The 71161-nt window shown below is 49.2% G+C and overlaps 2 protein-coding genes across 2 annotated transcripts in view; both read left to right on the top strand.

Annotated features, from left to right (window-relative positions):
- LOC120850874 (AT-rich interactive domain-containing protein 2) overlaps positions 1 to 20825 on the top strand; it is a 96140-nt gene extending 75315 nt beyond the window's left edge. Inside the window, exons 13-19 of the mRNA XM_040223559.3 lie at positions 1 to 200; positions 3932 to 4815; positions 6378 to 7499; positions 14181 to 14319; positions 17200 to 17385; positions 17823 to 17914; positions 19535 to 20825. The exon at positions 1 to 200 is cut by the window's left edge and continues 57 nt beyond it. Of these exons, the coding sequence (XP_040079493.1) occupies positions 1 to 200; positions 3932 to 4815; positions 6378 to 7499; positions 14181 to 14319; positions 17200 to 17385; positions 17823 to 17914; positions 19535 to 19649 (2738 nt within the window). The 3' untranslated portion in view covers positions 19650 to 20825. The remainder of the gene's footprint in view (positions 201 to 3931; positions 4816 to 6377; positions 7500 to 14180; positions 14320 to 17199; positions 17386 to 17822; positions 17915 to 19534) is intronic.
- A 16748-nt stretch (positions 20826 to 37573) lies between these two features.
- LOC115323504 lies at positions 37574 to 61348 on the top strand. Its single transcript, XM_029983891.4, has 6 exons — positions 37574 to 37682; positions 50371 to 50477; positions 53234 to 53302; positions 57062 to 57139; positions 58706 to 58762; positions 61208 to 61348. The coding sequence occupies exons 1-6, from the start codon at positions 37574 to 37576 to the stop codon at positions 61292 to 61294; spliced, it is 507 nt and encodes a 168-aa protein (XP_029839751.2). The 3' UTR covers positions 61295 to 61348.
- Positions 61349 to 71161: the final 9813 nt, after the last annotated feature.

Genomic DNA, 71161 nt, shown 5'->3' with positions numbered 1-71161 from the left:
GCCCGATCCTGAAGGCGCAGCTGTCTGCGCCTCTAAGGTCGCTCACCCCCCCCACGGGGACGGCGCAGGGGTCCTCCCCGCCCCCCTCCCCTGCCGTGGCCACCCCCGTGGCACCTGCCAGCCCGGCCACCCCAGCCACCGCCACGACGTCTAGCCCCGGCGGATCGAGCAACCTCATCAAGAGCCTGTTGGCCAACAAGGTGACCTTGCCGACCTGAAGCTCCCCAATGAAATCCGTGTTTCTTACTAGTGCTGACAGCCGTTATTGCCTGAGCCACGTGCCACGAGCGAGTGCTCCACCAAGAAATGAATTGTACAGTGAACCTAAAATAGGAAAAAATTAGGGCTCCCGTGTCGCAGCCTATAAAATACCGCAACTTGCGAATGTCGTCCCTGTTGCTGAAATAACGGAACGTTCCACCCTACTTCTAATGTTTAAAAATAATGTTAAAAAGAACCAGCTACTTGAATATAAATAGTGTCAAGTGTCTTCCAAGTTCAATCATTTTTTTTTTTTTTTTATGAAAGTGTTGCGTTCAGTGGCACATTATCACCTGTAAACCACATGTACCCTTGTCTTTTTTTCCCTATTACGGTGGAATCTCGATACGATTTTCACAGGAACCGAAAAATAAAACTTACTACCCAAAAATCGTATTATCCAAAATGAGCTAAAAAATTTAAGATATGCATACCCAGTGAGAAACTTGTTTTTATTCCTCAGCCTTCAAATATTCGGACACTTCGGTTTGGGTATTCTTCTTGTCAGTATCAATAAACAAGGTCTTTTGAAAGTTAAAAAAAAAAAAAAAAAAGAAAGATCCACAATTTAATTGGTTAGCTTGCGATCTCATCGGCCTTCTCGCGGAGAAGTTGACCGTCGGCGTTCACACCTGCTGCTCATACTTCTTTAAACCAAGCCAGGAGGATCTCTTCCATCTGTGCATGCTGCGCGCCTCTCGTTTGCTTGACACTTGCGCCGAAGACTTTCACCCTGTTGCGGATTTCTTCCCGCTTGCCTACGATGCCCAGTTTGCGTGCCAGGTCTATGCGTTTCTTCTTCGGGTCTTTGCCGAAATTGCAGATAATGTCCATTTATTACTTTTAAAGACAGCAGCTTGCATATCCTTGACATTGTCACGGTGGTTAACGACACCACGAAAGCTGTGAATAGGGAGCACCAGAGAACAAACGGGCAAAGCGAGACACTGAGAAAATGCGCGGAGACACGAAAATTGCGCTGGAAGCGGCCATCACCGCCCACGCTATTTACCGGGCGCAACGCGCACCTAGCCACGTGAAACCAGGGTGCGCTACTTTCTGCTTGATGGCGAACGGCAACGCCCGACTGGGCGCGCCATGTTGGAGCACCCCAGCGTTAACTGTTACTCTCCTGCTGTGGCTGCGCAACGGGCCGTTTATGGCTCGTTAGAATGTGATTCGAGCTTATGATTCCTGTATGTGTACTGGAATGTAGAGGCATAATTTTCTTAAATGTCCGTGAGAACCCGCTTTCAGAGTCGTATTATCCGATTTCAAGCAAAAATATGGTTGTATTGTCTGTATCAAAATACACTGCTCCCGTGGGATGTTGGCCACAAATGAAACAAAAAAATGCATTGTACCGAAAGACGTATAGACGCTTTCATCGAGTCAGTTACTCGAGCTGCCACCAGTCGGCGCGCCCTTCGCGCGCTTTCCGGGCCGCCATAGCCGACCTTCAGTTCCTTGCCGTTGCTCCGCATTGTGTGCTGCACAGGCCACTACCGGAGCTTCGTTTTCGTGTTCATTTACGTTTTGCGTTGAAATCTCGCACTTTCTTTGGGTCTTTTCGCTATTTAGAACTTTCATTTAATCATTTGATATTTATATTTCGACATAGCTCTTGCATTTTCTTATTTATGGAATGGAATCGGACAGCGAATGGGTCGAGGATACAAGATTATGAGGCTTCAATGACCATGTAAGTTCATCCCATTCTTACATTTTTGTCGCTAATAAAGGGCAGTAAACACTATTGCGACATATGTAAATTACAACTGACGCAGTGAGGCTATCGCAGTCGTACTTCTCGCTGCATGTGCGCGCTTGTTTCCGTAAAGCCGACCCGCATGTCAGCGATTTAGCGTGCGACGAGACGAGCGACGGAGATTCTTTTTCTTTTTTTTTATTTACAAATACTGTCTCCTGTTGCATCGCTCGTTTTTTTTGGGGGGGTTTTTAGAAAACGTCGCTCACCGTCTTGGTTGCATGCTCCGTCACTTCATGCGGTTTGCCTCGTCGCGCGACTGACTGAGCGACAGCGAAGCGGGTCGCCGTCGCTTATCTGGTCGCTCGCCAAATCGCTTACATGCGGTTTATACTCAAATAATTTCCATGCACACAGCAATGAACCATTGGCGCCTCGATATTAAGCATAAACCGCGTGCAAGCGATTCGGCGAGCAACGAGACAAGCGACGGTGACCCCCTTCGCTGTCGCTCGGGCAGTCGCGCGACAAGGCAAACCGCATGGAAGCGACGGGAGCAAGCGACCAAGACGGTGAGCGACGTTTTCTAAAAACCCAAAAAACCGAGCGATGCAACAGGCGACAGTGAGAAATCTTCGTCGCTGACTCTCGTCATTGTCGCCGTCGCTCGTCTCGTCGCACGCTAGACCGCTTACATGCGGGTCGGCTTTACGGAAACAAGTGCACACATGCAGCAAGAAGCGCGACTGGATAGCCTTACTGCGTCAGTTGAAATTTGCATATGTCGCAATGGTGTTGACTGCCTTTATTAGCGAGAAAAACGTTAGAATGGGATGAACTTACATGGTCTCTGAAGCCATAATCGTGTATCGTCGATCCGTTCGCTGTCCGATTCCATTTCATAAATACGAAAATACAAGAGCTGGTGTTGAAATATAGATATCAAATGATTAAATGAAAGCCCGAAATATCGAAAAGACCTAAAGAAAACACACGATTTCAACGCGGAACGTAAAAGAACGCGAAAACAAAGCTCCGGTAGGGGCCGGTGCAGCATACAACGCGGAGGAACGGCGAGAAACTGAAGGGCGGCTATGGCGGCAGGGTCACGTGACGCCAAGATGGCGGCGCCCATGAAATGTTGCCTGAAAAGGTCTATTATGCCGAATCGTATCAAAGAGACTCCACTGTACGTCGTAATTTTCTTACATTTTACAATTGTAAAATTGAAACGGACAAACGAAAGCATGCACTCTGCTGAAGGTACCTCAAAATTATTTTGCGGCCCCTTTAACTAGGGTGCCTGGAACGCATCTGAACCAGCGTTGTGTACCACCCGCGCATCAAAAGTGGACCGAAAGTTGCAAAAAGTGCCATCGCAGAGCCGTCATGTTCCATTGTCGGATGTTGCGATTCCAGCAACTGCTCGTAGTTGTTCCGGAGGATAAAAAAGGAGCTCATACAGTCGAAGCTCGTTACAACAGACCCGGTTACAACAGACATTTGGATATAACATACCGATTTGTGAAGTTCGATTGGTTTTCCTCTATGTACCACTGACTGAACTTCATATCTGCATACAACACACTCTTTCTACAACAGACCGAAATCTTGGTCAAAATCAAGGTCTGTTATAACAAGATTCGACTGTATGGGAGTCGCTGTTGTCGCGGCGTCCCAGCCCGTCGCTGCAGAAGCTTCCGTGGACCGTCTTGTTGCGAATGATCCACGGCAGAAAGGGCACCGGTATCATTCACCTCCGCTGCTACGCCGCCTGCAGGATCGCGCTAGGTGACAACGTGACACTTCCGCCACGTCGTTGGACAGAAATCGAGAGACAACATTTTAGGTTGCAGTAAACGCGGGAGTGGGAGATGCGCTCCAGGCACCAGCCACGCAAGAAGATTGAGGGAGCCCGTCGCGGGAGGAAAGCAACGAGTGGGTCCCTTTTCTCGCTCCCAGGTGTCCCGCAATCTTCAGCGACAACAGCAGCAGCAGCAACAGCAGCAGCAGCAGCAACAAGCGGCTGCAGACGTGGACATGACACCGGCGACTGCAGGGACACCCGTCTTGGCCAACAGTGCCGTGCCGCAGGCCCGCCAGGTCGAGGTCGTCCGCAGGGAGCCCAATCCGGCGGCCGTCGCGCCGGTCGTGACCTCGGTCCACGCGCCGGGGCCGGCTTCCGCTGCGGCTTCGGCTCCGGCGCTCTTTGCGGCCACCCCAACCGCCGTGTCCAACCCCGCCCCGATCCAGACCCACCAGGCCTTTGGCGCTCCGCTGGTCGTCTCGGTCCCCACCGTGGCCTCGGTTGTGGCGCCGGTTTCCGTGCCGACGTCGACTCCGGCTTCGGCCGCGGCTCCGCAGGTCTCGGAATCTGTCGCGGCCGCTTCCCTTCCGCCGTCTTTCTCGTCGGCTTTGCCGCCGGCGGCAGTGCCGACCTCCACCCTCCCCATGACGCTGCTGGCGACGACCTCGACGCCGGCCCTCGTCTCGAGCTTGACTTCGGCCCCGGCTTCGGCTCCGACGCTGGTGCAGCAGGTGCAGGCTCAGAACCAGGTGCTGGTTTCGAGCCTGGCATCGGGCCTGTGCCAGTCCCCGAGTGTGGTGTCGACGATGGTGTCGACGATGACCTCGAGCCTGGCCTCGAGCGTGGCTTCGGCCATGGCTTCGGGCACCACGTTGCCGACGGGCGCCACGATCGTGATGGTGCCCAACACGGCGACGGGCATCACGACGGGGATGCTGGTGGTGCGGCCGCAGCAGGGCAAGATGATGCCCATGGCCGGGGGCGCCATTAGCGCCGCCCTCCTGGCCAGGGGACAGGCGCTGGCTGCCGGTGGCACCAGGTGGGTGTTGCGGGCCCTGCACTGCCGTAATGTCTTGCGGGTCCCGAAGACCCCAAAGTTTCGGTGACTTCCGCAATTCGTTGCTAAAGGCACTCTTGCGTTTCCATGCGGACGGTAGCTACCGTATTTGCACAAATGTAGGTCAACCCATTTTTCAGTTATTGAAAATCGATTTACAATTGAAATAAAGCATTCCACCACTGACAAAGAACAAAAAAAAATAGTGATATTAAGAACACCTTGACTTGTTACGTGTTCAGCCGGTTGTACCTGTAGCATTGCAGCATTCTGTGCGCTTATTTTACGAGTTCTTTTTTCTTCGTTATTTGCGCAAATGAGTACTATTAATGGCAATTCGCAAATTAGCCCAAATGTACGGCGGTGAACGCCACACTGTGCGCCCGACTCTTGGTTGGCGGCAATTCATGTAAGAGCTACTCCGGAATGGCTGCTGGAACAGGTTTACTCCCTGCTGCTTCTTTTCACAGTTTTTCGCGATATCCACGGTCACGCACCGTTTGATTGAGTGTCGAGGTCACGCTTGAGCGCCAACTACGTTTCTCTGTATTAACATGCGTGATTCGAGCAGTTTAGTTTTTCGGTGCTCGCTTATGGCCATTCTTCATCCAGAAGCAACCAACACCTGCGCTACTGGATGCAAGTTTGACTCACCGGAGCGGGTGGTGCTCCAGTGGCATCTGCAACGCCGCAGGATTTTAACTGTGACACCAAACGAGAGGCTACCGCGTTCCCAAAGTCTGCGTAGGTTGGGATGCCTTCCGGAGTTAGGTCAGGCCTACAACCCACGCTGCAAAAGTGTGCAATCAGTCCCTACCCGTGACGTGCGACGCGATCACCGAGCGAGCGGGAAAGATGCGGTTGATGTGGTCATTTGTGAAGTGCAAGATTTCGTCAGATGACAACGTGCTTCGAGAACGTAGCCACGGTGACGACGGGAACGGCAGCACCAGTGCGGACGAATCGGTCTGTAGTCGTAGACAGAGTGAGAACGACAAGGAGCAGCTTCAGTCCCGCCTCCAGCGTGAGCTTCCTAGTTTCCATAACGCTTAGGCATTTCATGCGCCTCGCACGTGCATTCGCAGCCAAAGCATGCCAGAAGGCATCGAGCATGCGTTGGAGGCCATTCGAAAGAGACGCCCCACCGTTCTCACGTGCTCAGCGTAAAAGGTGCTCCCATATGTCTTTTTTTTTTTTTTTGTTGCTGTTGAGCTTTGTGTAGGGGTTGACTGCCAATCGTGTAAATATGGTAGCTGCATGGGGCCAGGGGAAGGCGATCGCATTGTTTCTTTTTCCTCTTGCCCTCAACACGACGCAAAAAAAAAAAGCTTTTGGACAGTTGCGGAGTGCCTTTGAATGCGCCGCAAGGCTACGAGATGGAGAGGAGGAGTGCCGCCCAGCCATTGTGGGCCCCTAGAATCTCGGAATGCGAGTAGTGAAAGCCGCAAAACGTTGCCGACTACAGCGCGCGGCAGGCGAGAAATTTGTGGTAGACAATTTATAGAATTTGTCGGTAGACAAGTGAGCAACAAGTTCCCTTGCAGGGGTCCCGTGCTGGTGTGTGCCCGTCCCAACGGCTTCCAGCGGGACATCGCGCTGGAGGTGACACTTCCGGAGAGCAAGCCGGCCACCGAGCCACCGCCGCCCTCGGATCGCATCGCGCACAATCATGTGGGCGAGAACGGAAGCCTTGCGGGTGGTGACGCCAATGACCCTGCGGCGGTCAAGCACCCGGTGGAGGAACCCGTTGTGGCCGCAGACCCTCAGAAGCCGCCCGAAGTGGTCTACAAGAGCTCACCCCTCCTCAACGGGCTCCTTGACAAGGGCAAGGTGCCGCTGTCGAAAGACCCGTCCCTGCAGAACGGAGGAGTCGACGAAGAGATGCTGCAGTGCGTGGACGCGCCGACCGTTCCCGTGAGCTCGGCGCCGCCCTCATCGGGAGTGAGTGTGGTGGTGACCAACGGCACGTGCGCGGTGGCTGCGAAGGTGGTGACGTCGTCCGACCTGTCGCCGATTTCGGACATCGTGGGGTCGGTGGAGAGCGCGTCGAAGGCGATCTCTCGATCGAACGTAGAGGCGGTGGCGGGCGTCGCGGGGACGGACGGTGCGAATCTCAGTGGTGCGACGAAGCGGCTCGCCTCCGCTGCGGAAGAAGGGGACAGCGGTTGCGCAAAGCGGCTGCGGCTCGACGACGGCCAGCAGGTGACATTCCAGGCAGCGGGTGAACAGCGGCAGTTGGCAGCGGGTGCCGGCTCGGTGCTTCAGACGACGGTGGTGCGGCAGGTGGCGCCAATCGCGCAGCAGACGACGACAACGCCGACGGTTCAGGTGGTTCAGGCGGCGACGAGCGGCGCGCAGTCGCTACCGCAACCGAACTTGGTAAAGCTCTTGAGCACGACGGACTCTCCAACCGGCGCGAGGGTGACCGTGTCGACACCGTCGGCGTCGCCGGCACCGACCATCGTGACTGTGGTGCCGAGTGCGGCAACGACTGGGTCGTCGGATGCAACCGAGGCAAAAGTTGCGCCGACGACAACGGCAGCATCCAGGCCTTCCGTGGAGGCGGAGAAGAAGGCGGCGGCACTTCATCACCACCACCATCACCATCATCACCACCACAAGCCCGCCAAGCTGGTGTACAACTGCGAGTGGAAAGGCTGCGAGCGGTAAGCGTAACTGTTCCGCTTTTGTTTGCTTGCCTCAACGGGGGGGGGAGGATGGAGGGGAGGGAAGGGAAGAAAAGGGGAAGAAGAAGAAAGGGGGAAGGGAAGGGCGGCGTGCGGCTGAGTGGCTACGCAGAACTATCAGGCCTTTGTCACTTGGTAGGAAAGGCCCAGAAATGTTGGGGAGGTTTTGGAACACAGGGAGAGCTGTGAGTGTATGTCGGGGAACGAGTCTTCATGAAATATTCGGAGTGTGCAAGTCTTGCAGTGTGTTTTGTGCTGCGTTGTTTTGGATCAGAGATTCTGCAACTTCTTGGTCACGAGGAACGCCTATCTGCTTCGAACGATGACTGGGGAATGCCCGGCCTGTTCGGCATTGTTACATTTAATGTGGCCGTGCAACTATTTTTGGACTTCGGTCAAATAATTGTGGGAGTTCCCTGTCACGCTTGAAGTAAAGAACTGAAAACAGATTTTACCTGCCTGCGTTAGTTTTTTTGTTTTTTTTTTTAAATTGTGGATATGAGGTTTTTGATGCAATAACTCATGTTGAAACAACAATATTCATAAAAGATAGCCTTAAATTGAACACATAATGGCACATCCAGTGATGTGATTTGCTGCGCCAAACTGTGCCAAAGTGCTAACCCTGCTAAATCCTGCTGCATTTTGCCAAAATATGGGTAATCTGCGCCACGCCTGTGCCAAAAGACCAATTTTGGTCGTCTTTGAAATACGAAACTAAGCCGAGTACCGTAATTGAGCACACATAGCTCGGTGGTGCAAGCAGCCGTCCGACACAAAGTATCCTGCATCAACCATTCATCCGGTCTTGCATGGTTTTTCCCGCCGTCTCTCGTCTCGCGTCTTTAAAAAAAAAAAAATTAAATGATAGACGTGGGCGTGTGCGGACGCTCCGACGCTAGCGATTTGGGTACCAGCCATGGCGTCATGCTGTGAAACGAAACCATGTTTTTTTGCGCGGCGGGGGTTACTTTATGGGCTGAAGCACTCGCGCTTAAAAGCAACGGCCGTGGTCAAACTATATTTGGTCCGTGCCTGCCAGCCACCTTGGTCGCGCGACGTCGGATGTTGCCGTCCCGACGTCACTGCAGTTATGGCACTTTCTAAACTGAAACGTAAGACTGCCGCATATTCATCAACAATCCTGTTCTTGTTTAGTACGCTACTACAAACATCCCTTTAGCTCGAAGACTGCTATGTGGAAGTATTGATTACCTCAGTTTCTCTCGGTGGGCTTTCTTACGAGACATACCCCGGTACGTGAAAAATCAGCCATGAAAGATGTTGGTGGAGAGAAGTGAGCTAAAGCAGAGAATGCAACGTCTGCATGCTGAACCCGCACAGCGTGCTTATTTGTCTCGAGTTCAGTCGTTGCACAAAATGCTCCAAGAACTTTTTGACCCTGGCTTGCGATGTCTTTCATCGATGCACTCAGGTTCTTTTTTTTTTCCTGTGTTTAGTTTGTGCCTCGCCTGCCGACCTGGCAGTTTTTTGGACTGGACTGTTTTTTTTTTATTTTGTCGTATGTTGGACAGTTACATTTTGCATACAATTTTGGGAATTAGTTGGAGACAGGCTGGAGTGGCATGGGTTTCGATCGAACAGCCATCTCCACTTGACAATAATTGGTTGATTTGCGGTGAGCAATGTGTCCTTCGTGTGTGCACCACTTAAAATGAATATCTTTTTTTTTTTTTTCTAAGAATATTTGCTCCAAAAGCCACTTGCGCTGCTTCGAAACACTGTTTTAGCTGCTCCAAAAGCCAGTTTTGCTGCTCCAAAACTCTGTTTTGGCTGCTCCAGAGGGTGCTCCAGAACGGCGTAGGACAATCACATTACTGCACATCTTACCAACTTACAACATACCCAGGTTGGCGTCATGCTTTAGTTTTAATGGTTGCCTCGTGGCTGCATATCGCAAAATATTGCCGCTCTTTGCTTTGCTGTTGTGCAATGGAATTGCAATATTTAGAAAGAACAATGCAGTTTCTGCATCCCTTTCGGTAAGATAAACAATGTAAAAATTAAAGTGCTACCGTAAAACACCTGGGGAGCATCTACCCCACTTTCACTGAAAACTGTGTTAATCTAGACATGGGCACTTGATTGGTTAAATCGGGCGCTTGACGTATAATTTGCAGAATTCCCAAGTTCTGGAAATGTTAAAGGGGTGGTGCAACGATTTTATGATTAAAAAAATTTGCATCTCGTCATTTTTACGTTGTTTATCGTGTCCCGGAGGATAGAAAAACACCTCCTGCATTAAAAATGTTGCGATTCCGCTGCATAATCGCAAAACAAAAGTCGAGCTTTTTCCCTCACCTGCAGCCCCAAGTGGCAGCCGAAGGAACTACGGCGAAAAGATTACGTGACCTCGCTCGGCTCTTAAAGGGACACTGACAGGGTATTTATGCTCGCCGAGGTTTTTAGTTGTAGGTGACATATGAGAGCTCAACTACCCAGAACAGAATTTGCGGCTCAAAATTCGGTTTCTTTCCGCCCGAAAACCGCCGATCAAGAATTGGCCGGTTCGAGTCTCGCTCACTCTCTTTTTCGCGGTCACGGGCCGTTTTCTAAGGTATCGATGCGACCACCAAATTTAATCAAAGTCGTGGGTCACTGAAGGCACACACTCAATATTAAAAATAGAAAAAAATATGAAACCCATTTTTTGTGGCTTCTAAAAAGCTGTAAATACGTTGATTGAAAAAAAAAAAAGTTCTACAGACAACCGGAAGCATTCTGTGCTTTCGTCGTTTCGCGTATCGTGGGACTCGCGGGGACAGCGATGACAGCGGACGATGGGCGTGGGACCTCTATTTCAGAACTGTCGTTCGCGGTACCGGCGAATTCTGTCTACCGTTAAAAGAGAAATTTGGGACTGATCAAAAGAATTGGTATTCATCCCGTACGACACGCTCGGCCACCAAGCCGATTTGCATGAAGACTTCGCCGAGCCGTCGCTCCCTTCTCATGGCTGAAGACAACGCTCGCGCAAACGTCAAGCACGACGTGTCTACTTTGAGTTGAATATGCATGCGTACGATTTCTTTACTAGGTGCGAATGTCCCCAAAGCGTGGTGCTTCCCGACCTTGACCCGGGAGTGCTTTGCTAGAGAAAAATCGACAGCAAACTTTCCAACTTACAGTTTCCCGGCTGAATTATTACTAAGGAAAGAGATCCACCAGAAACGAGTAGCCCCTGTAGCTCAGTGGGAAAGACGTCCGCTTCACACGCGGTAGGGCCGAGTTCAATCCCCCGTGAATTTTCTTCTTTTTTTTTTTTTTCAAACATTTTCTGATGTTTACATATCTTTTTCTTTTTTTTACAATCATCACTGAAGAAACGAACAAAAAAATAACAAACAAATGTTGTGGACGATATTTCGCTGAATTAAACGGTATGGGATTTCCGTTTTGACACCTGCGAACTCAATGTAATCACTTTCCACAAAATGCAAGGAGCATATCAATCGGGTAGCGTCCGCTTTCCGAGGTGCCAGTAAATGTTCTACAGGAATTGCAGCCAGCCATTGGTCCCGATCCCGTTGATCTTTCGAAAACTCTGTCGCACAATGCCACTTTTTTTCGGATGCAGGACATGTGAGCCAGCTCTTCACGCAACATCTTGGGTTTATTCTTTTCGGAGCCGATCATGGAAATTCACCACGGGCACTCACTGCTCATCTCCAACTCCTCAATGTACAAAACAACTCATCTTGGAGTACAGAACAATGAGCGGAACAAACATAACTGCAAAAGAATCGCACGGCAAGCAGTTGCCGCACGCCGCATCGCACGCCGCATGTCGTGTCGTCTGCTACCAAAAAGGAGAAAAAAAAAACAAAAAAAAAAAAAAAACACGCAGGGTCGGGTGTAGCCACGTGACTTCCGCCAGTCGCTCTCTTCTCTCCACTTCTCCGACCTCCGTCGAGTTTCGGTTTCGGTTTCGAGCAGTTGCGTCTTTTGGCTTTATTAAAGAAATACGTTACTCTGTTGCAAAATATTAATTGGGTAGTCCTCCGACACCATAATAAAGCGCCTGTCAAAAAATAAAAAAATTTTTTTGGGGGGTGTCAGTGTCCCTTTAAGCTGCAGCCTAACGCCCGCTAATGTCAGCAGAGAGAGGGAGAGGAAGCGCCCTCCGAGATAGCACACGGGAACCCACACGGCACTCCGAATGACGTCACTAGGAGTGCGACCAGGCGTGACCCTGAAGACTGGGAGTGACTTGAGGGGTGCCCGAAATGCCAATATTTCTCTTTTTTTTACGCAACAACTAGGACACGCAGGCGAAATCGGTTTTCTGTTCTTTACTTCAGAAGTGTCAGAGGACAACTTCCAGAAATCTTTGACCGAAGTCCGGAAATTGTTGCACCCCCCCCTTTAATGGCGGGTGCTTGAACAATGTGGACGCTTCCGCAATATTTTACAGTAATTCTTTTGAAGTTAAATGTTTTGCATTGCCCCTTTAAGCAGTTACATAGGCAAACACGCTTTTGTTAACAATAAACCACAAAATAGGTTGCGTTTAGCTTGTATTAATGTATCGGTGCAAACACATTTCAGAATACTGCTTAAACTTGGGAAACACTTGGGGCTGGGTCAATTGGGAAAATTTGGGTGCTTGGGGAGAGGGCACTCTGAGGAACACAGTGGGGTATGCTTTAGACATTCATCTATGCAAGGCTTAAGATATGTTAAAAATGCGGGCAATCCCTAGAAGGAACGACGTTAAAACGTTTCACGAGGTCTGAAAAATCGCATTTTCAGTGCAAGTGTAGTAAGCGAATAACTCGGCACTAAAGTCACTTAGCTGGGTTGCATCTGAGAGGTGCAAGCAACTTTTTACTAAGATGTATCTATTGAAAACTGGTGGAATGTTTGTCAGTATTGAAACAGGAGCACGGGGTATCTGTCGCGTCTTTAGAGTTGCAGATCTATTTTCGTGCTTTGAAGCGGTTTCTTTTGGGTGCTGTCTTTTTTTTTTTTTTAATTTGGCTGCCAGAACAATGCGAAATTTGGAATAAGCATAATGGTGCAGAGTAGCTGGTGAATGGTGATACTTATAAAACCTCGAGACAAAGAAAGAAAGAAAATAAGGAAAAGAAAAAGGGACAACACAAAGACATCTCAAAACACAGCTGTGTGTGCTCAAAACACGACGTCTCAAAAAACAGAAATGTGGTGATGAAACTTTCATCGAGGCTGTGTATGCTTCGGAGTAGTGAATTTTCCGATCTAGGGTTCAATTTTGGGAGGCCTCGCTCTGCGCCCAGTTCCACAAAGTCACGCGAAACGACAAAGTTAGTTCGAATGGATGTTTTTTGAGTAACGAGCACCACTTGGGGGGGGGGGGGGGGGGGGGTTGACTGCAAACTACAAACGAAGAGCAGCCAAGTGCCCTCCACCCATCAAAACAAATTGGCATTGTGCCGTGGTATCGATTTTCATTGCTTCTTTACACCCCAGACTATCGCCACTCTAAGAAGGGATGTCAAAAAGTATGAAATACAATTAAAGATTGGTTCGGACAATGTCGGTCATAGGGGACTGTGTCCTCTGAAAATGGCGACAGCGGGAAGCGAAGCCAGGGTAGAGGGTGTACGCGTGTCGGAGGCTTGCTGGAAAAGGGTCCATTAAGTGTATTTGTTCTCTAACGTGCAACTAGCAATAAGGGTTTGGAAAGCAACACCCTTGAAGCCTCGGGGTGTCTTTGACTCGCCCTAAAATAATGATTCGTACGCAATACACTATACTCTGTCTCACTAAAACCGTGCAGCGCAGCCGAAGCTACAGGGGAGAGAGTGTATGCCAATCTGTTCAAGAAGAGGGAAAGGAGGAATGGGAGGGAAGGGCTGGGATTCCCCTGTTCCTCCTTTCCCTCTCTAACAGGTCGGGATACACTCTTTGCCCTGTAGCTTTGGCTGTACTGCATGGTTTCAGTGGGACTGAGTATAGAGTATGGTGTCAAGTCGTGGCACAATAAATTTTTTGCTGCAGAGTTGCATGTTCGGTGTGAGATGCAATGCCAATACACATAACTTAAAGAAAATTGTAATCACAGAGTTGGCTAACTTTTAATATGCAGTTGGGATAAGCACTTTTTTCAAACACGTCTATATTGTCAACGTTTACTATTCCAACAATTAAAAAAAAGGAAAAAAAAAATTTTTTTTCATGTTTTTTTTTATTAGGTTTGACTGCCTTCGTTGTTTGTTCGGAGCTAAGGCCCATCCACACACTCGCGTTTGCTTACGATTGAGTTCTTTCAATTTCCTGTGACGAGAGGACACTCTGGCTCATCTATGAGGTGACTGGAACTGCATTTCGATGGAGCAAAGGTTTTGCTGTATTTGCAAAATAAAATGCACGCACCATCTGCGAGAAATGGTTGTTAATAACATTGTCATAAGTTTCCCGAGCCAAGAAAGAAAGCATGATGCGCACAAAAATGCGAAAAGTGTGGAAATGCCAAGTGTCCCGCGACTGCCCGACAAGTGGTGCCAGCCGGTTTTTTCGTCGGTAGGAGGTTGCGAGAGGTTTTAAGATTCTCGGTGGCAATCTGTCACAAGCGTGTGTGAGCAGACGTAATTGTGGCAGGGGCAAGGGTCTCTGACATGGGGCACTGACTGGGATGTGGCACGGCGTGTTTTGCAGGACGTTCTCCACGCCGAGTGCAGTGTTCTACCACGCCTGCAAGGTGCACATCCCTGAAGGAGAAGGGGACCTGAACTGCCAGTGGGAGGCGTGCGACGACATGAAGCGCCGCCGCCTCTCCCTCTTCACCCACCTGCAGGTGAGGAGGCGCGGAGAGTCGCCACGGGTGGTGTTGGTCCTGCCGGCGTCTCGGGTGACGGCATGGTGCCCGGGACACCAATGTGTTTGGTGTCCCTGTAAAACAAACTTAAAAAAAAAAAAAGAAAGATAATTTTTTTTTTGTGTGTGTGAGGATAAAGTATCTGTTGCTGAACGCTCGTCCTCTGCCCATATGTAGCGCTAGTGGTCCCGACGAGATGGCAGAGTTTTGGATCTAACCATTGTCTTATTCAAAAGTGACTAGCGATTTTCTAAAAATTTCAGTGGGAAAATGAGGGGTGTTCTCGGTAACCGGCGCCAACTCTCAGAGTGCATATTGGCAAGTTCTGAAACCTTGGCGTCCGGTTCGGACCAGGAGCGTTACATCTGGGCGAAGGATGAGCGGTCTTTGGCGCATGCAGTGTAGACCGCATATAACGTATGTCGCGGGAGTCGCGAAAATCCACACTATAAGTAGTACCGCGCTATAACCAAAACGTCCAATTTTTCAGGCCAAAATACATGCCATGAGACAGCCTACCTTTGTAAAATAATTTATTTTATGTTAGATGAAAAATAAAGCTCAGTTTGAGGAAAGTCTTTATTTCACCAGACTAGTACACTTCTCTCTCAAGTGTGTCACACATTTTGAAAGAAATGAGCGACTTTCGCCTGGCGCAGCCTTTTAACGGTGTCGTGGGTTGCGGACGGACGTTGGGAGCATTCAGGATAGCTAACCCTAATAACTTTTCTCCGGTGATGAAAACGCATGAAAATTCGCATCCTTTATACGGTACGCGCCAGTACTACCTTCTACTTGAGGACAGGCATGAAATGCTCCAAATAAGAAATCCGGGCGATGTTCGAGGACACAAATGCTTAGAAAGGTCCACTGCAGTCGAAGTAAACAAGCACGACGACACGGGCGTTTCTGCTGTCTTGAGAGTGCCGCCACGATAACGCCGCATGAGTAGGTGGATGTTCCCTTCTAGTACGTGCTGGGTTATCATAGCGACAGACAAGGAAAATTCACAGTCAAGGATAGCGCTTTTACGCGGAACGATGAGCTTCCACCACGCCGTCTACGTCGACAATCACAACCGATGCCATGTTTGCCGATAGAAGAAGCCGGCCCGCGACCGGCATGCAACGCGCGCGAACACTTTTCTTCGACCTGCGATTGGTCTGTCGTTGCGTTGTTTCCAGCGCAGCAAAGGGACGCACGCACGTCACACGTGTGTGCGTCCCTTCGTCGCTATGGCAACTGAAGCCTCTCTCTTTGCTTCTCCCCGCTTCTTCGAGCAACCTCCTTGCCCCGTGAGTGCCGCTTGCGGCTAGCGCCCTTCTCTAGTGTCGCACAGAGAAGCGTGCTCGCTGCGCCGGCGCGGTCGGCGGGCTGTTGGGCTGTTCCAGAAACCGCACTATAACCGGTATTTCCCTTTGCGCGCCTGCATTTTAAGCGGTATGTAATTACATGGAGTTCTATGGGAGGCGAACCGGTGGTTTAAAAAAGCCGTGTTATACCCGGTCCTGCACTATAAGCGGTTACGTTGTAAGTGGTCTATACTGTAGTTTATTTTTAGAGTGAAAAAAATTTTTTGCTACAGCCCATACCTTAGCAGCGTTCCCAAATCGGCAAGAAACGACATCCGAGAAGTAGTCGCGTTCTGTCGTGGGATGTCGCTATCCTGCCGGCCGGCACCGGAAGTCCCGGCAAAACGTAGGAGCGAACGTAATTGTTGCCGTCGTCGCGGAGTCCCAACTCCCGGCTGCCGAAGCTTCCGTGGACCGTCATGCTGGAGAGTGGCCTGCAGCAGAACAGACATCTGCCGCATTCACCGCGGCTGCTGCGATGCTGCCAGGATCGCGGCCGGCGACGGCGTGAGGCTTCTACGGCTTCGTGGCCAAAATCGAGGGACCACCTTGTGAGAAGCTGCGAGCACACTAGTGGAAGACGCGTACCAGGCGACATAGCGGTAGTGTCTTGCCATTTTTTTTAATTCACATGACCAGGGGCATGAGAAGGCCCCGAACAAGGTGTGAAATCGTCAGAACCTCTCTGTAGTGAAGACACAGGTAGCGGAGATATGGACGCGGTGCGGCAAGATTAAAGTGTGCTTTTAATGGTAGGGGGGAAAATACTAATGCTTCCTGAGAAGATCGACTACCTTGGAGAGGGTCTACCGCACATTCACAGCAGCAGAAAGGCTCCCGCGTAGAGTAGAGCACAACAGGCTGCGAGCTGTTTCGGAGCGACTGATGTTCTAAGTGACGGCTTGGAAAGCAGTGTGTAGGTGGGTCGTGGTTTAAACTTCATTACCCGACATTTGCGTCGCTATGAACTCGGTTACTTCTCCCGACAGCAAATTTTCGCTTATTAATCAAACGGGCACATTTCTTCGACAGTGTTGTACAGAACAATTTGAAAAAGGGATGCCCTGTCCAATTTTCTCTGCACCTTCTTTATGTCTTTCGCTCTGAAAGAAAATGACGGTAGACGGTCGGTGCCGCATTTGTGTACCTTCTACTCGTGCTTCTGTCTTTTTTTGCATTGTTTCATTTTGCGCATCAACTCGCCCAGCTATACCCCATTTCACCTCACGACGAACCGCAGTGGACGCTGAAAGTCATCTTGGGCAATCCGGTGCCGCAAATGTCTCGCGTGACCACGCACCTCGTGCGTCGCTCCACCTCTCCCAAAGGTTGGGCGACACTTGCGGCAAGTGGATCGGCTTCGACGGCTCGTAGCAACCCCTGCAGCTCGTCGTTGAGCAAAACGGAGTTTGCGCTCCTTCGCCACCTCCGCCAACAAAAATGCGTTCCGTGACTTCAATGCCGCCGGCTCACCCAGGCGTCTCGTCTCTCTCCCCCTCCCCTCCAGGACCGGCACTGCAACGAGCAGGTGCTGCAGATCCAGGCGGTGCGTCGGCAGCAGATCTCCCAGTTCGGCAAGGCGTCGCTGCCTCCCCCGGCTCAGCCGCCCCCACACCCGGGCTACGCCCCGGATGCGGCCTTCCTGGCCATCCGCAGGCACGCCCTCGCCTACTACAGCCACAGGGACGCCTCGGTGAGTCGCCGCATTTCGGGGCTCTCTCCGCACTTTCCCGATCTCTGGGCACGTGCCCATAGTTGCTGACAGTGGGTATGTGCCCTGCCTCCAGCACGCGCGCTCAAAGCCGCTCATTGCCTCGTGCACTGGCCGCTTCACGAGAGCGCGCACTCGGCTACTGGCCACAACCTTCTTAGTTCGTCTGTTGCGGCTGGTGGCTGCAACAGACGAATAAAGGGAGCGGAAGAACGACATTTACGCTTTTGCATTCGCAACTCATAAGAAGTGCTTAGGTGTCCTCGGAAATTTTTTCTCTCTCTCTTTCTTTTCCTGGTGGATTTTGGAAATAGCTATCTGTTCTCAGGTCTCGTGGCTTTCCTTTTGGTTGCATCAGTGGTGCCCTTTTTGCGGAGCGACTTGTAGTACAGTGGTAACGGGTAATTCTGCGTTTGCAGGACGAGAAAGAGTCGGCATTGGCCAAGAGCATTCGCCTCACCTCTGCCCTCATCATCCGGAATCTCGCCACTCACTCCTCCCTGGCACGACGGTGAGTTGGCCACACCCATAATGCTTCGGCGTTGTTGGCATTGCTCGTTCTTACTGGGGTGCATCAGTAGCATCCGGGGAGATAGGTCACTTGCCGACCTACTATCTCACCTAATTGGGCGTTGGGCGACTCCGATCTTGTCGATTATTCTATCAAGACCACGGAGCAATGCTTAAATTTTGTTAATGACGGTGGAATGTGAAGCCACCTTACAGAAGGAGCTCCGTGTCTGTAGAACAGGGGTTCTTAAACTGGGTTTCGCGGAACACAGGGGTTCCACGAGATGGTCTCATGGGTTCTGTAAACACCCAAATTGCAACCCCCCTTCCCTCCCCCCCCCCCTGCCGCAGGCTGCGCGGCAGGACCATGCGAAGCGCCTTCATCTCACTTTTTACTGACATTGCGATTGATATGGTGGAGGTATATGGGAAGCAACACAAGCAAAATTCCCTACAATTGTACATCTGTTGCTTCTCGGTCGGCAAATAAGGAGGGGGGGGTGGGTTCCGCGGCAGTTTTTGAGGCTTCCTGAGGTCCCGCAAGGCCAAAAAGTTTGAGAACCCCTGCTGTAGAACATTGCATACTCACCACAACTTGATGGGAAAGGAAACATGCCTAAACAAGATGACGAAAGCTAACGTGGGAAGCGTTAAAAAAAACATTGCGGAAGCGTCCGAATCGCAGTCGGAGTTTTTGCTAAGGGACTTGGCTTCTTCAGGTATCCAAGGTCTCGCTCTCCTTGTACGTTTACTGTGCTATTGGGATGATTTGCTGTAGAGTCAAGCAAAGGGCAGCGCAGTGCTGTCGTCTGTCTCATATTTACTTTGTAGTTGTTTTGTCGTGCTGTCTTAAACCAAAATAGTCAAGCACACCTTTGAAAGCTACCTAGTAGTGAAGTGGCATTTACACGTGATAAGCCTCACATAAATTAGTTTTTTTTCTGTCCAAGTCGAAGAAAACAATTATTTTCTTCCTCGCATGTTTAGTACGATAAGAGATCTTTATGGCACGATGGTTACACTGTGTTCAGGCTTCCAACATGAAACGTGTGCTCTGTTGAATATTACATTGTGCCTACAGCCTGCTAAAAACGAAATCGTGTTGCAAGTTAGGTGTCCAATAGCTCATTCATTTTGTCACTGGCATTCTTTTCAATGAAGTTCGTTTAAATTCCTCACACTTTGCGTACAAGTGGTCATTGCAAGCAGTGTCCTAGGCAGAGGTGCTTAGAAGGATGGAAGAAATTACCAGGAATCGCTTCGATAACAGCATTCGGAAAGGATAGTATGGTCGTAGACGGAGCCAACGAAACCGCGGCAGCGCGCAGCATAGAACTGCGCAAGCATGTGCATCACGTTGGCAGTAGGAGGAACCGCTTGCAACGAGTGTCAGCCTGTTGCGAGATTAGCAGCCATCGAGATCTGGCTTTCAGCAACTTCACTGAGCACAGCACTGTCAAGAATTGCAAACTCATATGATTGGATGTCGGCGTCTGCGAATCTCGCTACAGGCTGCGGCACGACACGATTTGTTCGCGACCGTTCACGAAATGGATGGACGGAGGCGTCGCACCTCTCCATCCGATTGGTCGCTCTAACGACGCTTGCACGGCCTTTGCAGCTACCTGCGGCGGTACGAACAGCAGCTCTCGACGGTGGCCATGTCGCCGCTGGAGTCGTCGCGGACTATCGCCCAGTGCTTGCGCGAGATGTCGCGGGTGCCCAGCCCAGACTGAGCGAGGTGCGCCGCCACCCGTGTCTCCCGCCCTGTACAGAGATAGCGGTCGAAGCCGCAGCCAGTGAACTGCTGGAGCAGCCGTCGGAAGCCAGCCAGCAAAGTGCACCCCGCGCGGACCACGCGTCACCGCCGGCGGCAGCCGTCGGAATCTTCCCCTTCGTGCCTCGTCGTCGTCGCCGGACTCGCGGAGAAACAAAACAAAAAAACGGAAAACCCCCTCGTCACCCACGCAAACGATGGCAGCATATCAAACTGCACGCACCGCCGTTGTTTTTTGTTTATTTTTTTCATTTCTTTTTCCTCCATCCACATTGTTGTCGGTTGGTTTTTAAAATTCGAGGAGCGTCGACGCAAACGTCGCCAGCGCAGCGGCCCTCGGGAAGGGTCGTGCGAGGACGCCCCCGTGTTTGTGTGTGTGCTGCGCGTCTGCGCGTGCAAACTGTCTGCGAGACTTGGGATGCCACCGCCGCCCCCTCCCCCCCATCCCACCCCATTTTTTCCGTTTTTGTTTCCTCGTCTTTTTATTTAAGTATTTATCTCGTTAACTTCATTTTCAGCATAGTTTCCGTGGAGCCCCCCCACCTCCCTCCCTCCCTCCCTCCTTCCTCATCTCTGTGCATTTCTTTCCTCGTCACACTCGTCTTTTTTTTTTTTTTGAGGGAGTTCAAACGTGTTCGTTCGATCCGTGCCGCCGTAACAACAGCGAAACGCCGAACACAGCAGCGACGCATGGCAGGATGTCACCTCGTTCTTATAAATATTGTAGCATAGCGAATGAAGAAGAAAAAAAAAAAAGCTCCGCGGGCGCGGTCTTGCGGGCAGTGGTCAAAGCGAACCTACGCAGCTTTGTAAAGTACCTAGAGTCTATGAATGCACCGCTCTCACCACGATCCCGTTCACCGGCGCCCCCTGCCCTCCCCCCCCCTCGTGGTGGAGAGGGGAACTCCAAGCCCTCCTTGGTTCCTTTTTTAGTGATTTTTTTTTTGTAATCTTGCTTCTGTGAGAGGAACAAAGAGATTCCCGATGCACGAATCCACGCTATATTGCAGTTAAGGATATTATTGTATTATTATTGCCACACACATATATTTCTGTATATATACATACATGGTGATGACAAATTTATACACAAAAAGGAAGAAAATTGGTTAATAAAAATGTTTTTGGCCATCTCCTCCGCTTGGCGTCTCTGTCCATTCGAGTCTATGCTTTTTTTTTTGGTCGGGATGTGCTTTTTTCTTAGCGGGCATCACAGTTGGGGAAAACTTTTGCAGTTTTGGTTGATAGGTACTAACTTTTTTTATTGTAGTTAGTGAGGTGGTGGTAGTGTCTGGTGTGAACATATGTAACCAGTGACAAAGTGAGGATCTGGTGAGCAAGGTTCTCTTAAAGGGTTTCTTCTGTGTCCTTTGTGCATTTACATACCCCCAGAGCTTGGACAAAAGAGCAGTGCTGCAATCTCAGTCCTGTGAACTGGGAGGCTTTGATGCACGTAACATTACACAGGCTTTTTGCTGGGTGCTCGCTGCTTACAGTCACAGGTGACGAGCGTCAGTTGCATAGTTATCCCAACTTGTGTTTTGCTTTGGTGTGTGCCAATTCTTGCAAGGGAGCTATGTTTTCCTGTCTGTTTTATAATCCACACTGGGCCTGGTTTGTCAATGTGCACGGTTCATGGGGGATGGGGGGCTCTGAATGACTAGTGACTGGATTGGAAGAAAGTATTGTGTTAGGGAGAAGCACTCTTAAAGGGGCCCTGCAATGACTTTTTGACTGGTTTTTAATTTGCACTGAACCTGAGCGTACTGATCGTAGTAACTTAATCCAACTTTTCTTTTCTCAAATTTCGCTTTATTTTAAAAGTTATAGGCAAATTAGAATTACAAAAACAATCAAAAAATAACCTCCGTCATGACGTCGTAGGTCCTGCCTTGAGTGGCCTTGAACTAGAGGAGGAGTAGTAAGCTCATCGAGCGCATACGGCTGCCGCACTCCGTGTCGACGGCTCGAGAGGGCGCCACTAAAGCACGTGTTGGATAGGCTGTATGAAGCGGGCGGCCAGGGCAGCTCGTATTGCATTTGCAGCGCGACTAAACACTTATTCGGCATAACATTTCATTGGCCACAAACGACAGCAAACACGGGGTAAAGATCAGTTCAGAACGGGAGCCACTTCGCGCTGACGCACCGCCAAATGGCCAAATCGCCAACAGGGCCCGCGCCGAAGGCCTTCGGAACGCTCGGAACCGGTCGGATTCTTGAGCCGGTATACGACCACAGCGCCGCCGCGTACATCCGGGACCTTTCTACTCTCCTCGTTTGTCGTAGCCTCATCCCACTAGCCTTTTCTAGCATGCGCCGTTTTTTTCTGCCGCTTGGTGGCGGGTATGTCGACGGGTCATTTCTCGTTTCCGTACTTTCTAAACTGCATTTGTTTCTTTTCTGATCTAAAATAGTGAACAAAAACTACTTTCATACATAATTGAAACGGTTCGCGACACTTATATTTTGTATCTCGACTAAAAAAAGCTCTTAGCGGCTTTGACCAGTGACAAGCCCAGGACCAAAGACGTCACATTTTGCGCGCTTTCAGTACCGCGGGTCGCCCTCGTCGGTGGAGGAGGTTTCCGCGTCGTCCGGTTAAAATATGACGCACTGATATTTAGTTAGTCTCTCCGTGCCCGCTGGCTTGCCCCAACCCCAAGAGACGTGGAAACCGCAAAAAAGGTAGACGCTTAAATATGATTGCAGGGCCCCTTTAAAGGGGAACGCCACCGATTTCTTTATAGTGTTACTTTTGGCTGGATATTGGCAAACCATATCAATAACCCTTTCTCAACTGCTAGACAAAATGTTTTATAAAAAATATTTTTTCATGGAGTTGCTAAATTTTAAAAGTATGCCGGTTGCTTAAGTTCCAGGGGCGACACTCTTCTGGCGGCATTGAGAAATCCCTAATTTTTCCTGTTCGTGTGCGACTGCGGCAAAAAAGCAAACTAGCGACTTGGAAAGTCGCGAACCAGTGATTGATATGATTTTTTTAAAGCTTCAAGGTTGAAGGTTTCTCTTGCGGTGGGTAGCAATCTGTGCTCCGCGGTAGACTGCATGAACAGTGCAAGAAAAAGCTTCGCTTTTTTACCCTTGTTGGAAAAAAATGCCCTCCCCTGGGACGGTGGGTGTGAGGCACGTCAAGATAATTTTGTGCGAGCCATATGCAGAGAGAACTAGTGTCCCACGAACCACTCTCGTCCGTGCTCGGAATACTTTACAGCCGTGTGCCGAGAGTTGAGCATCTGTCCGCAGTTGAGTCGGCTTCAAATGGTGACAACCGCAAGCTTGAGCCGGCTGTGTACCACTATGAATGCCGTCCTAAGAGGAGCACTAATAAAATCTGGAAAAATAGTGTGAATTCTAGCACTAGTCCACATTTGACGCAGTTGCATCTGCTTATTATCTATTTTATTACGAACTCTATTAAGTTGTTTTTAACCAATCGGCTTTGGGCAGTACAAGCCGTCGCAGTCAGCTCGAGCTGCTCGTTTCAATCACACAGCCGATCTGTTGAAAGCGAGAATTGAGTCTAAGCAAAGTTCAAGTTGGTGCTTAGACTTGCTTTTTGACACACTGCAGTTCGTGTCTGGTATTAGAGTTTTAGGTATCAGTTTGGCGTGCAATTTTCTCGGAAAATTGGAGGAAGCGTCTATTTTATTCTATCGCAGAAATGTTAAATGGGGTTGGGGCGTGTAAATTTATGGCTGGTAGAGGCTGCTAAAAAATCAATAATTAGTATAATCGCGAAGTATCGGGTGTTGCTTAGTATAATCGCGTGTCCAGCAGCTACGAAACAAGCCTTTAGTGTGACTAGGCAGATCTCCACGAAATAAATGGCGCTGCAGGCCGCGGCCATCCACGGCTCTGCGGCCATCCAGCGTGGCTAGTCACCATGGAGAATAGAAGGGTAGGAGAGGGCATGACGTCGGCCGCGTAGTCTCCACAAGCCATGCTCCCTTGACGCCTCGCCTCTTTCTCATTTTCCTCCTTACTCTCCTTACTTACCATGCCAACGTGACCACATCACGTGACCGTAGGTAGCCTTCGTCTTACTATAGGCTACTAGAATACACCAGCCCTCGATCTGATAGAACCTACCGGACGGAGCGCGTGCAAGCATGCAAGGAGTCCTTCTACAAGCCACTGATCTCTATGGATCGCGCTTCCCCGCTTGTTCGCCGCAGCACAAGTGAAGCCACCGGGCTTCACTCGCTTGGGATACGATTTGCCGTTTTTGCTAGCCTTTGCTGCGGTTTTCCAGCGTGCTGACGACACGTTTTCTACTCGTTCGCCGTCATTCGCCGAAGAAGTTTTTTTGAAGACTGTGTATTGTTGAGACTTGCCGTTGTGAACACGTGGAAAATTTTACGAAAGTGCAGTGTCGCAGGAAAAAGGCACAACGCGTCGAAAGGAAGGGCTGGCGGCGTGTTCAAAGCTTCCTTGGCACGCCGAAGTGCCGTGTCTCTGTACCTTCGCACGCTTGGATACCGACCAAGAACCGACGCCGTGTGTATGTGTTCAGCGAGTGCAATGTGCGTGAAGCTGTTCGTGCCTCTGGATCAGCGTCTTTTCCTCTCGCGGCTTAGGAACGAGCTTAATCTAGCGTCCACCAGCGACGGAAGATGGGGAGAAGGTACGTCTTTTTTTCGTCCTTAGACGATTTACACAATACCGTGCACAACAGCTCCTCATCACTGATCAGTGCTGGCTTATTATCAACCTACTTAATTGCACTCGACGTTTGAGCGCGGCTCGCCTAATTGTAATTGGTCAACAGATTGCGCACGACCATATCGGCCGCGCTTCAAAGATTTTCATTCTCGCCGTCTTGTACTTTTGCTTTCGAAAACCCCCCTGGCTCCACAACGTTGCCCTATTCGTGCTCCCACGGAATCTATTAGAGTAGATTTGGGACATAGGCATGGTTAATATAGTACATAAGAACACGTACAGATCTCCCCCTTTTATTGATAGCAACTCACCGGAACAGCTGGACGATCCAGAACTCCGTGGCCGATATATATGAATGATCTAAAGGCATCTACGTGGGACACACGTTCAGAACTTTGGCGCGGCGTCAATTCTTGACCGGTATCCAAGCGTGCGAAGGCACAAAGATGCATCACTCGGCGTGCCAAGGAAGCTTTGATCACGCCGCGACACCGGCGACACGTTTTCGACGAGTTGTACCTTTTGATACGGCTTCACGCACATTGCACTCGCTAAACACATTCACACGGCGTCGGTTCTTGGTCGGTATACAAGCGCGCGAAGGCACAGAGACACGGCACTTCGGCGTGCCAAGGAAGCTTTGAACACGCCGCCAGCCCTTGCTTTCGACGCGTTGTGCCTTTTTCCTGCGACACTGCACTTTTGTAAAATTTTCCACGGGTTCACAACGGCAAGTCTCAACAATACACAGAGTCTTCAAAAAACTTCTTCGGCGAATGACGACGAACGAGTAGAAAACGTGTCGTCAGCACGCTGGAAAACCGCAGCAAAGGCTAGCAAAAACGGCAAATCGTATCCCAAGCGAGTGAAGCCAATACCACCTAGAACACAAGGCCTGCGCGTTTCCTTCTCTAAACGTCATCATTAGTAGATCCCCTCAGCGCCCCCTAGCTAGCCCGGATGAGCAACATCGTCTGCTACATCGTCTGCTCCATCGCCTGCTTCGGTGGTGTGTGTAACAGATAATGAAACAGATGCTCACGAAGAGTGTCTCTTGGAAATAGCATACGATGAAGTTAGACGTTCACGTGGAGCGTCAAATGCACGAGTGAAATTGCCTTACTGCTGCGCGAAGGGCTGAAAAGCCCTTCGTTGGACGCTGGACGCTGACACTGGACGCCATTTTCGAGGGCGCTGTTTATACCCCGGGTAGCTGCTTCGAAACGCTCAACCGCAGAACGAGCGCGCGCGCTAGAAATGCGCGTCTCAAAGCCAGGAACGCGTGCTAGCTCGCGCTCCTGGCCGAGGGAGCGTTCGCGTGCACGTCGCAAATGCACTGGAAGCTCGCTATCAGCTCGCGCTCCGCAGTCACGCACACAGCTGCGGCCGCAAGTGAATGCGACGTAGTTGCGACGCGGCCCCTACTCTCGTCAAGCTTCGGGGTGTTTGCCGCTTGGGGCGGGTCGGGGATCTACTAAAGAAACGTCATGCGCAGGCCTTGTCTTCTAGGTGGTATTGGTGAAGCCCGGTGGCTTCATTTGCGGGAGCGGCAAGCGCGATCCAGCAATTGTCATTGAGATCAGTGCTACAAGCAATTATCAATCTCACACGTGACATGTCACGCGCACCAATCGCCAGAGAGATCTGCGGTCACGCTGGGCACAAAATCGTTTAAACTTTTTATGACTAGGCTTCACCAATATTGCACCTCCTTGCTAGTCACTAACGCTCGCATCGATTTTACGCATGGAGGTAGGATGCGACGACGCCACAAGAGATGAAGTCGGGGGGGACTTACGGTTTAGATGGACAACGCTCCCTCTAGCAAAAATTGTCCCCGTAAGTGTGACGTGACCGCTCCAAACAAGCCGTTGCTATACTCTGTTTCACCTCGTGTTGTACCGCAGGAAAGGCTACATGCGCGAGCTCCTTGCTCTAGGGCACATCTCGGCGGCAGAAGGTCTCGGGCACCAAGGGCAGCTGCCAACGCTATGAGCTCGCGCTTCAAGCCTTCGCTGCGGTACAACATAAGGTGAAACGGAGTGTAGGGGTGTCATTAGTGCCACTAAACAAGCTACGCTTCAGAGTAACGACACTTGGCCATATTGTGTCTTAGAATCATGGTTGCCAATTATCTGAAGCTTTATCTGAAATCACAGGAAACGCTTTTCCGCTATCCACAAATGTTCAAACAGTTCGCGACAGAGCAAAACAATATTACATGAGCTTCCTAACACCAAATCTAATTCTGAGGAAGTCACACTTTTGAATCATGACGATCGGTAATTACGTCTGCTCTGCATACGAGCCAAAATGGCGGCGCCCACAACAATGTCGGGGAGCGGAGTGCCGATACTGCCGATACTCTAAGCGCAGCTCATTTAGTGGCTCTTGGTGTCATTATATGTGGAATGGATTTCGCTCTGAAAAAACGATCGGTCAAAAATCGGCCTTTGAATTTAAACGTTTAAAGCCTAGATTTCACTTATCACGACAGATTTTTGCCGAGGATCGGCTGTTTCTGAAATATTTGACGACAACCCGCTTGGTCCCCTTCTCTAGGGGTGTTTGTTCAGATAAGGACGGTCCTGCTGGTGTCATGCCTATTTTTTGTTTTCAATTTAATTTTTATATGAGGTAGCCAAACCTGTCCACACAACGCAGTGATGTGATTGCTGCGCCTAACTGCGCCAAGGGCCTAACCTTGCTACATGCTGCTACATTTTGCCGAAATATGGGTGATCAGCGCCAAGCCTACGCCAAAGGACCAAGTTCAGTTGCATTTCAAAACCGAAACTAAATTGAGTGCCGTAATTGAGCAAGCGGCCGCCCGACAGAAAGTACTCTGCATCAATCGTCCATCCGGTCCAACCTCGTTGATCCGGTCTTACATGGTTTTTCCCGCCGTCTTTCGTTTGGCGCTCTCGTCGACTCTTGGGTCTCGTCTCGCCGGCTTTTAAATTTTTTTTTTTTCAACTGTAGACGCGGGCTTGTGCGTACGCTCCGATGTAAGCGTGCTGTTGACGCGCCAGGACTCGTTATCATTCTGACGTTTTTGAGTTTACAAAACAGACGTGTGGATATTGTTTTTTTTTTTACGGATCCGCCTATCTTAGTACGATCAAATTTAATTTTTAGATCTGTAACATTCTTTTAAATGCTTGATTTTGGTGTATATCGACTCCAGCCGTCATGCTGTGAAACGAAACCATGTTTTTGCGCGGCGCGAGTTACTTCATGAGCTGAAGCACTCGCTCCTGAAATCAAAGGCCGTGGAAAAACTATATTTGGCCCCTGTCAGCCAGTCGCCGTGGTCGCCCGACGTCGTGTTTTGCCGTCCCCAAGTCGCTGCAGAAATGACTCTTTCTAAACTGTAACGTAAGGACGGCCGCATGTTCATCAACATTCCTGTTCTTGTTTAAATCATACTCTACTACAAAAATCTTTCTTTAACTCAGTCTACTGTGTCGAAGTATTGATTGTTTAGGTTTCTCTCGGTGGGCCTTCTTTCGAGAGGGACCCCGGTAAGTAAAAAAATATGCCACAAAAGAAAGTTGAAGAGAAGTGAGCTAAATCAAAGAAGGCAATGTCTGCACGCTGAACCCGCCCAGCGCGCTTGTTTGTCTCGAGTTGCACAAAGCGCTGCAAGAACTTTTTAACCCCATGGCTCGCGATGTCGTGCATTGATGCGCTCAGGTTCTTTTTTCCTGCGTGTTTAGCTTCTGTGTTTAGCCGGGCTCGCAAGCACGTGCCGCTAGACCGTTTATTTGTCGTATATAAGCTGGACAGTTACATTTTGCATACAATTTTGGGAAACCAGTTGGTGACGGAGCGGAGAGTCATGGTTTTCGTTTCGATCGAGGCACGTACAGCTGCAAGCTTGCGGAAGTTGCCGCAAGCTTGCAAACGTAAAACAACTTCCCTTCTGGGACGCTTGCAATTCATTGTTTTACGTTTGCTTACTTTTGACAAAAATCTGGCACGGGGTCCATATCACATGAGCGAATGACATTTTAGCGAACAGCGCCATTTGAGCGAATCGACGTTCTAGCGAATAACGGGGGCGCGCGTTAACCCATCCGCCGCGCTGCGCTTTACGCCGCTTCGCGGCGACAGTCTGCGGTGGCTCATTACAAAAATGTGAACGATGTGAACCCATTTGGCCCACCCGAAAACGCCGCTTCGCGGCGTCCGACTATTCGATAAAGTGTCATTCGGTGAAACGTGGGCCTTCGCTAAAACGTCATTCGATCAACTGAGTGTTTCCCGTATACACTTGTGGGATGTCTCAATGCCTCTTTGGAGGCATTGCAAGTGGACATTCATTACTAGCCAAAGGCAAAGCGAGGCTTGCAGCAGCCTTGCTGAAAGTTTCGAAAAGCAAAAAGAAAAACACCCGCTAGTCGTAATGCACCGTTGTCTTGTGTACAATTTCGCATTGCACTGCAGTAGTTACTTGTTTCATAAGACTGCTTCCTTATATAACTGGTCAACTTAATGCTGTGATATTTACTACTAAGCTGGTCATTTTCAAATAAGGTTTAATATGTGCAGTTTGGTTCACATTTATTTATGACGGGTACATATATATGTACCATTTAATTGAAGCATTGCAAAATCTGTCAGGTCATTGGCATTTCAGTTACAGGTTGAAAGACTCCCAGGTGGTCTAACTTGGCCGTAATTTGTTTATTGCAGCGAGCAAAGCACCCTTCGTTTGTCCAGCACTTAGAACGAATATTTATATTTTTCTAAGAATATCTGCTCCAAAAAACACCTTTTCTGCTCCGAAACACTGTTTTGGCTGCTCTGAAAGGTGCTCCGAAACGGCTTATGCCAATCACATCACTGCACAACGGGACAGCTTTTGCAAGATACTTCCTTGTATTCGTGAGAAAAATCGCATTCGAGAGGAGGTTGAAAAAGCGCTTTTCCCAACTGCGCGATGAACAGCTTTGAAGGCCGGAGGAATGAAGAATACATCTTTCTACACCGTCAAAATGTTTACGTTTAATTCAAGCATACTTTTCTGCCGTAATTAGTTAAAGTTAACATATACGAGCCTATATTTCAAGAGAAATAAAATGCCAAACTTGGCTTCTGGAGCAAACCTTACATAATGAGGCACTTTTCGGTGAATTTTTTAAGTCGCTTTAAATTTATGTTATAAAGCTGAAACTTTTTGTGTCGAGTGTTTCATTCCTTGTGAACTTTTAGCAAATTAATTAGCCGTATACAGTTGAAAGCTTTTTCTGGATTGCGCCCGGAAGTTCTGTCAAAAAAAGTCAAAATTTCGCGATTTTTGTGCGGCAATTAAAAAAAAAATCATTCTGGATTATCTTTAAATTTTACTCGATGGGTCCTTGATGACCGGTAATTACAAATATGCAAAGACATGTTGCATTATTTTGTTTTAAAAACAATAAAATAAACGTGTAACCAGGTCGTGGTCGCACCAATTACCGCCGAGGTTTTTAGTTGTACGTGACATATGAGAGCTCAACTACCCAGAACAGAATTGGCGGCTCGAAATTCGGTTTCTTTCCGCCCGAAAACCGCGGATCAAGAACTGGCCGGTTCGAGTCTCGCTCACTCTCTTTTCCGCGGTCACGGGCCGTTTTCTAAGGTATCGATGCGACCACCAAATTTAATCAAAGTCGTGGGTCACTGAAGGCACACACTCAATATTAAAAATAGGAAAAAATAGGAAACCCATTTTTTTGTGGCTTCTAAAAAGCTGCAAATACGTTGATTGAAAAACAAGGTAGCACAGACAACCGGAAGGATTCTGTGCGTTCATTCTCAACATGGCGTCCTTTCGCGTATCGTGGGACTTCAGTGGTGGGACTAGCGGATGGCAGCGGACGACGGCCGTTCGACCTCTACTTCAGAACTGTCGTTCACGGTACCGGCGAATTCTGTCTTCCTTCGAAAGAGAAATTTTGGACCGATCAAAAGAATTGATATTCATCCCGTACAGGGATGGGCAAGATACATGCAAATATGTATCGAAATACAAATACAAAATACTTCGTCAAAAATGTATTTAATTACAAATCTAATTACATTTCCAGAAAAAAAAAGCATTTAAGTACAAGATACAAATACAACCCAACGTATTTGGTCTCCTCCAAATACTTTTCCAAATACATTCCTCAAAATTTGCGTCAGCGACTTCAGGGCACCTGCAACGGGTTTCTGGGTATCTCATCTTAATTTTGCAGCGCACACTCGGGAGGTAGTGTGCGAGGCTCTAGTAACGTAATAAAAATATAATCACAAAAAAAAAAGTAATCAGCTTGGACGTAATAAGTGAAAAAAGTACAGAGCTTCAGCAGCTTTTTTTTTTTTTTTTTGTCGATTACATTTTGGTAGAGACCAACAAAGAACCGAGACGACCAAGACGCGCAGCACTAGCTAGAGAATTTTTTATTGTTGCAACTCGCACCAGTTACGAAAATCTGGACGACCCGCACATTTAGAATGTTCCAGGCACCCTGGCACTCACTACTAATTGCCAACACTTAAATGTACAAAACAACTCATCTTGAAGTACAAAACAGCGAGCGGAACAAACATACCTGCAAAGGAATCGCACGGCGAACGAACGCATTTCGTCTGCTACGTGCGGGAAAAAAAAAAAAAAAAAAAAAAAAAAAAAAACTCCACGGTTGGATGTAGCAACGTGACTTCCGCCACTCACTCTATCCTCTTTACTTCTTGTGCTGTGCGGGAGTTTTGGTTTTGTTTTCGAGCAGTTGCGTTTTTTGGCTTTATTAAAAAAATACCTGACTCTGTAGCAAAATATCAATTGGGTAGTGTTCCGACTCCATAATAAATCGCCTGACAAAAAAGGAAAAAAAAAATTGGGGGTTGTCAGTGGACAAGTGGTACACGAGCGAAGCATGCCACAGTATCTGTACTTTGTCATATTAATGCCCAGGCACCATGAAGCACTCTAAAAATAACACCGGAACTTGGTTTCATTGCTGATATGGGTGATATTGCCAATAAAAACTGAACGTTGCAGCGCGTACGATCTTTATTAGGGTGTTATACTTGGCTCGCTAGATGTTCATTGTGCTACCATTTAAAGTCAGTACTTTAGTATTAGTACCTGTCTGACAAAATAATTTTATTCGTATTTCTAGGCACTGCTCGAAAGCTTGCTGGCAAAATAGTTTAATTGACTCATTTTTCTAGCCATCGCTTAAACGAGCGACATTGCGGAAACTTCTGCCCCGACCGATCGCGCGCATGGCCTGGGGCGGAACGAAAACAGTGTATTTCTTGAAAAACAATGGCGAATAAGTGGAAATCAAGGTAGAGTTAGAGGGGATTTATGTAGTGTAAGCGGTTCAGTGTCGGAAGCAACAGCCATGTGTGCGCTTGGGAGCTACTCAAGTCGCTCCAACAGGATATCTTGCGACGCCTCATCCGCGATCAGAAAGTCATGATCTGTGACTAGGTTGAGGGGGGCGAGAGAGTTATCGGTCTGGGGAAATATTTTTATAAAATTCTGAGAGGGTCATAGAGTGCAAAAACCTGCAGATGTTTATTTGCAATTAGAACGCTCTTGGTGAGAATCAGCCAGCGCCGCCACCGAGTGCCGCAAGCTGTCACACGCGCGCAAGTTCGTGGTTCACTATAAACAGAAAAGGAAGAAAGATCTGCTAACCAGACGACCGACCTACACCGCGGTGAGGCCTTCCCAATAAAGAGGACGTAACACAAGTTTTTAAACAACGCGAGTTTAATTAAAACGATCATTTAATTAGAAAGAGAAATAATATAATGGGGTTCACAGGTATCGAAACGTGGCAATAAATAGTCTTAGTACTTTACCCAGCCGGTGCGCTGACGGAAAAATGCCAATATACCTAGCGAATACACGCAAGAAAAAACAATTACTAGACAATTGAAAACCGAACTCCTAAAATCCTGAATCACTACCAACCAGATTGCAATACTGAGGAACTAGCGGGTGGAGGGAATGTGTAACCTGTCACCGTCCGGGACGTGAGTTACGGCCTCTTCCCTTGCGTTGTCCGAAGAGGGTGGTACCGGTGGATTCCACGGTGGTCTAGTGGGCAGCTTCATGAGGCCAGCCACAGACACGCACACGCACACTTTTTGCGAAGGCTTCTCCAGCACAGACATGGCCCGCCACCGTCGCTTTTCCCGGGCTCGATCCGCTTTTTCGCAGATTGAATCTCAGGGCTCCAAGGCCACAGCAGAGTTCGTGTTCACACAGGTCGCATATCGTACGAGACAAAAAGAGCCGGCGCAGGCGGAGGCATATAAATATACTGCAACCGCTTTTATCTCGCATGGTTTTTTTCTTTATTTTGGCTCATATTTACCCGTAACTTTACCTGCCACCCCTACAGTATAAAGGGGACGTCAATCGGACTCCAGTTGAAAGTCCCTGCAGTCAGTTTCTGCGAGCGAAATTAGGCTTTTGTGCTTGAAGCGATTAGGCAGGGACACTATAGGTACTTCCTTGTCCCCATGGAGCTGGTCACGTGACAGAAAAATCCCTCTTGGCCGCAGCCGCGGCCGCAAGATGAGCAAACTGGCCCTGGGGCCCTATGTTACGCTTTTTGGACTCCCATGGCGACTACGGAGAAGGAAATGACGTCAACAAGGCAGCAAACGCAGACTGGATGTGAATTGGTGAGAAGGAATCAACATCCAATCTCCGTTTGCTGCGTTGTTGACGTCACTTCCTTCTATCCAGTCGCCGTGGGAGTCCAAAAAGCGCAACATAGGGCCCCGGGTTCCTCGGAAGCGGCAGCTTCTACTTTGACTGGGCTACCTCCTTGGAGCCTGATGCTTCGACCCCAGTGGACCCCAGTGAGCAACAGCGCCATCATGTTCCTGGGGCTCATTCATGCACCGATCGAACAGCGTGCCAGATCCCCATGGCTCGCTGCTGACCCGCTCAACCCACCTCCACGAAATCTGGACTTGTGCGAATCGGACTGCCACCCTCCCCAATACCAACAATTCATGTCGTCGTCATCATGCATGTATAAAATCATCACATTATCATGTTCACTAGACGCGGCACCGCGGGACTTACGGACTGCTTGCTGCCTTTCCGCGGTGCCGCGGCTCTCCAGAGCCAAATAAATTCGCAACTTTCAGTGATTGTGGTACCACGGTGTGAGAATCACGCTCCCTAGCTCCTGGATGATCGGTTTCCGAATGAAGGTGCCTGCCTAAACATTCCTGGCGTGAATAAATGAATTCGTAAGGCTGCTCGTATACGAAAAACTACAATTATTTACGCGTCGTAGACCCCGCCTCGTACTGCCGTTCTACGACGATCATCCAGAGGACAGCCATTTTGATAGGTGCCAGCGCTCCCCCTATAGGTCGTGAAAGTTGCAAATAAAGACTAAAAACTAAGGACTAAAGACAAAATGCTTTGCTGACCAACAGCCGGTAGCGCCTTAAAAGAAAGAACAATAGTGTTTCCTCGTTTAGAGGATACGAATGCCAAAACTGCACCGTATACTAGTGGCGCACATCACTGAAATAACATATGCGCAATACCGAAAATAACAGATTGTCTCTTGAACGCAAAACGACAAAATAAACATAATTGCGGGGATTTTTGTGTTTCTAAAAGCCAAATTCGAAATCCTAAACTAAACTAATGTTTGCTGAAACTCGGGGTATATCGTGGGCATCGTTTCGAAGAAGTATCAAACGAAAATATCACGCAACACATTTGGCGTTGTATCACACCTCGAGACACTGGCTTGCACTGGCGCATCAACCGCCGGCGTAGCATAGCGCGTAGCCGTGAAATGTCTGCGACTGATGTTGATAATAGCTCATCTGGCAAAAAAAAAAAAAAAAAAAAAAAAAGACTCGGCGCGGATCTTTTTTTTTGTCAGGGCTGCATTCGGTGCTTTTGGCGTTCTGTCTAATGCAATTGAGCGAAGTGGAGTGTATTCTCCCTAGAAAAGTATTCGGCCAGACGCAAACGGTGAAAAGGGTGGGAGGCCGGAGAGATGCACAGGAGAGGAGGTTCAGATAGCGGTAGCGCGCTTCGAATTCTCCGTTTATCTTGCTCTAGTGCCTACATGTCTGTCTTTCTGAGGGTGAAGACACCCATTGTTGCCCTGAATGTGTCAGCGCGTGACGCTCTCGCGCACTCGGTTCGTGACTTGGGCGGTATAAATTGGGTTGTGTGTGTGTTTATACAGCCTAGAACTTGGTCTGCCTCACAGGGGCGACGAGTCTCCCAGCTGTAGATGAGAAATTTAGCCAGTGCGGTACAGCCGCTAGCCTGGGGTCTTTAACGTGCACCACGCAGTAGTGATACACGACCGCACGCCGGTACGATGCTCATCCAGATCGAAACGGGCAGGGGTGGGGCTCGAACCCAGGATCCCTGGGTTCTGCAGCGCGAGCTTTCGCTCCACGTGCTCCGAGCTGGTGTGCGCTAGACCACTCGGCCACCGATCCCCCCTAACTTGGGCGGTATAATGAGACGTTTTTGAGTTCTTATTATTGTGAATGTCCCGTCGTTGGACATCTGGGACTACTTTAAACCGTTTATGATAAAACGTCTGTCTACCATTTTAATAATAAAAAGATATTCGAGAAACCGAAAAAAAAAATTGGGGTGGCTTAGCTCGGCTATGCCAGGGTATACGTAGCGTGAGCTTATGCGCACAAAATGAGAGGCGCTATCAAGCGGCTCCGGTGCAGCGTCAGACTTGGCTGCTGCGCAACGGAGGCGCACAGCTGGGCACGCGGCGGCGCCAGTGCGTCTGCCGTGGCTATATGACGTCACTCCTCTGGAATGCCCAGACTAGAGTTCCTCGATATGCTCGATACAGGAACTCTAGCCCAGACCGGCCTGGCGCGCGCGGAGGCGGCGGCTCAGGCGCGCCAGCTGTGCGCCGTATGACGTCACAGCTCCTCGCGCTTGCGCAGCACGGCTCTTTGGGAGCCACGCGAAACTGCTCAACCTCGGCCAATGTAGCTCACGCTACAAAAAAAAAAAAAAGGTTTTTAGGAACGTGTAACCGGTAACCAAAGCCGTGAATATTAATACCGTAATAAACCGAAACGAAACCGATATCAACAGGAAACGGTAACCGTAACCGTAACCGAAACGTTATATTTTTCGGTTTGAGTCCCTGCTCGCAGCTCTGCCCATATCCCTAACCAAAAAGACAAACACATATACAGAAGAAAAAAAAATAAGCGAAGCACGCACTTCTAAACTTCAACACGACCGAAAGAAACGGGGTCATGCAAGCAGTACTTCGCTCCACATGTCCTCGATTGTGAAATAAATATGAACGGTTGTTCACAGACGGCGCCACGAGATAGGTAATAATGAGCCAGAGTTGCGCGTCTTTTCCACGTGCCGCCGCGCTGCTATTCGCCGAGATTCGATCACGTGAGGAGCCGGATCAAGTGCCGTGCAGGGAAGTGGACGTTGCACACGCCCCGCCGTACGTACCCCTGCTTTTGAGCGCCGCTAATAGCCAAATTCCGTCACGTGAGGAGCAGGATCAACATGCTGTGCAGGAAAGACGGCGCTATGGGGATGAACGCGCAACTTTGGCTCCCGTAAACTCTAGGTAAACTCTAGGAGAAAGCAATTTTCAGGCTTTCACAGGAGTGCAAACATGATCCTCCTATTTCATCACTGAAATACATGGAACGAAGATCTTGCTGGAGATATGTCAAGAAAGAAATTAGCTTCCGCAACGTTGTGTCAGAATAGGTTTTAGTGCCTCTGTTTTCTTCAAACGTGATCATGGATGGCAGGTTGAAAAAGGAGGTAGGTTCAGTGAATTCAAGCTCCCAGAGAAAATCTCTAGCCCCAAAACTGGGAAATATCTCACCGCGCTGCAAATTGCGTTGTTATTATATTTTTAAAAGACCACTCTGAAGTCAATTCGTCCGGTGGTCGCTGAGAGGTCGGACCAAAATATTTCTAATAGAAATGCATAATGCCTAGAGAGCTGCGATATCTTCTTAATTCGATTGCTTCAAAGCGCTTCTGTACATTGTCATCGGTTCTCGGTGCAGCTGACAAGATCCCCAGGAGTCCTAATGAGTTATAGCAGCTTGAGGAAACGGGCAGATTCAAGCGAACACGCGGATGATGGCACCCGAACGCGCCATTTTTCACGCAGACTATCGCTGCTGGCTGGTCAAATAATAAAATAGCCGTTATTAATCGAACGAGGTCAGGCTGCCTTATTCGCAACTCTAGTGTGCCTGTATAGCAGAGTGTTTCCAACTGCTCGATCAGTGACAAACGCGCTGATTGTCTGCGAGCGTCTCCGTTTGGATGGATGGTAGCTTGCGCCACCTGGTCTAGGAACTAAAAACATTATACCTCCCTTCGCCTTTCTAAGCCAATTCGCTTTTCCTCTGCGGTTCTGTAACTATCAACAGGCAGGATATCGCCGGAATAACCTTTGAAAAATCGTGCGAAAAAAAAAAAAAATTCCTGCCTCTTTTTTTCCGGCGAAGGAGTCGCCGAATTTCCTCTGGTGAAATCTAGTCGGTGCTACGCCAACACCGGGCGCCCCGAAAAACCGATTTGAGAGACTGTGAACCGGAGCAACGCGGGAGGGGGTTCCAATTTTCCTCTGTCCCGCCTGTCCACAGCTGTGCTCTAGTCGTTGACAGGTTAAAGTGGAAGCTCCTCATAACTCTTTCCACTTTAGCAGAGCGAACGCTGGAGAGGAGGTCGCCTCTTCTCCAGCGTTCGCTCTGCCAAAGGGGAGAGAATCGGGAGGAGCTTCCACTTTATTCTTAAATTGTCACCGACTATAGTAAGTTTTACTTCACTCCGTTTTCCTTGGATAATTTCCACGAAAGGTGTAACCTCCTCTTTTTGACGGCAATCCTTTTTTCCTCCATTTTTCCATCCTCGCCATTAAAAACCAGCGCCCCCCCCCCCCCCCCCCCCCCCCCCAATCCTTTATCCCTTCCGCCTGCTTTCCCTATCGCCACGTGAAAACGCTGCGCATGCGCACTTCCGACCAATTGACGCGGGAGGCGTCCGCCGTTAAATTACAATCGCTGCCCATAATTCGAGATGGACCCCCTCTTTAATCAAGGCTCTCTATGCATTTCCAGAGGAGGCGCCACCATCCAGCGGAATTGACGCGAAGGAGCCGGAAACCAACAGCCCATTTCAGAAAGTGAAACATGCAGGCACGGACGTTGCAACTGGCGCTTGCTGCTCTGTGTTTCGCTATCGGTCTCTGCCGTACCAGGGACGCGAACGCGTCCTTTTCAGCGTGTGACGACCACTTTAGTAAGTACAAACTATCGCGCGCTTCGGGTATCCGGGGTCTTGGCGGACACGTGTAATAACCGCAAACATATTAGTTCCGTTCACTAATGTTCCTTGTTTTTTTATTCTTTTTTTAGTCTGGTCACATAATATTGTAACGTTTGTGCACTTTCTAAACAGCATCGCCCATATTCACGACCATTGTTTAAAGTCAGTGGAGTTTCGGGGCCGGGACCTCACACCTCCCCCTCCCCCTCGGCCCCCCCCCCCCCCCCCCCCCCCGAAATTCGACGGGGGTCTGAGACCCCTTTGGGGAGTAGATCCAACCGTCGCGCCTCTAGTGGGGAAGTTGAGAACTAAACCAGTGGGTACAACATACATTATTTGGGGGTGTTTCCGACGCAGCGGTAGGCTGTGAAGCTGTGTCAGCATTTGGATGCACGTGCATGTTATGGCGAATCCCACTGGTCGTTTTGGAGCGCGCCGGGATCAGTAGATCAGATCCGAGATGGAGCACGGGATCCGAACGGAGTCGCTCCGCCTCCGAATCTTTAGTGGAACATGACCACTCCTCCGGGATCCGCGGATGCCTTCCCGTCATGCACCTTCCCGGGAATCCCCTTCCTGCGGTCCCTAATGTCGAACAGGTTTCGCGATCGCGACTAACTATACTCGGCGACAACTTTTCTTGGCAATGCAGTGGAAGGTACGTCACTAGTCCCCTCTCCCATTTTGAGTGTACGCAGGCTCTCCTCCTCCCCCATTTCCGGGGACAGGAGGAGAGCCTGCGTACACTCAAAATGGGAGAGGGGACGCGGGACGTACCTTCCACTGCATTGCCAAGAAAAGTTGTCGCCGAGCATAGTAACAACACGTGTTCAACCCACGAGCGGAGGTAATCATGATGTGAAAGATGCGTGGCGATAAGCGACGTGCATCAGCGTAGCCCACTTGCCCCTTCATTGGAATACACGTGAACGGTGTCCAAGCACGTCACGATTTTCAGCCTCTTCTGCGGAAGTCCGAAAAGGCAGTCGAATTTATGCGTGACATACAGGCAATCCTCGTCGTCGTGCTACTCGAGCCGCTGCTGCTGCTCGAGCAACTTGACGACGAACTGTCAACAACCAGCAGCGCAGCAGTAAAGCGGGCGCCACTTCGCGAGCAGCCATTACGAATTTTTCCGAGGCGAGATGCGAGATTCCCGGCGAGAAAGCAAGTCACGTGTGCGCACCGAGGGCTGGCCAGGCTGGCTTCCGGTCGAATCCGGATCGAGATCTGGAGTGGGAGCTGATCCAAAACGATGAGTTCCGTCTCGATCCCGATCGCCCAGTGAAATAGGCGCGCTAGAGACGCTCTGCCACCGGTGGGATACTTCTCACACACTTGCGACTGCTTAGAACAGTGTGCCTTGAAACCTCTTAAAATCTCTTCCGACGAAACCAGAGCCATAGATAGGGGAAGAGCTTGGTCATCTATTGCCCTCGGTGACCTCTTGGCTCCTCACACAGAAGTGACGTCGCGCCTAGCAACTGCCTAGCAACGGCGGACGCCGTGCGAACGTGCAGGGCAACATGTTTTGTGTACCGACCTTAGTTTTAACGGAAAACGTTCTTTGGCTAGGTGTTCGGCATTTCGTGAAGCCCAGATACAAGTGAAGCCTGGATAAAAGCGTCGCCGCGAGGCTCGACACTGATTGGTTGCCGGGTGGGAAAGAAAGAGTGGTGCTCGACGCTTATTGGTTAACGGGAAAGGTCATGTGACCGGAGGGTTAGGCGAGGAGGAGTGAGAGGAGGGAGAGTAGCTCGAGAGTATAGAAGGCTCTTCATGATCGCCAGGTTTATCAGCTCGATTAGCGATAGTATATTGCTTCATTCTAGGAACAACTATCAAGCGTACACGTGGTACGCGTTAAACTGTCTGATGAAGGGCGCCGTGAACGTAGGCGTCTGCAAACTCAGTGTGTTGCTAAACGTTTGCGATGCTAGAATGTTTACCATAGGCAACGCGATTGACTAGCGATTTGCCATATATTCCTTAGTTTTTTTGGTTAGAAAACGGTCTGTTGTGTCGTTGAATGATCCAACCGAAACCGTTAGGTTGCGGATGGAAAAATAACGTCAAGATATAAAGTTGATGAAAGTCAGGTAACCGCCCTCGGCAGGCTCTAAACTTTGAGACGTAAGAAGGCTTGTTTTGGCGTGAAAGGTTTATTTATAAGATGGAGCTGGTCGTGACAGTTGCGAACATAAGCGTATGGGTTTTTAAATAGTGATAAGCAATTGTGATCTCGAGGGACACATGCTTTTTAACTAGCTGCTTGCTTATAAAGTTATATGATGCTGATATTGCCGTGGTCCAGACCATAGTGAGACTATTCTCAGCGAAAGACATCCTACATGATATACGCTGTGCAGCTTATTTTACCCGTCTTCCTTCCCAAATCAAAATGAATTGAAACTTCATTTGATTACTTCCAATCAATGTTATTTTATGTATAAAGAAGCTTCGTATTGTTCAGCTTGAACTTGTGTAGAAAGAGGAAGAATTAAAAGGAGAAAAGACACCAGCTGACTATCAAGTTGCTTTAGTGAAGTAACTTCGTCTTTTTTTCTTTTTTACGTATCATTTTCCTATTCAAAGTTTCTTCACTAAAGCAAGTTGACAGTGAGCTGATGTCTTCTCCTCTCATTTTAATTCTTCGTCTCTCTTCACAGGTTCAAGCTGACCAATACAAAGATTGCTCCAACTAGCTCAATTCAAGCCCTTAAAAAAGCTTGTTTTTTTGTTTCTTTCATTTTTATATAGTGATACGGGTAAGGCACGCGGGTACTCAACACTGCTAGAAACGGCCAATCAATCGCATATTAATCTGTGGAATCAAAACGAGGTAGCTTACTATTCGCGGGTAGTAGATGCCTAACGCTGGGCCGCTCGAAGTTTATTTCGAAACCTTCCGGCTTCTTCGAAGAGGATGTTAGACGACAGGATCGCTTTCTCACTGAGTAAATGGCGGGGTTGAGGATCGCACAAGGCATGCAGGGCTCGATCACCCCATGTTAGGAGTATCGCTTCGAGTAAGCAATCTTGACATGCTCACGTATGGGGAACAAGAAATGCTCTTAAAGAATAAAATTTCGTAAAACGAACATTTCGGCTTTAGCTAATTTTACAATATAATGGACAATTTCCTTAGAAAATACGGCTGCAGTCCAGGAGATCTAGTGTGTCGATGGCACCTGTCTGTGCTCGCTGACCCGAAAATCGGACCAAAGTTCGTCAACTGCGAATTAAAAAATGTCGTCGTGCCCCGCCCCCCCAAAAAGAAAAAAGAGAAACAATTTACGAAATTTGAAGATATCTAAATTTGCTCGCCGCCCCGGGCATACGCGATGCGTATGAGCGGACTCGCGTCGCCGCACGTACGAAGGGAGAATGGACAAGGTAACCGGGAGCTAACCTGTGCCTTACCGTATTTCCTGAACAAACATGAGACAGAATAAGTACCGCTAACGGCTGACTTAAAACAGAATAATACGGTCGTACATTGAAGCAAACCGAGAGCCAAGCACCCACGTCCAGCTCCTCGATGTCGGCTGGGCTCGAAGATGGCAAACTGGGGCGTGGTCATGGCGTTCGTGTGACGTGTTAGCCGGGAGTTTTAGAATAGCTCACACTAAAACTTTGCGTACGGATAGCGTCGTCGCCACTGCGCACGCGCCGAACGCTAACCACGTTTTGTGCTTTGTGTGCGCAGTTTTAGCGTACGCTGCTTTTTGAAAATTGCGTGCTTACGCAAAGAGTCTTTGCGCTCCTCCAAGGAGGATTGGTGATGAGGAGTTGGCTAAAGCCAAGACGAGCACAGTTAAACAATGGCGGCTCTCAGGACCCCCAGGACCCCATAGCTGCGGCTGCTTTGGCGGTGTCGTGAAGGCGACTTCGGGAGCATCCCGGCGACTGCGATTTTCAGTACAGGACGATATTGCACTCGGTTTGGAAAATCCAGTAAGGTGGGCAACGATCACCGGCAACTTGATGCTTGTGAAGCAGGAACATTTTTCGGCAAGGTACGGTGTGCGAAGATCAGTATTCGAGACCTTTCTTGCCGAAGCGACGCAAGCGGACACAACCAAACGACCGCTCACGTCTCATTCTCATGTTTAAATCACGACGGGCAAGGCGGCCGTTGTTTAAACAAATCTAAAATGCTAATCCGGACCAAAAAACTTGTTTTTTCATCAAGTTACAGCATTTCGTCTGTGAAATAAAAATTGTGACTATCTTGGTGGCGTTGCAAGCGCGCGATGCTTTGTCTTTTACATTGCGGCAGAGAAACGCTATTGTAAAACTCTTGCATAGCGTGCGCTAACGCAAGTGCTAAATTTATCGCTAGCGTGCGCTAAAATTGCGTACGAATTGTTCTAAAACGACCTAGTTATGTACAGGGTGTCACAAAAGAAAATTTACACGGTCTTTTTTACCGCAAAAAGAAACTAGGCATCGCCAAACGCTCATTCTCCGCCCAAAGGTAGCGGCAGAGGTCACAACCAGATGTCAAAGTTTCAGCCCGATCCGATAACTTAATAAAAAATTATGAGTGATTTTCTGAAAATTTCAATGGGAAAATGGCGGCCGACGGAGTTTTCATACACATGGGGCTCTATGGCACTAGAAACCGAAAACGAGCAAAAATGGGCTCCATTTTCCCATTCAAATTTTCAGAAAATCACTTATAACTTTTGATTAAGTTATCGGATCGGGCTGAAACTTTGGCATCTGGTTGTGACCTCTAGCTTTAGCTTTGGGCGGAGAATGAGCGTTCGGCGATGCCTAGTTTATTTTTACGGTAAAAAAGACCGTGTAAATTTTCTTTTGTGACACCCTGTAGTATATGATAGTAATTCACGAGCTGTTAAGAAGGCCACGCCCGTTGACCAAACTCTTTCCCTGCAGAGCCGTATATGGGGAGAGTTTGGTCAGTCTATGATCTCACGCCGTAACGCTCTCCTCCCACGTGAGCCAATCAACACGCGGCGTAGAGCGAGAGGCATGAGCGCATGCGCGTGAAGTCCCGGCTGCTCCCACCTGAGTGGGGAGGGCCGATATCTTCGATCATTCTCCCGGCGGAATGCGTGGGATCGGCATCTAAATCTCGATTATTGCCTTTATATCGCTGGCTCTGGCAGGAAAATGACAGTCTGTTATTCCTCGGTGGGTTAAAAAGCTAATAAATGAAGATTTTTCGGCGCATGGCCACAAACTTTTATTCAGGCGAAAAAGAAGTCGGCCCGTAGCAGACGACGCGTAGCCTCAGCAGTGCTCTTCTCCGACCAGTCTCCGACAGCGTGGCTAAAAAATGGCGGTCCTCTCCTCTCTGGTCCCTTCTTTCTCTCTCGCTCCTTCGGCGCTTTCCTCCCTTTCATTTACTTTTCTCCTCTCTGGCGTCTCCGTCGCCACACCCACTGGCCAAACTCTCCCAATATTAGCCCCGAGAGCGAACACAAGCGTCGCTGCGGTTGCCGCGTCCTGATTGGGTGAGGTGTTCCGTGACGTCAGGGAGGGGACTCCGTGCCGCGATCTCGCATCGGCTCGCTTCCCAGCACCGGTTTCCTGGTTTGGCGTTGTGTGCCGCAAGCTCTTCGAGGTGCTGGACTTCGTTTACTCGGTGTACAAGACGTTGAGTTAGGCCGATATACGCCTCGCAAGTGGGCTCATTTTTGTCTTCTGCGCATGAGAGAGGAAGTAGCGGTGACGTCAGAACGCCGAGCCCTGATTGGCTGATGGCGACCCCCTATCTCAGCGTCGTCTGCTCCTTTGCAACGTCGTCCGCTCGCAACATCGTCTGCGTCTGTTTACCTTTCCTGCGACTTTCGGAAGTGCATGTCTTTACGACCGAGCTCGACTTCGCCTTTCAGAGAGGACAGACGAAATAATTCGAGCGGTACGTTGTTTTTGTCTAACAACTAGCAGACGCGCATCAGGGAGGGGAGTCAAAGGACTCACTGGCGAGGTGTCCCGAGGCGCCGACGTTTGTTTGCTAAGAACCGAGAGTGAGCGTGCTAGTGTCCGCAAGTTCCCTCCCAAATACTTTTCCCCTCCTTTCGTGTGCGGAGAGACCCCTCATTCTTTAACGGCGTCGGCCGGTTGGCGCAGTTAAAGTCGTCTGCTTTACGTCTGCTATTCAAACCGATGGCTGCTTTACCTTCCCTGCGTGTGTCGGGGATTCACCGCTTTTTCACCGGCGAGAGCCACCGTTGCCTCGGGAAACAAGGAGATAACAAGAGGAAGAAATTGACCTCTTAATCTAAAACTGAGGTCAGCTATCAGAGTATAATACGGGAAGGGTTCACAAGGGTCGCGCGGGCATATTCCATTCAGCACGCCAGCCGGTCGTGGGCAGACGGTCGCCGAGTCGCGGAGTGCCTGCTAGGCCTAACTGCCGTGCTCGCTTGGTCACGTTCGGTGGAATCGTGGCCGTTGGAGCTTTTCCCGGGTGTTTGTGGATCCAGCTTTCTTGTTCGTCGTTGTCTGTTTCAAGTACTTTTTACTTTTTTCTTGCTGCTTGAAGTCGGGACGCGTGAGAAGCGCACGTATAGAAAAATAAACGTCCGTGGGTCGTCGCGACCGCGACGCTGTCGCCCATGCTGATTTGATCGTAAGAAGTGCGTAGACAGCTTCGGAGCTGTCGTAGGACTTCGCCGTTCCCTGCGCAAAATTTACGAAAATTTCGTTTCGTGAATACGGATTTGTTCTTAAGTTATGTCTTACGCACATTTTTGGCGTAAGATCGTTTCGTGAATCTGGCCTCTGCAATTCCGAAAGTCGCAGGAAAGGTGAGACAGACGCAGACGACGTTGCGAGCAGACGACGTTGCAAAGGAGCAGACGACGCTCAGATAGGGGGTCGCGATCAGCCAATCAGGGCTCGGCGTTCTGACGTCACCGCTACTCCCTGCGCAAGAAGCAGACGAACTTACCCTCCGCATTGACGTGCTTCCGTACATTTTATAAGCCTGCTGGTTCCTTTTACCTTTAAAATCAGGTTTAAAATCCCGAAAGCTATCGGTGGAGGCAATTCCGCCAATGAACTTTCCCGTCCGTCCACACGACACAAAGCAATCTTGCGAGGGGTCGGTGAGGCGGTGGCGCAAGTGTTTCAGACGCTGGAATTCTGTTCCTTGCATGCTCATGATTTAGGACAATATTACATCCGGTTTTCAAGGCATTTGAAGTGGCATTTATATCAAGGGCCTTTGGGTGGTCGGCAAATTAACTCGCGACCCCGACTCTGCGCTGCCACTCTGCATGCGCTGGTTTGCAGACTTTTGAAGGCCTTGTTAAATATCGTTAAGAGGAGGAATAAAAAGGTTTATGTACAATATTTGCATTGGTGAGAGACGTTGTGATCTGTTGAGGCGTTCGGTAGGCATTGCGTCGTTCCGTATTCGGTAAGGCGATCTCGTTCCACGCTTCTTTCTCCTCCTCTTAACGATATTTAACAAAACCATGGTGCCGAAACCCAGGACCTGGGGCGATCGGGCGCCATCCACCTTGAACGCTTTCATGTGAAATATTTCTTGATGTAACCGATGTAAATGAACATGTACAGTCATTATTTCAACTAGTAAACATTGGCGTTAACTATATAATTAATTAACTATATAATACTGTATAATTACTATATAATTAATTCACGAAAAAGCTACATTTAACATAAATGTAGTTTCTTCGGGAATTAATTATATAGCTTATACACGTATGCAGGCATATTTCTTAGAAGATGCACCATTACTGGAAATTAGTTTGTATGGTAGCAACAAAAATGGCCGAATTGCCCCCAGTTGCCTGTATGATATGTGTTGAACTGCCCCAAATATGCACAGCAATAGTGCCGTAATTTGGAATGTTTATACTTTTTCCTGACATTCCTTATTCCAGGCTTGGGTATTCGGAAAATACACCGTTTTGTGTGAATTGTCATTTCCAATTAAAAGAGACACTGCAGCAGGTCCCCAAAAGCTTCCTCAGCCTCCGAACTTCCTACAGCTGGACTCTCTGACAACAGAAGAAAACAGGAGTGAAAGCAAGCATTTGAACGTCTGTCCAGTTGTAGATGCAGCACTATACCCGTTTTCACCTCAAGAACCGCAGTAAAACAAGTCCGGCTCCTCGCGGAGCATTACTAAGTTCCCCCTTTATGTTGATAATTAAGATATATACAGGTGATAAGATAACATAAGAATGTTATCTTATCAAGACGTAAACATTTCAAGCGCTAAAAGCAACGCTGTTTTCTTCCATGACCAAAAATCGTAAAAACTACTTCGCGGCGGCGCGTATGAACAATGCGCAAAAATTGGTTTTTTTGAGGTGAAAACGGGTATAGTACCAGAAAATGTGGAACCTGTGAAGGGCGACAGTCTGCGTTCACAGATACCACCAGTGGAGTCCATTGAAATACTATCCGAATCCAGCAAGGTCAAATGCGAGCAATGTATTTAATCAATGTTCCTTGTTTTTTTACTTTGCCCCTGCACTTGAGCTGCCTTACTTGTGATTCTCTCCCCATGGCCCAGGCTGTATTTAGCATGCTGCTCGAGCAGAGTGCAGCTTTTCTGCTTCGGCGATCTTGTTTAAAAACAGATACAAAAAAATAGTATACATAACTTGCCAATTCATTCAGATCATCAGCAGCATTTATTGTGCGAGATGTAAATCTATAGTGATGCTCCTGCAATTGTGGCCACATTTCTTTATTTTCATATACCAGCTGCGATTCATGCGTTGCCTGCCCTGTCAATCATGCTTAATATGTTGGTTGAAGTTTCGCCTGTAGCTACAGGCCATACCTCAATAAAGGCAAATATAAAAATTTACACTTCCTACGAAAAACGCGCCGAAAAAAATATAGATAAGAACGAACGCGCCGACAGCTAGCGTCGCCACAGCCTCCACCAGGCGACCGGGGCGAGTTGAGGAAAAATTCTCTCGTCGCCGTGACGTCACCCCGGTTCGCCGTAAGGGGGCGCCACGCGAACTTCTCGGGGCTAATACGGCTCTGTTTCCCTGTCACCTATCGCGCCACCTATCGTTTAGCCGTGGAACACTTGGCAGTCCCACATACTTTTTTTTTCGCGCATATTTTTTTTTCTTGTCTCGAAAACCTTCTGTTGATGTTATAAATGACCACTTTTCGTAGGCAGTACGTAACTTTAATCTTGCAAATGCCGCAAAACTTTCGTTATACAACTTTTCCTGAAAGAGGTTATAAGGGGCAGGAGGTGGCGTTTGCGTATTCTCCATAGATGGAGTGAAGTGTACCGGAATTAGGCGTGGCTACAAAATGTCCCCTCCGTCTCAAAGCCACCATCGCATATCCCCGCTTGGTCGCTGCAGTGCGAGTGAAGCCACCGTAGGGCCATCTTGCATGCCGTTTTTTTTTCTCGTTTTGCTAGCGTTGCAGATATCAGCGGCAGTGTGCTAAAGACACGTTTTCTACTCGTTCGTTGTCATTTGCCGAAGTAGTTCTTTAACACCCTGTGTAAACCGTGAGACTTGCCGTTCAGAGTACGTGAACATTTTTACGGAAGCGCAGTGGCCCAGGAAGAAAAGCACAACTTGTCGAAAGCAAGTTTCGCTGTTCTCGCGGCGTGATCAAAGCTTCCTTGGCACGCCGAAGCGCTGCGTCTATGAGGCTTCGCACGCTTGGATACCGCGTGAGCCCCCTCTATAACGGGGGAAAATACCGCCTCAAGATGTTCTTTTCCCCTGTCTTTTTTCTTCGACCAAGTTTCCCAGCTTTTACCACAGTCTCGGGTATTCTACATTATGATCAACATCCACCAGCTCGCCTGCGCACTCACTGTTTTTTCATGGTTAAGAGACCCTTTTCAAAAGGGCTGCGCCAATTATCCCTGTCCGCATTTGCTTGGGCACTTATATATACTCTCAGCGTGAATTGGGCAGAAGCTAGGATTGCGTCAGCGTCCGGCGGGAACTCGGTTCAGCTATTATCGAAAACGATCGAGTTCGCGTCCGTGTTCGGCAAGGATTCGGATCCAATCACACGCTTTCTGCCCCAAAAATGGCGACCGCCATGTTATTCGACGGTCTTTTGAAAAAAAAGGATCTATGCGGACTGCAAGTTCGTCTGCTTCTCGGGGTTGCGATGACGTCAGAACGCCGCGCTCTGATTGATTCTGATTGGAAGAGTATAGTGGGCACACCTCAATGGCTAACTGCCTTGAGGTCTACCCACTATTCTTCTAATCCGAGCCAATCAGAGCTCCGTGTTGTGACGTCACCACAACCCCCGCGCGAGAAAGAGACGAACTTGCGCTCCATATGATCATCAGTTTGGATGGCTTAAAGGAGCGGTGCAACGATGCTCAATTGGAATGTTTTTCACTTTACACGAGCTTACCGGCACTAGTGGGACTCAAGGATACTCGCACGCAACGTCACTGGCCAAGAAACTTAATTGTTGCGGTGTAATTTCAAGGACAAAAGCCATCATTTTCATTCAATCTCTCCTTTGCAAAATTTGATGACGTAACGTCGGGATCGCAGTACACCCCAATGACGATATTTGAATGCGGTTCATAGATTGGACCCGAGCATTGCGTGCGCACTCGATTTGGGTTCGTGATAATTACTAGCTCGAAAAGCATTCGGGTAGTGGCCCGTGTCCAATCGCTGCGACGACGACAATAGCCGAGCCATAACAATGTCTGAAACTCGGCGCGTGTCCTGTGCTTTGCCAACTTTAGCGCGTGGTTATCATCAACATTGGTGGCATATAATCGGCTCCAGTTGGCCGCTTGTACTGGCTGCGAGTTGAGGGAATGAACGCTGCTCGTTTTTGTTTATTTTTTTTTTTTTTGGGACATCTATTGCGTGGGGCGAAAAACGAACGCGTGTTTCATAGGTCATTAACGTCAGGAATTCCTTCTGAGCGGTATTTGCGCAAAGTACAAAAAATTGTGGCATCGCCACTTTAACTGTCTTCTTGCGCTGCGAGACAAGGAAAGTGCAGATGGGGCGGTTTTAAGCTGAACAGCGTTCGAATCGCTAATCTCTTTGTCCCGATTAGTGTGTCTTCATATGCGTTTTGTTCAAAGTAATAACACAAAGTACGTCGCTTTTTTGTTTGCTCTGGACCGCATGAAAGGCGTCCCCTGATAAGGGCTATTAGGGAGTTTTCGTAGATCGTTTTCGCCGTCCCGCAACGCTTTCGCAACCCGCTACGGTACCCGGAACTCTACAGTCAAGGCCATCGGCGCGCAGGCGCAGTAGCGGCTTCTTCGTTGCGGAGGGCTTAGCGGAGGGGGAAACGCGGTCTACGAAAACTCCCTAGTGGCGTTCACTATGCTGCGGTGGCATCTTGCTACCGGTCATCTCTTTTGTATTTGATTTGTATGCGCGTGTCGTCAGCATCGGGTACTACTGGTACAACAAAGAATGGCATCGCCGTACACAGAAGGACATTGAAGCACCTTCCCGACCACCTGTGGGCCGAAAGCGGATGACTTGGTGTCGTTCTGTTGATAACGATGGTAAAGTTACCTGCCCTGGGCATATTGTGGATACTCTATGCGGAGCGCAAGATCGTCTGCCTCTTGCACAGGAGTTGAGGTGACGTCAGAACGACGCTGAGCTCCGACTGGCTTTGATTGAGAGGATAGTGGGTAGACCTCCATGCTAGATGCATTGAGGTCTATACCCACTACCACTGATCTCTATTGTAATAGGCTGGATCGCGGACCGCGGCCTCGGCAGCTGGGGCCGAGTGTCGCCACCGGTGGCCATTGATTGACACCAGCCAATGCATGGGACTCTATGGGAAGAACGAGAAAAAGTGACGTTTTCCCCTGCTTCTAAGCTGTTGTCGGCACTGGAACTTTTTGGATGCTTTTCTATAAGCCCGTCCAATAGCTTGCGTACAAACATTAGAACTGACAGCCGTCACAGTTCTTCTAAAAAAATATTTTGTGGTCGAGAGTGACTCCGCTGTAGTGCAGCTCAATGACGCGAGAGTTACCTGGAGTTACCGCCGAGTCGGTGGCGGTTTCGTTGAGTTGTGTTTAGCAGACGACAAGCTCGAAGGCTTAGCTACGCGGAATTCGCTCTCTCCCGGAAAGCAGCTGTCGATATGGAACTTCTTTGTCATTCGTCAACTTCTGGGCTCCCCTAAGGACGGTCTTATTGACGGCAAGCTCTTTTGTTTACTCCTCTACGAGAGCAAGCTCGCCAGCTCAGCCGTAGGTGCTCCGGTGCGTTTCATTTTTTGATTCGGTGACCGGACGTTTGAGAAATACCGATTTGATCTCCAAACATCCGAAATAACGATCGCAGCGCACCATAAAATACTCGCCTCCGAGCACAGCATACATGCTTCAGTATATGCTTACTTTTGTGCGTTTGTCCCATAGACCTGCGTGTATTGCCTGGTGTCAAGCAATGGCCGCCGGTGGCGACACCGACGGGCTTCCGATCCGCGATCCACCCTACTAAAATAGAGATCAGTGCCCACTACTTTTTTTCAACCAGCCAATAAGTGCTCGGCGTTCTGTCATCATCGCAATTCCTGTGCAAGAAGCAGACGAACTTTTGCTCCGCGTAGGTGGATCGATCGAGCGCTATTCTTTTGTCTCTGCACTGCCGTTCTTAAAGAAATGACCGAGTGGTGACCCCTTCACTCTTATTGCCAGGTGTCCTACAGACTTCGAGAGCTGCCTACTACGGTGCAAAGACGTTGCAATTTTGTGGCACGAGACTGGTCGGAAAATATAAGTTCCACCCAGAGAAGCTGCAAAAGGTACATTTTAAGGAGGACTCTGTAAATGATAGTGTAAACAGCACAGAACAAATGCCATCGACAAAACACGCACACAAATAATCGTGCATGCTTCTCAAAAAAAAAAAAAAAAAAAAAAAGGAAACGTGAACGTTGCGGCGCGCGCGTGCTACGTATTAAGTGAGGATATCAGTCACGAAAACAGCACGGCTTTCCTCCGACCTTCTTGCTGCCGTCTCCCCCATAACCTGTTTTCAGGAGGTTGGGGCAACACCGCCTAAAAGACGAGGCCACAGCGATAACATTTTTTTTGCGTCACTAGCGGAGGCTAGTGACTCAAATTGCACTCGTTTCCAATCTGGACACAGATTGGGAACGAGTGCTGCGTCAGTGCTCTGCTTCGAGTCAAGTTTGAGCCGAACTTTGACGGAATCGTCGTGTCCAGTTGGTGCCCAGCGTTGGCCTTCGCTGATGACGACATTTCTATCAGCACTACGCGGCTCTGTTATCTACGAGGTGTTGGTTGTGGATGCCTTGACGACAGCCAGCAGGGCGTGTTGCTGACTCTCCTGACCCACGTGATGAGCACGCTTCAAGCCTCTGTCTAAAAACGGAAATGAAGAAATAGCTTTTCCCCCGGCAAAAAACAGCGTCAAAATATTCCGAAAGTGGGTTCATGCCGGAGGAAGCCCTCAACCTCTGGTGCAGGAAATGCTGTGAACTGCAAAAACCGTGTCCTCTTTGAACAGCCCTTAGCGTTGGCAGAAAACGGAGGGTTCACCTGTATGGAAGGACCGACACGCAGACGTTAGTGCTGTCTGCGAAGACGATGTAACCTAAGTTGCCATAAGATCATACGTTTTGCCAAGAGTGTTTTAAGTATGTTGGAAGAATGGCGACTTTCGGACGTAGGTCGCCATAAGTTTTGTCAGGAGTGTAACCAAGTATGTCAAGGAAACGCCGGCTTTTCAATTTGAGGCTTCGGGGAAGCTGTTTTTCGAGGTAATCCAATCAGTTTCTCTCAGGTTCGTGTCTTTGGCACTCGATTCAACGAAGAATAGCGACGCGAGCAGGCGGCGACGCCAAGACGGACGCGTCTCCCGCTTTCCGGCGACTCACGCGTCGAATTTCGGCGTGTTTACCGCTCGGGGTGGGTCGGGAATCTACCGACAATGATGTCATGCACAGACCTCGTCTAATTCTAAGTGGCAGTGCGCTGTGCTCGCTCGTAACTGCTGCTTACGACGAGAGAACACTCTAGGGAACACGCTGGCACACTGGCGCCATCTATCCAGTAGCCCCAAAACATTTTGACCAAAGTTCATTTTTTTTCTGCATCATTCTTTCACTGTGGGCTGACAATATCTCATAAGCGACCACTCCTTATAGGCCGGTCATGGATATAACCTCGCTAATACGGGAAAACCTTCGGTTTAGTTATAGCCTATCGGCAAAGCGGAAGTGTTCCAGGGCTCCTTGATAAATGGCGCCAGTTAGCGTGTTCTGTTAGTCTTTTATTCGTAGGCAGTTACAATCGAGCGCGACTCGCAGGAGCATACTCAAAAGCAGATATGCCAATTAGCACTTCGCCAAAAGGGAGTTTTCGTTGACCGTTTTTCCACCTCCTCTACGCTCTCCGGAACGAAGATGCCATTAGTGTTCATGCGCTGTGCTATTCTTTCCTGCAGTCCCGGATATTGTAGCGGGTTGCAGAGAGCGTAGCGGGACAGCTGAAACGATCCACCAAAACCCCCTATTAAAGGGTCTCGCCGGCCTAAATATAGCGATCGTAGGTATTCACGCCACGCGCAATTATACGTACCTTCGATTGCTCTGCTAAACTATCAAACCAAAAATAACTAACATTTCATCGGACAATAATTCGAAAAGCTGAGATTTCGATACACACGTTTTCGTTTCGCCACTCGATGAAACCTGTGACATTACAGATAATACTATCGCCACTACTCGTGGTGTAACGCCTTTCGCTAGATCCCCACCTTACCAACCTTGAGGGTGTCATCTCGACTCTGCTGAAGTGTCCGTTTGGCCGACGGCTCCATTCGGCTGGAATCTCCGCTTCGGCTGGACGCTTCAATTCGGCTAAATCTCCAATTCCTCTAGAATCTCCGATTCGGCTGAACGCTTCAATTTGGCTAAAACCTCAATTCGGCTAGAATCTCCGATTCTGCTGGACGCTTCAATTCGAATAAATCCCCGATTCGGCTTGAATTTCAATTTCGGTTGAACGCTTTAGTTTGGCTAGATCCTGTTACGTCACGGCTCGTTTAACGAACGAGTTGCAGTACAGGAATTTTCAAACGCGTTTTATATGATTTATTCTTCAAATCGCGAGCTGAAATTTTGTGGACACTTCTACAAGGACGTCCTGATATCTGAGACAATGTTTTTATACGAAACTAACGACGTCCCTTTTAAACGTTATTTGATTCAGAATTTATAGGGGATTTACGGAAATTTTCAATGGGAAAATGGTCGCCGACAGTGCCCTAGAATACAATAAAGCTGACTCGAGCCAGTTACCTAAAACTGGCCTCATTTTGCCGTTGAAAGTTTAAGAAAATCACTTTAACTTCTTAATATGATAACGGTTAGTACTGAAACTTTGGCATATGCATGGTTATGACTGCTAGGGCTATATACATACGGACGGTTGTTTATTTTTCCAATAAAAACACACTACTTTTTTTCTTTTTAGGGGGGTGGGGGGACGCTGTTGATGTATTACTGTCTAAAAAGGTATATCCTCTTTCCAGGGAATTTCGAAGGTCTGCCTGCTGTTCCGCCTCTGCTTTCACAAACACCGGACTGTACTGGAGACAGAGGTACTAAACTTATCACACGGTGACGTTATATTTATTAGAGATGTCCTTAAATCTGGATTGGAAAAGGCTTGAACTGAAAACCAGTTATTCTCCAATTCAAGCGTGGGCCGCATCCCTTGAGCCATAATGGCGCTGTATGAACGAGGTACGCCACAGCGCAACCGGTTTAATGAAACAGCCGCTCTTTAATATCGATATTGAAGATCCGAAAATATACCGGGTTGGTTCGAGAAAATTAAACCCGGCTTGTCGGCCTGCATCAATGAACTACTCATCGCAGAAAGCTGTAACTCCGCGAAAATGTGATGTTCGCTTTCGCGGTGGTGGTAAGATGCGAAAGTTAAAGCCCACAACGTCACCCCCCCCCCCCCCCCCCCCCCCCCGCGAAAAATAAAAAAGCTTGAGGTACATTTAAGCATTTCTTACGAGTTGTGAATACGAAAGCATGCACGTCACTCTTCCGTTCCCTTATTTCGTCTGCAGCGTAACTTGCGTCGACGGTCAAGAGTGCCTTCAGCGGGACATGAAGTAGATACAACATAAGAAAGAGGGCGAGGGGGAAAACGGCGCGCACGTAGGAAAGCTGAAGTGAAGAGGGGCGACCTTTTTTCCACAACGGCTTTTCACTTTTTAATTGCTCTCCTCAGCGCGCTGACCTTGGGCGTGGAGCCACTGCCTCGCGGACACGCAGCGCCATGGGGTGGCGGCCGTTGAAACCATAGCCTCCTCTATACGGAGAAAGCCTGGCACATCGACGACGGAGCCATAGGGCGCGCGGCCGCAGGAAAAAGGAGAGGAGGAGCGCGCCGACCGGTGACCAATATGGTAGCGCAGAGCAGAAAAGGCAGACCTAGACAGCGAGCGCTTGGGTCATGAGCGGCCGCTTCCCGAACCACGCTTGTTTTTGTGTTTTCGTCACCGTCGTTTTCGTACTCCGGGAGAAATGGGCGCGGCGATTCGAAAGGGTGCAGGGAGAAACGGGAAAGGGTGGACGTTGAGTTTCTCCTCTCCACGATAGCGACAAGAAAAGAGAGAGAGAGAAAAAAAAAAGATTGTTTCTGCGTTTGGCCGCTCGCTCTTCTGTGGCGCTAGCAGGCAAGGTTCTCTCCGGTACCGTTTCTCCGCCCCTCCTTTCCCATTTACGGCGGCCGTCTTTTCTCGCGGGAGGCTATGTTGAAACTGACGCGTAGCGGACAATGGGAGCCTTTTTAAGCCTTTTGCGACTTCTTAGGACCGGATGCGTTGCAGCGGAGCTGGTCCTAAGTGTTCGCAAGAGGCTTAAAAACCGGTCTGACCTCTCGCGGTTTTACTCGGTCGCAAGAGTGTGAACGGGCCTTTACTCCGCTCCTTTGGTATCTGGGAAACAAGGTGCCGTTCGGCTAGGCTTTTCACGTGGTTTCATAGCTGATGACGTCGGCTCGCTCCGTGGGACCCAGTTAATGCTTCCGCATTAAAAATGCTCTCTGTGCGAACGATACGGCCCCTTCGCGCCTAACGGAGTAACGGAGGCAAAGCGCATGACAGCCCTCACTAAAGGTACAGGAGCGAGAGCGTAGCCCGAGCAGTTGAAAAAGAGGGAAAGGAGAAACTCACCTTTTTCCCGGGACCTTTTTTGTGTGTCCCAGACATCGCTTTTGTCCCTCTCGGAGACTGGCACTGCGAACAATATTCGCAGAACCGCAGATATTCTCTCTCTCCCGCCCGTGGCCTCGACAGCACTGCGCGCAACTATACATGGCTCACACGTGACCTTAGTCCGCCCTGCTTTTTGGTGGCCAAAAGCGTCTCAATAACGCAGAGGTGACTATACGCTCTCACGCGCCCTTTCTCCTGTTATGTCTGACCAACTGACGTCGGTGCAACCCCCAAAACCACAGTAAAAGTAGTCAGGCGCCTCGCGGGACGGTACTAATTTTCCCCTCCATGTATTGAATCAAGGTGTATGTTGGTGCGTCCTAGCTCAGCAGTATGTCATTTTATCGAGACATGTGCACGTTTCAATCGCCAAAGTCATCGTTCACTTCTTCGAGAACCAAATATTGTAAGAACTACTTTGCACAGCGCATGCATAATGTGCGAAAAACTTCCTTTTTTGCTTGACGTGACAACGAGTATAGTGAGGTATAGCTGGAATTCCGTGTTTTCGGGTAAATAATAAGACAAAAAAATCCGAAGAAGAACACTCGCCGGTAAGTATTTTCTCAATTCTGATATATCCGAAGACTCCGAATTTCGACGTCACAACGACAAAATAAAGATGAAAAAGACGGTGTTTTACAACTAAACTTTATAAGAAGCTGCAGGGTCAGTGATCCTGAGGAGATATCACTTCAGTTTCCTTTGAAATCTCAATCTACTGACAAAAGGCTCGTCAAGATCCCTCAGGACAACGTGTCATGATACCCGAATATTATCTATTTTGTTTCTTAATTTCTAAAAATTGGGAACGCAATAAAACAAACTCCAGATTAAAAAACAAACAAAAAAAACTCGAAAATAAAAAAAAAAAAAAAAAAAACCTAACTTTTATGAACTTTGAATTTTCAGCTAAAAATAATACCGAAAAGTAGCCTCTGGGTTTCACCAGAAATAAACTCAGAAAACACGAAATCCTACTTATATCGGAAGTTGTCGAACTAATAAGTCTCGAGGAAACCCAAACTGCCATGGATCGCTGCCGAGGAACCTCTTGCAAAGTTTAGTTGAGCTAGTTGGTACATATTTATGATGGGCCAGCTTGAACTTACAGAATCTTACGAAGAAAGGACGCCCTTTCTTCGTTTGTTTCTGTAAGCTCAAGCTGGGCCCATCACCGAAGGGGAGCCTCTCCCGGTCTTGGCATTGACGCAATAAAGCGGTGCAGAGGTCCGCAGACCTCATACACAACTCAATGCGCATGCTAGGTAACGTTGGGCTCATAGTTATGCTTCAGTGGGTGACTCGGAGATTGCTCAAACTGGAGAACCACTTCGCTCAGGGTTAGGGACGGTCGAAAAAATTTGGGAGCACCTGGAAACTTTGATGCTACTCTTCTCTGGGTTTCTGGGAATCAAGTTTGAGGACCCACGAGGTAGAGTACAGGCAAATTTTTTCCTCCGACGCTCTGATTGAATTGAGTTAAATAGAGTTGAATTGAAGTTTATTTGGATTTTCGCGGGCCAAGAGTGGTAGTAGGGTAGAAACAATAAGCATTTAGGCCTGACTTAGGCCTTCATTCCTCCGTAGTTTGCAGCAAGTACACACACCTTTAGAAAACAGAAGATACAGAGATACACACATGAAAAACAAACGCCTGGCACATTTATATGCGTACTATATATATATACTTAAAACACACACACACACAAACTTACATGGGACAAAAGGGATTACTTGCATGATTTTTAGGATAGAATGTTAAGTCCTGTTCAATTGATAATTTATACGTTCGAAATAAATATTTGAATCAATATAGAGGGAAAAAGTAAACGTGTCCTTCGCCGTTTGCCAAGTTACAGTGAGACGGAGTACAAGTAGCGAGCACTTTTGGGAAGGGTCTGGTTCTTTCGGAAACATGAACCGCTTGGAGAAAGCATCGGGCATCGGCAATCTCGGAGGCCATGAGCGGGCCGCGGATAGATGACGCAGCGACTCTTAGATGGCGAATAAGTTTCGTGAATAAGCAAGAGACTGAATATTCGCACTCAAGGAACATACTACTGCAAAGAATTCATTCAACGCTTCCAAATAAGCCATTAAATTCAGTCCATCACGTTTCAGGGTAGAGACAACTACAAGGATGCCATCTACGATTGCGTCGCGAAGCATCTAAAAATGATATTTCTCAAGTTGAATCCGGTAAGTTAGTCTGGCCATTGCGGCATTGAACTGTTTATCCATAAATTCGCAATTGAAAAATACAACAAAAATACCTTATGCACCTAAACAATTTACATCCCACCGTTCCACATAAAGGAACCATATGACATATGTGCAATTTTCTCAATGATGAACGCACGGGTCAGTTTGATATTTGACCATGGTTGTCCATCATACTTTCAGTGCCACATAAAATTCATTGCTTTATTCTACCTATCTTTAATAACTTTGAAATTAAGACATTTTAATTCAATAGATTCGACGCAGAGCACTGACATTATTTTTTTTTTTGTGCTTCACATGTCTGATACGTGTATGAGATGCGGGAGATGGTCTCGAATCCCTTAAGATTGTGCAGTGCAATATTTGAACTAATTAATTTTAAATTCTTATACGTTTGTTTAACGTTATATTGGGATAAGGTAAGTCGTATGAATGCACGTGGCACTTTTAAGTAGGCTGGATTTCATCGGTTTACACCAGAAAAGCTCGATGACGCGTCATATCGCGAAAAATAGGCTGTTCCTTCCTGGAAATCAAATATGGTTAAAGGGGTGGCTAACTTTCAATGTGCGCCCCCAACCCCCCCCCCCCCCCCCCCCACCCCCCCAACCCCCCCCCCCCCCCGTCCGCCCCCCCAAAAAAAGGCGACAAGAAAACTTTTACGGAAATGCCATATGTATGATCTTAACTAATATATAAGAATTGCGCAAGTGATGCCACATGTAGCCGTTTTATAGACATGGCACACGTGATATGTTTGCCCCCCCCCCCCCCCCCTACGCACACACACACACACAGTCCGATAAGTTTGGTCAATTTCAAGTGAATCCTCCCACCCTACTCTATTTGCTAGATGGTGACGGGCTAAGAGTTGAGGGGAAGCTCCGCCCCTTTCCACTTTAGCAGAGCTAAGGCTGGAGAGGAGGTCGCCCCCTTTCTGGCATTCGCTCTGCTGAAAGGAAAAGAGGAGCTTCCCCTGAACTCTTAGACTGTCACCAAATATAGACATTTTTCTATTGGAGTGTACGCGTTTAATCTTATCGGCGTTATGTTCTGTTTTAAGTGAGGAATGAATGAAGTACTGAAAGCGCTGAGATTTTTGTTCACTATCCGGTATTTAAATAGAAAAAATAATCTCTAGAAAAATGAAGTAATATGTAGGATCTTTATTTTCTTATATAATGTTTTGTATCTGTCATTTTAAGATAGTGAACACGTGTATTAACTTCTTCCAGTCTTCTACTTCAGCCATCGGTTCGTGGTAATTGAATGCATACCATGGAAACCAATTAATAAACTAAATAATAAACTGTCCCGGCATCGCCAACTTTATTGAATCTGAGCCGTCGTGATCTCTAAATGTATGATATGCTACTGCATTGACACTTCCGAAGCACTTTAATAATTTTACCAGCTCTTACAAAAGTCGATCGATGAATCAATTAGAGGCCACCTACTAATAGGCTACTATTTTAATCGATGCACAGCCCTAAGTTGAAACGTAGCCAAAAACTCTCGGTTCACGCGTATGTTTCGTTGCAGGAATTCTGTGCAAACAGCACATTCGCCAAACTCGACCACTTCGTGGACGAAGGAGCGGTGAGCACAGTCATATTATTATTATTTTTTTCTTTAAGCCGCGGGCTTTTTTTTAAAATTTTATATAACAGCGGTACAAAAGACAGTCTGCGAACACTGGTGTGTTTCCCGTTAACGCGAAACGTTCTTTGGCTAGTTGCGTCGGATTTCGTGAAGCCGTGGCCTGCGACGTCCCGTGATGCAACGCGCGCAGTGTTGCATTATGGGGCGTCACAGACGTACACACCGATTCAGTTTCTCCGGTAAACTTAGCGGGGAAGTCGAGTTAGCGTATAGGTCGCGTGACGTCAATTTCCCCGCTAATTTTAGCGGGAAAATTAACGTCTCGTAGCCTAAACACAACAATTCAGTTTCCCCGCTAAATATAGCGAGGAAATTGACGTCATGTGATTTAACGTCACGCGACGATAGAACGTTTCACGTATGCGGCACGTCTGCCCAGCAAATCGCCGTACAATTTTTTTTTTATGTAGCGATTTTATCACGTCGGCCGTACAAGAACTGTCTGCAGAGATGAACGAAGCAAACAGACTTCACACACGCGTGGGGCGCCTCCGTAGATAATCCTGTCATCGTGTATGATGTATGCGGGCGGTGTGATCTCCCGGTTAAGAGAAACACCGATGTGTTTTTCGAGTCGAGTCTGGTTCACACATTTGCGTTTTGAGTGCGGTCGTGCGCTACGACGAATCGGGACCGCTTTACGACGCGATTGAGCTCTCTATATAGCACCATCTCTCCCGCAGACCTAAAGCGGGTGGCACTTTCTAGTGTGCACATATCGAGACCGAAGGTTCTGCAGTATTTGCGAGATCTAATCTAAGCACTGTTTATATATATAAAAAAAAAATGGCCGCTTATAACGTTGCCGGAATTATTCCAAGCCCATAAAATAAAAAAAAAAAGCGAAAACCAAACCAGCAAACATGGATTGGAAGTGTGACTACCGCGCGTAGATGGCGTCTCTTGTCAGCTGTCCCTAAAGCCCCGTGACAAACCAGAACCCATCGAGGGGCCTTGGCTGACACAAGCGGTCGATCACACACATACACACACACATACACTCACACGCGAACGCACGCACGCACACAAACAAAAAGTACGAACCAACCTTTATCAGCTGGCTATTGATGTTTGTTGATGGTAGCCTCCTGGAGGCGCTGATGGACATTGTTAGAAACCGAAACCGACGAATACTATAAACCCGTACTCAAAGCTTGTGTTGGTGAAATGAACGCTGCGGCGATACACCTGTCAAGTGGCCACAATGATGTCGTAGAGGAAACAAAATAAAAGGAAATAAAATAAATGAAGCTCGCTTATGGCTGTACCCATAGTTTGAAACATAATCAGTCGGGCATCCGCTCTTCGTGAGCACATAAAATAAACCAATGAAAGAATGAATTAATGCGTTTGCTGCGCGGTGGCGCTGCAGCCGTCATATCCCAGTGTATGGAGACTCATTCACAAAGAAGCCTTTGACGACTTTTCGGGAACTAATGTCGTCTTTAATTACGTTGAGCTCCGACTGAGAGTTAGCGGGTCACCCGTACTTCTTGTAAAGTGGAGATCTTGACACATGCGAACCACGAATTTCCCGACAACTCGTAGTCTTGACGCCAGGTAGTAGTCCTTGAGCTACTCAATCGAACTATACACTTTCGGAATGCCAGGGGTTTACTCTTTCCTGTAAACTCTTCATTACCTATAACTAAGGAATAGTGATTGAGGAAACGACAAACGAATGTGATGCCAAGACCAACATTCAAGTTTCTCCGCGCTTTTCATTGGCATAGCACCACGCATGTTATAAAATGCTAAATATATATATATATATATTTGTGGAGGTGTTATCAAAGGCGGAAAGCTCGCGCTGGAGGTGGAGGTGTTATCAAGGGCAAAAAGCTCGTTCTGTCGGCGGAGGTGTTACCAAAGGAGGAAAGCCCGCGCAGGAGGTAGAGGTGTTATCGAAGGTAAAAAGTTTGCGCTTGAGGCGGATGTGTTATCAAGGGCATAAAGTGGGGTCTGGATGCGGAGGTGTTATCAAAGGCGGAAAGCTCGCGCTGGAGGTGAAGGTATCAAAGGTAGAAAGTTCGCGCTAGAGGCGGATATATTATCAAGGGCATAAAGAGCGCTTTGGATGTGGAGGTGTTATCAAAGGCGGAAAGCTCACGCTGGAGGCGAACGTGTTCTAAAAGGAAAAAAATGCTCGCGCTGGATCATTCCATAAAGCAGTTCTGCAAGGCGCCACTTTCAGCGTTCGTGCATATGGCGCGTAATTTGCTCGCTTTGCGTAGTGACGAACATGCGCGTGCATGTTGGGCTGTGGAGATCGCACGCAGGGCTGTGAATTTGCAAACATTGAAGAGCTATATAGGTGAAGCTGGCACTCAGAGAATGGGGCAAGCATAACGGTCATACAGGTGTATTTATTTTTTCTTTCAGCCCTGTTTGCACGAGCACGACATTTTCCACACAGACGTCAAGGCGGCGCTTGCAGCTCTGCGTTGGCTCCGGGAAGCCTTCTTCTGAAGCTGGCAGACACAAAGTTGGCACGCCGAAAGCTGCTCAAAATAAAACGAACGTAGACTATAACTGTTGCCGGCGTTGAATTAAAGAACAGTTTTAGTGGATCGTATACTAAAGCTTTGCACACTCAAAAAAAATTGCGGGTCGAGAGTGCGCATTCGCAAAACGCCATAGAAAGACTAGCGTATTACGTACGCACGCAACGCTGGAGATTTTGCGTTGAGGGCTAGCGGGATTTGCGGGAAGCTCTCGGGGGATCTCCCGCCCAGCGAGAGCACAAGTTTCAAAATGGCGGCTACCTCGACTGACGCAGCAGGGGCGATGTGGCGATCTGGTGTTCGCAAAGTTCAGTGTTAAGTGAAGTTGCGTGGTGTTCAGCTCGGCTATTCTTTCCGGGATCTACCGCGGTCGAATCAAATCACCGTGCAGCTGAAGGAGTGCGCAGTGAAAATGTTCACCGCTCGCAATGTGCGTGAACGCTGCGATCTGCTTAAAGCGAAGCGTCTTTCCGCAGTTCATCGCCGACGGACGAACGACTCAAGAAATCGCAGAGGTTGTCGCTATGCACTGGACATTAGTAGGTCATTAATTGCGAGTGCAATTCTGAACGATGAGAAAACCAAAATTTATCATCGATTAAAGGATTAACAAAGTTGTGCTACAAAACGAGATGCCGAGGGAACGAGAGTCTTATTTTTGCTAGGCCGCTTTATCTTGCAGTGCGGACTAAAGGCAACAGTGGCATATTCTCGGGGCGATGAGAAGTCGTCAGTCGGAGAAATGACATCACACACCACACAGAGACACCGCACGCCGAACGTGGAAACGAACTTGAATGCCCTTGCGCCTATGCGAATAGTGAGAATATGCTGGCTCTTCGGAGTTTCTAATGTTCCATGCAACAAAAATATTAATCTAATAACGAATTGCGTCGGGTGCCACCCCGACATGAAAAGCAGAAAGCAAGACGGACTTCATCGCATCCGTGAGCGACCATCGAGAAGGGCGTCTCGATGGAGGGAAATTTCACGAAGTGGGAGGGAAAGTTCGCCAAAAATAGGGGAATTTTAGGCGTCCAACGAAAGAGGGAGAAACGTGAAACGCTCGTCACGTCGGCGCTACAGGCGGTCGCCCTCTTTACGGAGGCCCTATTCCCAGACGTCTATCGTCTCCTCAATATCCTAGCGACTCTGCCCGTAACAACGGCGGAAGCTGAGCGCTCGTTCTCTTCACTACGACGGTTGAAAACACCTGAGTGCGTCCACTTCGAATGAGCGACTGCTCGGTCTAGTGCTTTTGAATGTTCACCGCGACATTGAAGTTTTGGCGGTGGACATTTTGGATATTCTTTGCCGTGAACGCAGGGGGCTGCATCTTAATATGTAGGCGCTTGACATAAATGGAATGATCAAGGGAGCCTGTAAATTGCTTTTTGAAATAACTATAGACACAGTTATCTTTTTTTTCGCGGTAATTTCTAGTCGAAAGCACGTAATTCTGATCAGTACACAAGGTGTGCGTGAGTGCAGCGCTTACACTGCCATTGGTTTTACAATTCATCTATATTCCTTACATCTCTGGCATTGCTTTATTTTATCACCATGTGTGCGCTTTATTATGTACCCTTTAGTTTGATTTAACTATTGTGGGTGTCCTATTGCCCCTGCCCGCTCGGACCGCGCTCCGTTCGCTCACCGAGAAACCAGACGACACCAGCCGACAAAAGAAGAGGTTTTAAAAATACAGTTCTCTGCTGTGCCGGTGGCTTGGCCTCCCCGGTTGTGGTGACCGCCGCTGCCTTGCAAGTCTGCCTCGATGGTGCAGGCCCTGGTATCAGGTGAAGGTCTGGGTCCGCGACCCCGCGATGGAAAGGCTTCTGTCCTCGAGCTCCGCCGGATTCGACTGCCTCGCCCGTGCTGTCCCGTCCCACCTCTTCCTTTTCCCTTTTTCTTCTCGTCCCTCGCGCCTCGCCCTATGTCTCTCTTCTTCCTCGTCCCCTACATCCTCCCCCCCTCAAGCGTCTGGTCCCGGGTACCGAAGGCTGGGGGTGTCACCTTTTCAAGCGTCTGGTCCTGGGTACCGGAGGCAGGAGGTATCGCCTCCTCAAGGAACTCGTCAATGTCTTCCATTACTGTATCTTTGGCAGGAGGTGGAAGCACTTCGGTTGTAGCTAGTGTTCGTGGAGCCGGAATTGGTAAAAACGGAGGCTGTTCGGCGGGGGAAGGGTCTGGGGTTGACTCCCCGGTTGTCATTTCCTCGACTAGGGCTTCGTTTGGGTGTGTTTCGGCTTGGGCGGGACTCAAGGCAGCTGGATTCAGGAGGTCGGGCCGGTTCCTGCGGAGCAACTGTACCGCTGCCGCTATGCAGACGAGGGGGCCCATTGTCTTTAACATGTCCGTGTGCCGACGACTGGCCTCGTGGGTTTCTTGGTGCACAACCGGGACCCGGCATAACCAACAGGGGTTCAGCTGGTCTTGTGCAAAGGAAAAAGCCGGCAATGTGCGTCCCCTGAAGGGCTGTGGGACCTGGTCGAGGGGTTGGGACGGGGTTGATCTCGGTTGGTCTCTCCAACGCTGTCTTGAAACAAAATGCCGGTCTTCTCGCCCGTCGCACGTCGTCCAGGTTGCCACGGTGTGGCAAAGGGGCCTGCGTCCCCTTGGTCTTCCCCTCTCGGTTCCGTTCACACCGTTCTGCGTTGACTCTGGTTGTCCCCTCGACGTAGCTGGGCTCACCCCGTTCGGAGTAGAAGACTGAGCGGGGGAACCAGCTCCTCGGAAATGGCGTGGCCGTCTCCATGGGCGGCCTCCGCGCGAGTTGGACCGGTCTGATCCAGATCGGCTAGCCGAACCGTTTGGGGAAGTGGAGCTCCCCGCTTCCCACTGCATTGAGCCACCGGCTGGTCTACCCCAGGGTCGATAACTCTGTGGGCTGGGCCAGCCAGCCTCTTGCCACCCAGCCTGGCTGCCTCCCGAACCGGGTGGTCTTGTGCCTGATCCCGGTTGACCTCCGGGACGGTAGCCTCCGCGTCGACCTCTCCGGGGTGGCATTCTGGGCAGAAGAAACACAATTAGTAACCCTGAAAATATAAATTTCTAGGCCGTAAATCGTAATGCCGGGCAGAACTACTGTCGAGTTCTTCCCCGACAGGTTCATGCACCGTTTGACTGCCGCGCTTACAGCGCGTTGTGGGTTGCACGTCAGAAACGCCCGGGACAAGGAGTTCCTCGTCCCCTTGTGTGCGTTCTCGTTCATCGTCATCCCGATCACGAAGATGGTACTTTTTCAGGTCTGTGATGTGAACCGGGCCAGACTCCTCGTTCGTATTTTGCCGAGCAAGCCTGTAGGTAAGACGTGACTGTCGTGCCCTTACCACGTAGGGCCCTTCCCACTTTGGAGCAAGTGAGGCTGCGAATCCGCTCGCTGCATTGCTCAAAGGATGGGTTCTCCTAAGGACCAGGTCCCCCACCTTGTATTCCAGGTGACGATGACTCTTATCGTACTGGGCAGCCTGCTCGATCCTTGCAGCATTGAGATTCTCTTTAGCGTCGTGCATTGCGCTCGCCAAGCGGTTCTTTAATTCTACCGCGTATTTAGAAAGTGAGCCCTGTTCTGTAATCCGTTCTCTAGCGGAGACGGTAGTACTTTACCCAAGTTTAGAAGCGCTGGCGTGAACCCAGTCGATCTGTTCACAGTCGTCCGGATGGCGAAGCTCATCTCGCTGACGTACTGATCCCGGTCCCGGTGTCTCTCTGTTAGCGCGATCAACATGCTCTTCAAGTTGCGATTCACTCTTTCAGTGATATTAGCTTGAGGATGGTATGGTGTTGTCCTCCTGTGTTTTATGTTTAGCGCCAAGCAGGAGTCAGTGAACACTCTGCTGGTAAAATAGCTAGCATTATCGCTGATGATACACGTGGGTGTACCGAAGCGCATGAACGTTTCAAACAACTTCTCCCAGATGCGCTCCGAGACCAGCTTCCTCAGCGGGTGTAACTCCACCCATTTTGAGAAATGATCGGTTATTACCAATAAATACTTGTTCCCACGGGGACTTTTTGGAAGTGGGCCGATGATGTCGCAAGCAACCATCTCCCACGGGTAGTGACTCACTACAGGCTGCATCAGGCCTGGGGGCTTTCCCCCTCGCGGCTTCGCTTTCTGGCAGGCTGGGCAGCTACGGGCGTATCGGAGTGTGTCCTGTCTCATCCCCGGCCAGGTCGCGACGCGACATAACTTTTGAAAAGTCTTGCTGCCGCTGCCATGACCAGCCAAAGCCGAGTCGTGGAAGTATCCGATAGACCGCCTCCGTAGCCTCCTAGGAATCACCACCCTGAACGGAGAGTCGTTCCCCTCCTCGTCGTCGATTGTTGGAATGTAGCGGAGCAATAAGCCGTCCTGACCCAGCAGGTATGAATCAATATGTTCGTTAAATTGACCGCCAGCGTTCCCGGTGTTGCTTGCCATTTCCGCAATTTTCCCCAACACCCGCTGACAAAAACCATCTACCTTTTGGGCCTCGACAAGCTCTTCCTTGCTCACCACTTGACCCCAAGCCACGATCCTCTGTTCCCTCGTGCGGCCTCCTAACACTGCGACGAGCTCCTGTTGCATCGATCCCTTCCCGCTGTCTCGCTTATGAGCGGCCGCGCGGGAAGCTTGTCTCTCGCAATCCCCTGGTTGCGTATCCTCCTTCCAACCACTATCATGGGGCGCCCGAGAAAGTGCGTCTGCAACCTTGTTGGTGGAGCCCTTTCGGTACTCTACAGTATAGGAGTATCGCTGCAAAGTGAGTGCCCACCGAGCTAACCTCCCCGCCGGCTCTTTCAACCTTTGAATCCAGGTGAGAGCGGCGTGGTCTGTCTGAATGACGAAGGTGGTCCCGTCTAAATACAGGTCGAATTTCTTTAGAGCAAACATGACGGCCAGCCCCTCCTTTTCCGTCACGCTGTAATTGCGTTCTGGCGGTGTAAGGGTTCGGCTGGCGAATGCCACCGGGCGCAGCTGTCCGTCATGTTCTTGCAATAACACCGCTCCGACACCGTAGTCGCTCGCATCTGTCTGTACCACGAACGGACGGTTAAGGTCTGGCAGGCACAGACTGGCTGTATCTGCTATCGCCTTCGTGAGTGAAGAGAAAGCTACCTCTTGTTCTCGGCCCCAGGCCCACTTGGAGCCTTTGTGGAGCAGCAGGCTCAATGGTCGGGCGAGTCCAGCGCACCCTGGGATGAACTGCCGATAGAAACCGAGCGCACCCTGGGATAAACTGCCGATAGAAACCGACCATTCCGAGGAACCTTCGAAGGCTTTTCACGTCATGCGGGTGCGGATAATCAAGAATGGCCCTCAACTTATCCTCACTCGGCCTCAAGGTGCCCTCATCTACAATAAAACCTAGGAGATTAATTCTTGAGGCCGCTAGCTGCACCTTTTTTGGATTATTCGTTAGTCCCGCCTTGCTCATCCTACTTAAGATGATCTCAAGGTGTGCTAGGTGCTCTTCGAACGACTTTGAGAATATCACAACGTCGTCCATGTACGCCATTGCAAAGTTAAACTTCGCGTCCGCCCGCACGATGTCCATAAGCCGTTGGAAACTCGATGGTGAGTTAGACAATCCGAACGGAAGGCGGATAAACTCAAACAGACCCCTGTGACAAGTGAACGCCGTCTTCTGGACATCGTCTGGTGCTACCTGGATCTGCGAAAAACCTCTACTACAATCCAAGGTAGTGAAAACCCTCGCGCTACCCAACGAGTACATGATGGACTCAATAGATGGGAAGGGATACGAATCTCTTCGTGTCACCTCGTTAAGTCGGCGGTAGTCAACGCAGAGGCGAGCGGTACCGTCTTTTTTCGGCGCTAACACTACCGGAAAAGCGCAGGGGCTCTGTGACGGCCGCACGGCTCCTGTGTCTATCATTTCATCGAGAGCCTTATCTAGGAGAGCTCGCTTGTGCGCACTCAGCGGTCTGGGATTACAACCCCATGGTCTAGCATCTCCTGTGTCAATTCTGTGTTGTAAAATATTTGTAAGTCCTGGCCTCTCGGTAAACATAGCTGCGTGTCGATGCAGGGCGTCCGCTAACCTACGCCGTTGTTCTACCGGCCCGTTGTAAGAAGCGACAATCGCTTGAACGTTTCCCGACACGACTCGCGCAGCTAGTGTTTGCTCCTCTCGTGATCCGACGAGTGAGCGTTCTGTGTCCTGACCGAAACTCGGTAGGACGGCAAAGGGGATAAGGGGAGTCAACGGATTATAGTGGTACCCGTTATTCTTCAAGTCTATGATAATCCCCTCCCGGCAGACGAAGTCCTGTCCTAAGATCACAGGGATTTGCATGCCTGGCAGATAGAGAAAACGCTGCCTCCTTCGTCTGCCGTCGAGGCTAAGGTGAAGGCGTATAGCGCTTTGTGCCCTAGCCGATCCTGCTGCTAAACGCAGCGCGGTGGAAACTTCCCGCACGTGAAGTGCTCGTCGGCGACAGTCTTCGTAGACTCTGTCGCCAATTAGGGAAAGAGTCGAACCGGTATCAATTAGTGCGTAGTAACTGTTACCACCGATCTCGACGCGCACGTACGGCCCCTTCTCCGATGTCAAACCCTGAGTTCGACATGCCGACAGGGCAAACACCGACCTGTCGCTGACCGCAACTCCAGCCCCGTTGGGAGACTGATGAGGGGCCTCGGCAGCGACCGGCAACCGCGAGTCGGGAAGTCCAATTAGTGGCGCCGGCCTCTCCCGTTTCCCTGAGACCCATGGGGGGGAGCTGCCGTCCATGTGCACTGGCGCTTGATATGCCCAAGCTGGTTGCATTTAAAGCACCTGACCTGACTTCTGTCATTGTGTGCTGGGTGTCCGCCATTACCAACCCGCGATGCAGTGTCACGCCGAGGGTCAATGTAGTTCCCGCGACCCTCGTCCTGCCCAGGCGCAACCCGGCTCCAGAGATTCCTCTGCGCATGGAGGGGGGCGATACTGTAGCTCGGCGAGCAAGCCCGCCTGAACGGTTCGCGCTTCTCTGGCAAGCACTTCTAGGTTAACAAGATCGCGTCCACGCAGGTAGGCTTTGAACCTAGGGGGACACTGGCGGATTGCCCCAGCTACCTTTTCTGCGTCGGACGCTGCAGGTTCAGCCCTCGAGTAGAGCTCTTGTAATGCGCGGACGTACTCCACGAGGCTCTCGTCCGGGTGCTGAGGGCGGCTGGCCAATTCGTCCCTGATCCGCATCTCATAGTCGGGAGGTAAAAATTCCTCCGTGAATCGCACCCGAAAATCTGCCATTGTCTGGAACGGTCTTTGCAGCCGCCTCCAGCGCGCGGCGTCGCCCGTCAATGCGATCGGGACGATCTGCGTCAAGGCCGTTACGTCCGATGCCCCCAACGCGACAATGTATGCGTCCAAGTCCTGAAGAAAATCGTGCACCGATTTGCCATCTGAGTATCCCGAGTAACTCGGGGTGGGCACGCTTAACCGCGGACGGGGCACGGACATCGGTGCGGCGTTCGCGACTGTTGCGGGGGCTGTCCCCATTTGTCGCGAAAACGTCTCGAACATCGCCGTCATGGAACGTAGAAGTTCGTTGACGTCTCCCGCGCCTGTCGCCGCAGCCATAAGCAAAGTCCCGGCCCCCGGCGTCGCTGCGCCGTCCGCCTGTGCATTCGCGCCTTCTTGCGCACCTGCAGCGACATCTGACACCGCTTGGACATCTCTTTCGGCCGGGACGCCCTTATTCCGAGCTGAGCTTGACATCGTTAGTGTCTAACTAACACTCAACGGGCTTGGGTGGAAACTTCCGTCCAGAAATAGAACGAGGCGCAATGTGTGTGGCCTCCCGGGACGAACAGGAGCAGCGGCAATCCGATCGGGCCCCACGTTGGAAGCGCCAATTTATGTGGGTGTCCTATTGCCCCTGCCCGCTCGGACCGCGCTCCGTTCGCTCACCGAGAAACCAGACGACACCAGCCGACAAAAGAAGAGGTTTTAAAAATACAGTTCTCTGCTGTGCCGGTGGCTTGGCCTCCCCGGTTGTGGTGACCGCCGCTGCCTTGCAAGTCTGCCTCGATGGTGCAGGCCCTGGTATCAGGTGAAGGTCTGGGTCCGCGACCCCGCGATGGAAAGGCTTCTGTCCTCGAGCTCCGCCGGATTCGACTGCCTCGCCCGTGCTGTCCCGTCCCACCTCTTCCTTTTCCCTTTTTCTTCTCGTCCCTCGCGCCTCGCCCTATGTCTCTCTTCTTCCTCGTCCCCTACACAATGTATTTCAGTGAGCATAGTTTGTTATACTTTGCCTTGAAATTGCCGTCCTTCACCCCACAAATGTTTCAAAATATCCGTTCTCTATATATCGGAGAACAAGTTCCGCATCCCATCAAATAAACATGGGTTAAGCAATATTGCATTTTTATTAATTTAAGCGTTTTCTACCCCACAAACATTCCTCCCGCCCCTTTACGGCGAACCGGGGTGACGTCACGGCGAGGAGAGAATTTTTCCCTGACTCGCCCCGCTCGCCGTGTGGAGGCTGTGACGACGCTAGCTGTCGGCGCGCTCGTTTCTATTTAATTTTTTTTGGCGTGTTTTTCGTAGGAAGTCTAAATTTTAATATGTGCCTTTATTGAGGTATGGCCTGTAGCTGCATACGAAACTTCAACCAACGTTTTAAGCACGGCTGAGAGGGCAGGCAACGCATGAATCACAGCTGGTATATGAAAATAAAGAAATATGGCCACGATTGCAGGAGCGTCACTATAGATTTACATCTCGCACAATAAATGCTGCTGGTGGTCTGAATGAATTGGCAGGTTATGTATACTATTTTTTTTTTGTGCCTGTGTTTTAAACAATATCGCCGAAGCAGAAAAGCTGCATGCTGCTCGAGCAACATGTTAAATACAGTCTGGGCCATGGGGAGAGGATCACAAGTAAGACAGCCCAAATGCAGGGGCAAAATAAAAAAAAAAACGAAAAAAAAAAACGAGGAACATTTACTATATACATTGCTCGCATTTGACCTTTGCTGGATTCGGATAGTATTTCAATGGACTACACGGGTGGTATCTGTGGTCCTGTTTATATCAACCCTCAAGTAATCTATAACAAAGGTAAGCGAAGGTGTCTAGCTCGTTATTAGTCCCTTAAGCCCTAATATTTAGATTTTACTTAAATCGAATTGTCCTGAAGCTAAAATACCAGAAGCTTTTCTCACGCAGGCTGTCGCCCTTCACAGGTTCCACATTTTCTGCTACTAGTGCTGCATCTACCACAGAACCAACGTCCGAACGCTTGCTTTTACTCCTCTTTTCCTCTGTTGTCAGAGAGTCCAGCTGTAGGGAGTTTGGAGACTGAGGAAGCTTTTGGAGACCTGCAGCAGTTTTTCTTTTAATTGGAAATGACAATTCAGACTAAACGGTGTATTTTCGGAATACCAAAGGCTGGAATAAAGAATGACAGGAAAAAGTATAAACATTCCATATTACGGCACTATTGCCGTGCATATTTTGAAAGTTCAATACATATCATACAGGCAACTGGGGGCTATTCGGCCGTTTTTGCTGCTACCATACAAACTAATTTCCAGTAAATGTGCAGCTTCTAAGAAATATGCCTGCATACGTGTATAAACTATATAATTAATTCACGAAGAAGCTACATTTATGTAAAACAACCCTGTTCCACGAGCCCTTCCAAGATCATCAGACGCAGGGCCTTTAAAACATCTGCGAACCAGCGCATGCAGAGTGGCAGCGCAGAGTCGGGGTCGCGAGCTAATTTGCCGACCGCCCAAAGGCCCCATGATACAAAATGCCACTTCAAATGCCTTGGAAGTGGGATGTAATATTGTCACGGGTGGTGACCAAAAGAAAACTGGA

The sequence above is a fragment of the Ixodes scapularis genome, unplaced genomic scaffold (genome assembly GCF_016920785.2).
Source record: "Ixodes scapularis isolate PalLabHiFi unplaced genomic scaffold, ASM1692078v2 PGA_scaffold4__175_contigs__length_147842914, whole genome shotgun sequence".
Taxonomy (NCBI): Eukaryota; Metazoa; Arthropoda; class Arachnida; order Ixodida; family Ixodidae; genus Ixodes; species Ixodes scapularis.
Note: the sequence above shows the minus strand (reverse complement) of the source record. Positions and strands in the feature narration are given on the sequence as shown.

Bases quoted from the DNA above. Each gene is read 5' to 3' on its own strand.
- LOC115323504 (XM_029983891.4), top strand. From the start codon at position 37,574: ATGCAGGCACGGACGTTGCAACTGGCGCTTGCTGCTCTGTGTTTCGCT. The intron at 57,140-58,705 runs GTAAGTTAGTCT...GTTTCGTTGCAG, and splicing joins TATTTCTCAAGTTGAATCCG to GAATTCTGTGCAAACAGCAC. The intron at 58,763-61,207 runs GTGAGCACAGTC...TTTTTCTTTCAG, and splicing joins ACTTCGTGGACGAAGGAGCG to CCCTGTTTGCACGAGCACGA.